At 37.2% G+C, this 72089-nt stretch overlaps 3 protein-coding genes, 1 non-coding gene and 2 pseudogenes across 5 annotated transcripts in view; 1 reads left to right on the forward strand and 5 right to left on the reverse strand.

Moving 5' to 3' along the window:
- Positions 1–14705: 14705 nt before the first annotated feature.
- LOC148790196 (small nucleolar RNA snoR114) lies at positions 14706–14789 on the reverse strand. The gene has a single exon (XR_016079044.1). It is a non-coding gene; the product is annotated as a small nucleolar RNA snoR114 (small nucleolar RNA).
- Positions 14790–15526: 737 nt separating this feature from the next.
- On the forward strand, positions 15527–16501 carry LOC104590497 (protein JINGUBANG-like; annotated as a pseudogene).
- Positions 16502–17872: 1371 nt separating this feature from the next.
- On the reverse strand, positions 17873–26205 carry LOC104590494 (uncharacterized). Of its 2 annotated transcripts, XM_088891167.1 has the most exons (6): positions 25956–26024; positions 25742–25816; positions 25515–25596; positions 22853–23466; positions 18884–19059; positions 17873–18765 (listed from the first exon to the last, which is right to left on the reverse strand). In XM_088891167.1, exons 4-6 carry the CDS (start codon positions 23459–23461, stop codon positions 18279–18281), a joined length of 1272 nt encoding a protein of 423 aa, XP_088747293.1. In that variant the 5' UTR covers positions 23462–23466; positions 25515–25596; positions 25742–25816; positions 25956–26024; the 3' UTR covers positions 17873–18278. The 2 variants fall into 2 exon arrangements, with proteins under 2 accessions (XP_088747293.1, XP_010247485.1); XM_010249183.3 differs by lacking the exon at positions 25515–25596 and having other exon boundaries at positions 25956–26205.
- Positions 26206–43807: 17602 nt separating this feature from the next.
- LOC104590498 (ubiquitin-conjugating enzyme E2 8 pseudogene) lies at positions 43808–44253 on the reverse strand (annotated as a pseudogene).
- Positions 44254–44848: 595 nt separating this feature from the next.
- On the reverse strand, positions 44849–48303 carry LOC104590499 (disease resistance protein RPM1-like). Its single transcript, XM_088892168.1, has 2 exons — positions 45316–48303; positions 44849–45175 (listed from the first exon to the last, which is right to left on the reverse strand). Exon 1 carries the CDS (start codon positions 48206–48208, stop codon positions 45365–45367), a length of 2844 nt encoding a protein of 947 aa, XP_088748294.1. The 5' UTR covers positions 48209–48303; the 3' UTR covers positions 44849–45175; positions 45316–45364.
- Positions 48304–71544: 23241 nt separating this feature from the next.
- The window catches only part of LOC148790197 (disease resistance protein RPM1-like), a 2851-nt gene continuing 2306 nt past the window's right edge, over positions 71545–72089 (reverse strand). The window contains exon 2 of the mRNA XM_088892228.1: positions 71545–72089. This exon is cut by the window's right edge and continues 79 nt beyond it. Coding sequence (XP_088748354.1) covers positions 71776–72089 — 314 coding nt within the window. The 3' untranslated portion in view covers positions 71545–71775.

The following is a 72089-nucleotide window of genomic DNA, read 5'->3' on the forward strand; positions in this document are numbered from 1 at the left end:
GGGCCAAATAAATAAAAAGAATAAAAATGAAAAACTAATAGAAAAAATCAAATGAGATTTTTTTTCTTATTATTCTAAATCTAACATTCCAAATTTGTTATTTTTCTCAAGGCCCATTTGGTTTGTGGGAATAGGGGCCTAAAATTGGAATCAAAATGCCAACTATTTGGGAATTGAAGTCCCCTCATTTAAGGGAATGGTCATTCCCTCCCCCCTCCCTTATAATTGAAATCCCATTCTAACTAATTCTAATTCCCATTTTGATTCCTGCCTAAACCAAACAAACTATGGGAATGGACCATTCCAATTCCAATTCAGACAAATTTTAATTCCAATTTTGACTATGACCAGAACGGACCCTCATTTCTTTTCCTAATGGATTTGTTTTATTTTTATTGATTTTTTTGCATAGATCAAATTAAGTTATTTCTTTCTTCTAAACTACTGATGACCATGAATTTAATATCCAATATATATAGATGATTCTTCATATACTTTCTTTCTTCTAAATTGGTCATTTGAATTATTTGAAAACTTTGTGTTTTGAAATATGAAATGCAAAATGTTTTTAAGTGTTAGTTGATTAGTTATTATTTTATTTAATTCTTAAATGCTGAAATGTATTGCTTAAACTTTGATTTTATGGATATTTATACTTTTTATCATTCTAACTTGATATATTATATGTTATTTTTATCAACTTATAAACTTTAATTAATTTTATTCTTAAGTTTTGATGCTTACACCTCAACTACACCTTGTAATCGACATCAATTGTGTGAGACTTTTACTCTCCAAGTTCCACCACTTTAGGTCTTCACAAATCACATTTCAGCTCTCTTCCCTAACAAAATCCTCCTCCTTTCATTTTTCTCTTTTATTGATTTCTTTCTCTAATCTCTTCCCCCCTTTCACTTGATGGTGGAGGCAGCGACAATAGCATAGTTGAGAGTCTTGAGACAGCAATGGAAACGATTTAGGCACTCAGCTCTTCTCTTCCCTCTAATCTCTGCCTTATGATGGAGGCAATAGTGATAGCAATGGCAATAACTTTATGGCAGTGGAAGGTATGCCTAAAAGCTAATCGTTTTTTATTTTTTTCTCCTTGAAAATTTGCTATACTCATTGTTATTCTATTAGGGTTAGAGGGCAGGGTTGAAATTTTAAACTCCAAATTGCATATTTAAATTTTGGAAAAATCTATGACACCAAAAAGACATGATACAAAAATAGCTTTGAGCTTTGACCAATCAAAACACCCCCTAAATTGTGATTAATACCACCTGGTTGGTCACATACACATGTTTTATGGTACTAGTTAATTGATTAATTTTTTTTAATAGAGGTGTAAATCGGGCCTTGTTGGCCTGTGGGCCTTTTCGGGCCATGCCACCCTCATTGAAAAAAAAAAAAGCTTAGGATATGTTTGATTCATAGGAATAGAGACCCAAAATCGGAATCGGAACCGGCCATTTAGTTGAGTGTAATCGGAATCAGATTCCCCCTCTGGGCAGAATGGCATTCCCCCATTTGAGGGAATGGCCATTCTCGGCCCACCCCCTCGGAATCGGATTCCTATTCCATGCGATTAAAACACGAAAAATGAAAATGATAAAAAAAACCTTCAAACCCCCGATTCCAAGTCCAACCCTCTTTCTTATCTCTCGTCACTCCCTCCTTCAAACCCTTCAACAATTCGGTGGCCGAAGTCTAAATATCCAACCTGAACAATTCGGCGGCCGAAGTCTAAATATCCACCCTATTATAGGTGGGCGTTGCTTCCGTTTTTATGTACGGCAGGAGGGTACGAAGGAGGAGCATGTGGAAAATTTCGGAAGAAACTATTTCGGAGAGTCACATCGACAGCTTACGATAGGCCAGCGATCGTTGTCTGGAACCCCATAGACGCGGGGAGAAGAGGGTGGCTGTCGAAGCTTGTCGGTCCAGCTTCGAGGATTATCATGATAACTGTGCAGTTATTCTTCTCGTCAGTGTTCCGCAAGGGTCTTCCTGCTCCGCTGCCCGTTTCTAGTTCGATTCGTCTCGCATTTCTTTGATCACTTCTTTGTTCTCGTTTGTTTCTGATGTTTTTGTACGATTCAGTGGTTTCATACTCATCGTTCAGGAGTGTTTAGTGGTACGTGCCGTGTTGGGGCTTTAGGTCCGCGGGTTGGGTCGTGTCGCCCGTAGCTTGCGTGCCGGTATGGCCTAGCTCGTGGCTTGGCCTGGGCCAAGGCTTGGCCCACGGACCAGCTCGGCCCGCACGGGCTTAGGCCGTTGGCCATGCTGGGTCGATCCCCCAAGTTATCTCAGGGGAGGGCGGCACAGCCCAAGATGGTCCGCGGGCCACTGCGGCACAACTCGTACTTTGCGCGAGCTACCCCTGGGTAGTGTCGTGCCGGCTCAACCCGACCCATTTTACACTTATAGGAGTGTTTGGATTGGATTAATTGGATCCAATCTGGTCCATTTAAATTTAAATGGATTGGTTTGGGTTTGGTTTGTACTAGGTTTGGATTTGGATTATAAATAGACACAAGTTGGATTGGATTGGACCAAACCCAGTTTAATTGATAGCCCTAGCTATCTCTTTACATGTTAACTAGATTGTATTGGATTTGGAATTTTTGTAGATTTTTTATTTCTTTATATGTTTTTATTAGGGGCAAAATTGGAAATCATGATTAATTATAATTCTAGCCTCTTCATGAACCAAGCAGCATCAATTGGAATCCGATTCCGATTCTTGTCTGAACCAAATAGGCAGGGGGAATAGACCATTCCGATTCCAAGAGATTCTCATTCTCATTCCGATTCCAATCACAAACCAAACAGACCCTTCAAATTTTAATTTTATATGAATTTTGATATATACGATTGCTTATATATATACACACAATAATTTAATAAATTAATATAATAAAATTGAAAACAATTGCTTATTTTATTAATATATTATATAATTATAATTTATATAAATACATCATATATTATATTAAATATATATGAACCGTGTTAGGTCGTGCCAGCACACGGACCTAAAACCCCAGGCCCAACACGATCCACATGATCATGTCGGACCTGGCACAATCCGATTTACACCTCTATTTTTAGATATCATGTCTTTAGAATGGGTAGTGTGGGCTATATGGGTAGGTGGGGAAATAAATGTTTGTCTCTTCCATGTTTAGATCCAAGGTGGTTTTCTAAGAGGTGTTTTTGAGAAAATGGCATTGCATTGGTACGTCATTTTCTCATAAAACACTTGTTTTTTTGTTTGAGACCATTGCTGAAACATTTTTTTCGAGAAACGTGTGTGATCTAAAATAACATATTTCAATCATGGTGCTGATTGTAGCGATGACAATTGGGCGGGTTGGGTTCGGTTTGGTTTAAGATGAGCTTCAACCCAATTCATCTAACCCGCCAATCCATTAATGACTCAGTTATATAAAATTAAATGGGTTGGGATTCAACCCAAACCCGCTTTAACCCAATCCAACCCACCCAAATCCATTAATCTTATATTTATGGACTTAAAAAGCAAACTAACTCTCCCTTAACAAATAAGTTGGTGATAGCTTGGTGGTAATTGTAGTTACTATTTATACAAGTGGTGAATGTTAAAATCACATTACATGCATGTTATTTTTACACAAGCGACGAAGCCATTTTGGATTTCGGGTTTGATCGAACCACTTAGGTTCAAACCGGTCAGACCAATTTAAACTACCTAATTGGATTATGTTCAAGCTAATTACATCAAGGGTGGTTGAACCGTTTAGATCTAGATCAATCCGGTTGGACCATATCAGACCGGTTCAATCAATGGTGGATTGACTTGGACTGGACCATATCAGGTTTGCGCACGGGTTTGGGACCGAATTGATTGACCCGAAGCAGGTCAACATAAGTAAATCAGGTCGACCCGAATCAGACGTGTGAATATTGATTAGACCAAACGACCGAAACTGGGCAGAGCAAGCGTTATCGAACCATCCCACCTAGAGCCTATTTGGGATTCGGGTAGACTTGGATCAGTATATGCTGGATCGGGTCAGACCGCGTTGAATTGATCCGAACTCGGATTAAATTGATTTGGATTTATGTTGGGTGAAGTGTGTTGATTGAAGACAAAACTAAATTTTATCAATAATTAATAAAAAATTAATGTATTAATTATAAATTATTTAATTCAAATGAAAAATTAAAAAAAAAAAAGGTTTTAGATGGGCGGATTGGGTGAATTAGATATTGGGTGGATTTGAAGACTGATTTGAAAACAGGTTTTGGTTAGATCATGTATTGCCCCAAAAACCGATCGGGTCGGTATCCAATCCAGACCATAAATAAAAAGGAGGAAAATAACCGAGCTCATGAGCGCTTAAGTCATCTTTGAATCAGGATGAGGTGGAAACCCGATCCCACCGATGCGCTAAATTAATCATCGCTCGGTATGTTGTCTGGTAATAGACTTGAAGAAGGACTTCCGAAGTCTATACGCTTCCGATGTGGGATAGGCCAATCCATCCTCACGGCACTCAACAGAATAGTACAATAGTGAAGGTCTTCGGTTCAGAGAAATTGGGCGATGATAAGATACTGCTTTCGGTGGAATTGGATTGCCATCTAATCCTGATTATCGGATTACAAGAAGTCCACTTAATCTCATTTATTGCAGTATTTTAATATCTACTCTACAGCTGTTAACTTGGCAGAATCCCACATCGGAAGGCGTATAATGCTATGGATGGTTTGTTTTCTAGGAACTCAGAGAATGTAAGCGAGCAATGATAAGAACTAGCATTTCGGTGGACACGGGTTTCTACCATCATCTGATATTGGATGATAAGATGTGCTCTTGAGCTCTTAGGAAACTTTGAATTTTAGAGCCCAGAAATTAACTTTGTATATGTTTTTTTAACTCAAAAGGTGCTGAACTCTAGAGGGGTGAGAATTACAATAAAAGACAGCTCAAATGCGTTCTCAGTCTTCCTCAAGTTAAATCAGAGAAGGGTGGATACCGATTTCCACAGAAACGCAAATTTATCATTCCTCGTTAACTACTCATTCGGCACTAACAAAAGAAAGATTTTGTGACTAAGAACATTTTCGATGTGGGACAGTCATCGAAACCACAAATATAGTGAGTTCTGAGAACAGATGGAAACCGGGTTCAGTCAGTGTAAAGTCCGTTCGAACAGTCATCATAGTCTTACATTGTGAATATTTCCACATGAAATAATGCATAGAAGTATGGAAATGTTCACGATGCAAGGCTGTAAAGACTGTTCGAACGGGCCTTGCATTGACTGAAGCCGATCTTGAACAGATGATCAGTTGCTGGCTTGCTGCATTGCGAGGTTGTAACCTTTGTATAAATGAGAGATTGGCTTCAGTCAGTGCAAGGCCTGTTCGAACAGTGAACAGCCTTTACAGCCTTGCATCGGGAACATCTCCGTACTTTTATGCTTTATTTCATGAGGAGATATTTCCAATGCAAGGCTATGATGGTTATTTTTATGGGCTTTGCACTGACTGAATCCCATTTTTATAAATGAATTAAAAGATCATGATTGGGATTAGTATATTTCCTTCTTATTATGCAACTTCAATTAATAAATATGAAAACCACATCACCTCACTCACCTCATATGATAGGATTACAAATAGTAACTGTTTTATTTAAAAAAGTGGGAATGGAATATAAATATAAATAAAAAATAAAATGAATTTAATATATCATAAAAAATGATGAAGAATGGGGATCACCGTGTGGACGGGGATGGGGTGGAATGCGGCCGTGGCCCCACTCTATTACCATTACTAGTGACAAAAATGAGATGTAATGCCAATTTTAAGTTGTTAAAAGCCTTTAAAATCTACCTAAAAAAGTAGTTTTTTCATCTAGGTGGTGGTAAGAAATTAAACCAGTTTGTGTCAAATGGGTCAATTCATGTTGCCATAATTAAATAATAAAAGTCAAAAATAGATAAAAATATAAAAAAAATTGAAAGTAAAAAAATTGGAAACACTTTTAACATCATATATTTGACATATTAAACAATAATAAGAATGATAAATAAGAAATATTTTATTAATGATGGAAATGGAATGTAAAATTTAAAACCAATTAGAAATAAAACTATTTTCTTATTCTGTCTCATTAAATCTCAGATTTCAAGTATATTCTCTCATTAAATCTTATATATAATATACATTTTCTCATCATTAAATTCTATTAATTATATCCACAACTTTAATTTTAATAATATAAAAATAAATATTTTGAAAAGTAATTTAAAAACAAAACCATTTTCTTACCTCCCGGTGGTGGGTAAACAATTCAACTATTTGGGGTCAAATGGGTTAGTAAATAATGCCATAATTAAATAATAAAAGTTTAAGATAAATAAAATATATAATACAAAAAAGAATTATGCATATCTCTAATATTGTATATTCATTATACTAAACAAAAATAAGTATGAAATGTATGAAGTATTTTAATTAATGATGAAAATGAAATGACAAATTTAAAATCAACTTAGAAATGAAATGATGTCATAGTAAAATAATAAATTTTTTGAAAATAGAAGATACAAAGGATCACAAAAAACAAAAGAAAAAATAGAGAAAATTTTGGGCACATATATAATGTTATATATTTATAAAAAACAAAATATTGGGTACATCTCTAATATTATACATTCATTATATTGAACAAAAATAAGTATTATACATAAGAAATAATTTTATCAATGATGGAAATGTAATATAAAATTTAATGTTAACATAAAAATCAAACTATTTTTCTTTTGGGTGGTGGGTTAGTGGTTTAGGTCAAATGGATTAATCGATGATTTGATAATTAAATAACAAATCTTTAAAAAATAAATAAAGTACAAGTAATCAAAAAATATATAAAAATTATATATTGATTATCTCAAACAAAAATTAAGTATGACAAGTAAAAAATTATTTATATAATGTAGATGTATATATAATTTAAAACCAATGTCATAATTGAATAATAAATATATAAAAAAATATAGAACACAAAAAATGAAAAAGTACAAAATTTTGTCGAAAAAATTTGGGAACATTTTTAATGTTATATGTTCATCATATTAAATAAAAATAATTGTTAAAATAAAACATTTCTTTATTTATAACAGAAATTGAATAAAAATATAATAATAATAATAATAATAATAATAATAATAATAATAACAAATAGTAATAATAATTATTTTGTTGTTATTATTTTAGTTTAAAATTTTCATGTGCAATGTGAGTGCACGTGTATATAGATAGATAGATAGATAGAGAGAGAGAGAGAGAGAGTAAAATGCCTCAATTGGAACTGAAATTCATCATGATTATTAGTCTACAACTCCGTCCAAGTATTTTGGCCACCAAGAAATGAGAAATCCAACATGTCTTGGAATCTTCAATAAACTAGTACATGTGGCAAATACCAGCATTGTTTGTCCCAATAGACAAAAATGATATAACGATGACCCTTACAAGGTCATAGCTATCATAGCCATTTCTTTAGTTGACAAAATCACCTATTCATTAATTGTTAACTTGAAACTTTGGATAACAAGTGATGAATAGAGATGACAATTTTCCTCATTTCCTCATCCATATAGGGACCTGTTTCAAATGGAGTGGGAGTGGCTATCATTTTCCATGTCGAGACAAGACTCCTTTGAACTTTAGCCCCCTCCGTAAGCGTTCCATCAGTTAATTTCGAAAAAGATTTTCATATACTATTTAAAATTTTTAAATGCCTAAAATATATATATTTTTTTCTAATTTATTTTACCTTTTCCTTTAATTTAAATGCCAAGCATTGTGACACAGTGCGTCATTAGTTGGGGTTGGTGCTTATTACATTGTGTGGTCTTGGACCGGAATTCGCGGGAAGGTAAGGTCTGCGTGGAAGAGGGAAGCAGGCATTGATGGACAACGTGGAGAAGGCTGTCATCTCAGGAATCGACAACTAAGAACTACCTATTTCAAGTTTCAACGTCTCAAGGTATGGGATGCTGGTTATTGATGCATATTGTGATAGGAAATGTGGAGCCACCAGGGGACAAGGTTAGGATTTTCATCACTCCAGCGCAACAAGCTAAGACTTTCACAAACCATGATCAGTGATTACTTTATGCCTGTATATAGGAAAAAGATAGAGCAGTTAATGGCTTCTATTGATGCATATTGTGATAGGAAATCAGAGAGCTGGCCTTATAGGGAAAATGACAAGAGACTAGCTTCTGTACCAGCATACTTTAAGAGCCATGGTGGAATAGGGATGAGGAAAACCTCATTCTCATTGGTGGGGTGGGGACAAGAATGGAGACTGGTTTCCCATCTCCACTCCATTCCGTTGCCATTGATAGTAATAAAAATGTGATGTGATATCATTTTTTAGTTGTTAAAAGTCTTTAACATCATTCATAAGTTCATAATGTTAATTAAATCACACAATATCATTATTAATTGACATAAGATTCAGACATTCTATCATAATTAAATTATACTAGCGGAGGGGCCCTATTCCGTAAGGGCTGGAATGGAATCGTCGACTCGTTTATTCGATTCTTGGCCAAAAACCGTTGAATTGATCAACGATTCATTGACTCGAGCGGTCAAACCATTGACCCGTTGATCTATTCAATGATTTTTGGTCGTTTTTTATTTTTTTAATTGGGAACCATCCAGGCAACCGGTTCCGTTTTATCCTAACCTTGGCCCCCGACAAAAAATCGTTAAATCGGTCAATGAGTCATACGCTCAATTACAGGCAAAACAGTCAAACTATCGACCTAAAAACCAGTGGCCAAAATGGTTTGTTTTCAGGTCATATGAGTCATACGCTCGAATGACAATAACATGTATGGTACTACTTAATGGACCTCACACACTCAATTTTTTGCCTGTAATTTTTGTTGTCAGAACGGGTCGTTCGTTTTTTTAGTTTTTTAATTGGGAACCGTCTAGGCAACCAATTCTGTTTTACCCCAATATCGGTCCCTGGCAAAAAACCGTTGAATCAGCCAACGACCCATTTACCCGAGTGGTCGAATCATCAACTCGTTGACCCACTCAATGGTTTTGGCCATTTTTTATTGTTTTTAATTTTTGTTGTCAGAATGGGCCGTCTGTTTGAATCGAACGGTCGAACCATCAACTCAAAAACCGGTGGCCAAAACAATTCCATTTTCAAGTCGTATGAGTCACACGCTCAAATGACATAACATGTTGATACTGCTCAATGGACCTTACACACTCAAATTGATATAACATGTATGGTACTTACACCCAAATTGATATATTATATAAAATTCATTTAATATATTATATATTAAATAAATTTTATATACATGTCCAAAAGAGTCATTTCGATTAGGTTTTGACTTTTGAATGAAAACCTAATCAACAAAAACCTTTTTTTCATTCCTCCCTTTCATCCTCTAATTGATGATTGATCATTATGCCTTTTGATGTGAGGCTTTAGCCTTTGTCAAAATGAGGTGTAAGCCTCAAGGCTCAAGGCGTGAAACATAGCTTAAGGCATAAAAAGGCATAAGCTTCAAGTATCATTGATTATTTATCTATTTAATGCAAATATATATATATATATATATATATATATATATATATATATATATGTGTGTGTGTGTGTGTGTGTATGTGTGTGTGTGTGCGCGTGTGTACTTTTATAGTTATTTGAAAGAAACACTTCAATAATTATGGAATAAACAAATGAAACTAGTAAAAAATGAAAAACCAAATAAGGGAAATCAAGTTCTTAGTTTCTTTTGGATATACAAAGTGAGGTTTTTTTCTTATTATTATAAATCTAACATTCAAGTTTGTTATTTTTCTCATTTTTTTTCCTAATGAATTTATTTCTTTTTTTTTATGTTTTGCATAAATAAAATTCAGTTGTTTTCTTTCTTCTAAGCTATTGAATGACCATAAATATCTAATATCCAATTATATAAATGATTCTTCATATGTTTCCTTTCTTCTAAATCGGCCATTTGAATTATTTGAGGACTGCGCATTTTGAAACATGAAATGTAAAATGTTTATAATTGTTAGTTGATTAGTTATTATTTTATTTAATGCTTAAACAATAAAATTTAGAGTAAATTTCTTAAACCACCCCTATGGTTTAGCTAATTGATTAAGTGTATTCTTACTGTTTGGAAATTGACTAACACTACCCTTACTGTTTTTGACAATTGACTAACTAAACCCCTATCATTAACGTCCATTAATGCTTTGTTACGATCTCTCTGCACATATAACCCCATGTGACTTATAAGATTTATTCAAAACCCAATATTACCCTCATCCCATGAACCCTCTCTCTCTCTCTCTCTCTTCCATTCTTAGACCACCCCTTCCGCCTCTGCTTCTCTCTTAGACCTCCCCCTTCGCCCGTCTTTGGTCTTGTTGTCCAACTGAAAACCGCTCTTATCATTATCATGCAAATGCTCCTCCAGTTTTCGTTCCTATCTTTGGTTTCAATGTCCGAATGAAAAATCGTTCTTCTCGTATGCTCCCCCGTGTTCAAATGAACTGCAGCGGCAGCGGCGATTGCCATTGTTGTTTCTGGTTTGAGTAGAGACTGACGATACCATGCATGTACGCGCATCGATCTCCAATTTTCTTACACCTCGCCATCCCATAGCTCCTCCACAGACTTGAACGGCCCATCCTTCGAGACAAAAACATCTGTTGTGCATAATCTACACTCTGGGATTTGGCTAATCTTCTTAGATTCCTCCTCGCTCAATGCCCAATTGAATATATCTAGGTTCTCCTTCAGCCTCCCCTCGTTGCAACTTTTCACCAACAAACCCACCCCTTGCTCGTATACCCATCTCAGACAGATCTGCACGCAATGCACGTGCACCACTTTGAATTAATATTCCACCATCAAAGGCCGCTTCTTAATTAATTATTATTGATTTTTCACAACTTATCATTGCCCCATAGTGGGATGGAAATACCACTACTCCATCAGCAGATTCAACACTTTTAGGGCCAAAACAAAACATAAGAAGGGAAAGAGAAACAATTAGTTACTAATCCCCTCATGGGGGATTAGGTGGTTGCCGCCGCCACAATGAAGGGTCCTCCGGTGAACCAGCAATAATGAAGAGAGAGAACGAGTGAACCGAACAGGGGGTTTCACAAGCTCTGTTGAAGAAGCAAAGAAGGGTCCTTTGGTTCGTGGGCTTTCGCTTTTGGGTTTCCTAGGCCCAATGCGCATATAGTTCTGAGAGAGGGGTTTCATAGGGGGTTGCCGCTGTCACAATGAAGGGTCCTCCCGTGAACTAGTGGCAATGAAGAGAAAGAACAAGTGAATCGAACAGGGGGTTTCACAGGCTATATTGAAGAAGAAAATAAGGGTCCTTCGGACTGTGGGCTTTCATTTTCAGGTTTCCTAGGCCCAATGTGCATACAGTTCCGAGAGAGGGGTTTCACAAGGGGTTGTCATTGCCATCACTGCCACCCCTATTTGGTTCACTCTGCTTTTTCAACAGAGCACTCCATTGTTGAAGAAGAAAGAGGATAAAGGGTGTGACAGTTCATTCGTTGATTCTCAAAAATAATAGGGGTAAAATAGCTATTAATGGGAACTAACAGTAAGGGAAGTATTAGTCAATTGTTAGAAACAGTAGGGGTAGTGTTAGTCAATTTTTAAACAGTAAGAATACACTTAGTCAATTAGCTAAAGAGTAGGGGTAGTTTAAGAAATTTACCCTAAAATTTATTCCTTATAAAGTTTTATTTTATAGATCTTTTTTGTTAAATATTTTATGGATATGTATACCTTTTATTATTCTAACTTGGTACATTATTAAATGTTATTTTCATCGATTTATAAACTTTAGTTAATCTTATTCTTAATCTTTGAGGCTTATACCTCAACTACATCTTTAACCTTTTAAAACCCTATAATCGACATGAAATGTTTCAAACTTTCACTCTTCAAGTTCCACTGCACAAATCGCACTTCATTGTGCCCTACGGTGGAGGTAGCAACATTAGCACAATGGAGACAAACGACAGCTTTTCCCTCTAATCTCTGCCCTCTCAACTCTTTTTGAAAGGAGGGCGAAAATCGTAGGCAATCCGACTCACTGCTCCTTGCCTAAAAGCTAATTGTTTTTCATTTTTCTTGAAAAAAATTGTTATATTCATTATTATTTTGTTAAGGTTAGAGGGTAGGGTTGAAATTTAAAAATTCAAATTACATCTTTAAATTTTAGGAAAATCTTTGATATAAAGACAGAGTTTTGATCAATCAAAACACCCCATGAATTGTGATTAATACCACTAATTATCACCTCTTTTGTGATTAATACCAATTGAGGGCTGGCTCGTTGATGTTTTATCTGGTTTGTTCTAGCGTTAACACATAATACCAAAAAAAGTTCGGCCATAAGCTTTTTTAATATCATGTCTTTCTTTCCATATCATAGTTGAATATCATAAAAAAAAAACACCAAGGTTTTAAAAACCAATTCAGAAATGGAACCATTCTAGCTACTAGTTTCCGGGTCAGCGGTTTGACTGTTCGAGTCAAACGATTCAGACGGTTTGCATTAGGGCAAAATATCAAATAGTTATATACTTGTAGTCTTGTATATGAGAAAGGAGAACTGGAGAAGAGAGTTTGTTGTGGGCTCAAAAAGAAGAAAAGAAGGAAAGAAAGGAAGGAAGAATAAAGGAAAAAAAAAGGAAAAGGAGAGAAAGGAAAGGAAGGAAAGAAAGAGGGAAGGAGGGAAGAAGAAGGAAGAGGAGGAGAATGATTCGACACCCACCGGCGATGATGACAACGACAACAGTGCAGATGACAAATCTGAGATTTGAGATATGATCATATGAGTTCTCGGATCTCAGATCTGAGATCGATTTCTCTACAACTTTTTCTTCTTCTTCTTCTTCTTCTTCTTCTTCTTCTTCTTCGATTTCTCTACAACTTCTTCTTCTTCTTCTCTCTCTCTCTCTCTCTGGATATTAGATCTGAGTACGTGTCTCAGACTCCCCTCTCTACAATTTCTTAAACTACGAACCACTGTTCGGGTCAAACGAATCGACAATTCCACCACCAAGGTCAATGGTTTTCTGACAAAGTCAATGGTTTTTGACCCAAGAACAGGTCAGGGGTGAAACGAAACCGGTTGCTTGGAAGGTTTCTGGGTCGAACGGTCCAACCGTTTGGATCAATGAAGGTTCAAAAACATTGTGTGACACCGTTTTTCATAAAAAAAGGATTATAACATATAAGGGCAACTTTAGGGCCCTAATATCAATAAAAGTAATATTTTTAAAAAAATTTCAAAAATAGGTTAACTTTTTAAAAATAATATCAATTAAGGGCAAAAACATTGTTCATCTTCTTTCTTTTGCAATCTATTCACCAGTGCCGCTGTCCGCCGCCGCCTATCTCCGCCCACCTCCACCTCCACCTATCTCCACCCACCTCCACCTCTACCTCTGCCTTCGGCAACATTGTCGGAGGTGGGCGGAGGCAGAGGCGATGGCAGCGGTTATGATGGCCATTCCTCTACCCAATGTTGCCGCCTCCGCCCACTAGCACCATCGCTGCCTCTATCTCCACCCACCTTCGACAATGTTGCCGGAAGCGGAGGCAAAGGTGGGTGGAGGTGGTGGCGTTGGGTAGAGGAATGACCACCAGCGCCACTGCCACCACCTCTGCCTCCACCCACTTCCGGTAACGTTGCCGGAGGCATAGGAGGAGGCATTGCCGAAGCGGCGGCACCGGTGAATGGATTGCAAGAGAAACAAGATGAACAATATTTTTACCCTTAATTGATATTATTTTCAAAAAATTAAAATATTTTTTATTTTTTTTAATTATTTTTTTTATTAATATTAGGGCCAAAAGTTGCCCTTATCTGCTATAATCCCAAAAAATAATCATTTCAAACGCTTGGAAACATGGTTTTGACCGAATCAACAAGGCAAACCCGATTGCCTTAAGAACCGCACGGTCGGTTCAACTCTACGTCTAAAATTGCGTAAATATAAAAAACAATTGAGCTCATGCGCGCTTAAGTAATCCTTGAATCAGGACGAGGTGGTAACCCAAATCCACCGATGCGCTAGATCTTATCATCGCTCGTTAACTCTTTTGATAATGGTCCTGAAGAAGGACTTCCTTATTCTATATACTTCCGATGTGGGATGCGCCAATCCATCCTCACAACACGGTCAGGCAGTCAGCTCTCAACAAACAGAGTACGATAGTAAAGGTCTTCGGTTCAGAGAAATTGGGCGATTGTAAGTTCATTACCGGATAACAAGAAGCGCACTTGAGCTCACCTTCTGCAGTATTTTTATATTAAGCCATTGGGCAGTTGGAGTTTGAGTTTTATCGAAGATTCAAGACCTGTTGGCAGAATCCCACATCGGAAAATGTATAACTCCATAGAGGGTTTGTTCTACAGAAACTCACACACTGTAAGCGAGCAATGATAAGAATCAGCGTTTCGGTGGACATGGGTTTCCACCAGCTCCTGATGTTGGATGACAATAATCGCTCTTGAGCTCTCACCCATCGATAAGAAAATTTTAATAAACCAGAGGTCAGAATGTTTTCAACTGAGAAATGCCAGGTAAGATAAAATAGAAAAAAAATCGAATCTGAGCTCAAACGCGTTTCTTGTCATCTTCAGATCAGACGGAGGTGGGAACCCATTTCCACCCAAACGCAACTTTTATCATCGCTCATCATCCGTTGGTCTGGCATTAGTTAAAGAAGGAGTTTGTGAGGTAGCAATTTTTGGATGTGGGACAGTCTTCGAAACGGCGAACAGTAAGTCATGACGAACAGATGAACAATTGCTGCATTGCCAAGTTGTAGCCCATGTATAACTCTGAGTTAAGAGATTATTATCCAGTTTTAGTATGTTTCCTACTTAGTTCTTATTATGCAGATTCAGTTCATTAATAAATATGAAAACCATACCACCTCACCTCATATATTTCCTTCATTCAACTCGGGCATCTCCAAAATAACCCACTTTTGATAGTTGATACTCCTCGAGCCTTGAAGCTCCATGTTGTCATGGAGACGGCATTGGCTCCCCCAATCCCCATCAGAGCATGATGTTCCCAATGCACGGAGGGGATGGACTGTGGTCACGCTTTGAAGGGAGCCCACTCCAACTTGTTGTCAGGGGGTTGATCGATGGCACCAAAACTCATATGATAGATCCTACCCATGGTGCATTATGCCTACATCAATTCATGGGATTTTCAACAATCTGATTTTTATTTTTTTTTTATAATAATCAACAATCTGAATCTAAGTATTGATAATCTCAAAACACAAAAATGGCCCATCAAGAGTTTCATTCAATTGAAACTGTTTTTTTAGGATAAATCCCTTAAAATAAACGAAATGTCAATTGTACTGGTTTTCCGGAGAGAACGAAGGGGTATCGATGTTGGTCGAGGGCGGGGAAGTCTTTGGGCAAAGACGCCGATATCAATGGAGAAACATGGGAGAGAGGGGTCTGTGATGAAACAGGGGAGATAGGGAGAGAGAACGAAGGGGAAGCCACGGTACTCACCCATGCCAACAGCTGACGCTGATGCCCAAGAGCCGTCTCAGACCAACAACGCGGTTGCTGTCGGCAAGGGCACAGTTATCTCTTGTGATCTTCAGCGACCAGCTATTCAGCGCCCACCAGGACCAAAAGATCAATGTATGGAGAATTTGTAACGAGGAGACCCACCAAGGCAAGTACAGGTACGGGCGGTTGGCCACACTTCCCACCCTCAGTGACCACGTTATGCGATTCCTCCCATCTAAGAACCATGTTCAAGTGCGGTGGCACAAAATATGCACATGGGTTCATCACGTCGACACCATTTCAGCACTCGCTCTATCTAGGGATGGCTCACGGCTCTACTCCGTTTCATGGGATCGGACGTTGAAAATTTGGCAAACCTCCGACTTCGAGTGTTTAGAGTCGGTAGGGAGCGCGCACGACGACGCGATCAAGTCATTGGCCTTGTCCAATGATGGGTTCATCCACACTAGATCAGCCAACAAGAAAATTAAGGTGGGGAGTAAGTTACCAGCCGACAAGAAGCATTCGTTGGTGGCAACACTGGAGAAACATCAGTCTACCGTTAATGTATTAGCACTCAGTACTGACGGGTCTGTGTTGTATTCCGGTGCATGTGATCGATCAATCATAGTGTGGGAGAAAGAGAATGGCGGTGCCGCCGATGGTGGTGGTGGAGGTCAAATGGTGGTTGTGGGTGCGCTCAGGGGATATCTTCAATAACAGAACTCGGATCTCTTCCTCTGCAGCTGGAACACGCCGAAATAGCCCTTGTCTATGGGACAGGAGAAGGACTTTCTCTGGTGGAGTTTGGAGAAGAAGTAAGAAGAGGCTTCCAGTGGCGATCTAACCGGAGCAGTGGAAGTTTCTGGTGAAGATGAGATGAATTTGGCAGGGTGTAAGCACAGTCAAAATAAGGGCTGTCAGTCGAAAGGAAAGGGATGAGGGTAATATTGGGTTTTAAAATAATGGAGTGTCACGTGTGTACGGATTTTAACGATGCTAACAGCAGTGGTAGAACTAGTCAATTGTAAGAAAATTTAGGTATACTTCAAAACAATATGTAAACAGTAAGGGTCCAATAAATCAATTTTGTAAATAATAGGGATAGTTTAAGAGATTTACCCATTTTTTATTAGGATTTTTGTCAATAAATATAATACACTATTTATTAACATTTAAAACAAATGAATATCACAAAACTCCAAGCATTTATTTATTTATTTTATTTCTTTTGAAGAGCTACACAATGGAAGATAACCCATCCCTCGAAAATTAAAATGCAATGAAAATTTTCCAACAAAGTTAAAGTACAATCATACCAACACTAGTGCACCCGATCCCATTAGAACTCTAAAGTTAAGGGGCCATTCATTTGCTTTGAACTCTTAATATCTAAAAATGCAATAATTACATTAAAAAATATATTAGTATTGGTGAACTTTTCTTTTATTTGAAATCTAAATGCAGAGAATGTTGTTCCAAATTCTGATCCTGTATATGAAAATTTTTGTTTGTCTTTTTGGAGACATCATTGGAAAACAAAAAGTTGTATGATCACACTTTAAAAGATAAGAGATAAGAAAAAACAAACCATTTTTCTCTTAAAGTTTAATAGTTCCTCTTAAGAAATAAGAGTTAAAAAGAAACAAACAAGCCCTAAATGTACTTGGACGAGAGTAGTACTAGGTACATGATATTTTAAACCCTGACACTAAATAAGGAGTAGAAATTAGGGCCTTCAGGTTATTAACAGAAAAACACACCAATACATGCATATTTTAAAAGGTTTGACACTTCAACGTGATAGATCCTATCCTCACAATTCTTAAATAGAAGCATGGGCCATATCATAACACCCGATGCCCAAAGTTGGGTATCAACTATGGTTGCTTGTAATTGCTCAATAGCCAATACATCTTTCATTTTCTGTTTCATGTCCATCAGGAGTGAGATCCATCGTGCATGTATCCGGGTGTTGAAGAATGGGTCAGTACTTTAAAATAAGTAGTCCATAGATCACATGCTTTACAATCATCCAGTGATTTTTGAATGTTTGTCTACTTAGATCACAGCCTCCAGAATGTCATACAGTAACAGTTTTACAGAACTATATCTGCTAGGTAGATCATCTCCCTTGAAGATTCTCCAATGGAAACTATATAGAATTCCCATTTTGATCCAACAAGGAACCAACAGTTTGACAACACACGATGGCATAGCAGTGACACACTCGATGATTCCCATGGGAAAAGCACTAAAAAGGAACAAATTGTCCTATCTCACAGATTATTTAACATAATTAAGCATGTCTGAGCATGTAGAGAGACTCCTCCTAGGAAGGAGTATCTCCCATTTCCCCACTTCTTCCTCTTATGTCAATAAGAAGTCAGTTTTACATGTTAGAACTCCCATTCCCTACAAGACTTCTTAGAGGCATTGAGTAGAGAGACAGTTCTGAAACTACTATACTATATGCATTTTTTGTAAAGAAGCAGTAGCAACCCCAAAAAGCAGCTAAGGTTTATTTGCTTTCACAGGTGACTACCAACATCTTTTTTCTCCTTTTCCTAAACTTCCACTCCTACAGAGATGCTGAGTGAAACTTTAGGACAAGTTCAACAATAAGTCATGTTTCTTTGGTCAAGATGAGGCCCATTCGAAATATCGGCACAGGGGGCCCCTGGTGGCAGTCCAGTTCCCACATCCAAAAAAGAAGCTCCCATGCTTTGGCCCAGGCTTCCGGACCATGCGTTTGCTGCTCTTTACTCCACAGAAACAGTAAATTTGTCGCTCCTTCCCAGGGTCCACATGTGAGGGGTGGTACTGAACAAGGGGCACCAGCGGCTGTTTCAGCTTGAGTGGATGATGGTTAGCACCCAAGGGGCGGTCAGGGGACTGCTGCCATGTCAATGGGCGGTCAGGCGGCTGCCACATCAGAGACTTGGTTATGGAGAATCTGAAGCCCCAGCGCATGAGGTGGGCAAGAAGCCGGGCAGTGTTCCTGGCATCGTCAAGGCCACAGTGAGCACGACCCTCCCATGCAAGGCCGGCCAGTTGCACAGCCTCCTTTAGATTACATCGAACCGCACCAAATACCTCACGAAATGGAACCTTTAAGTTGATCCATCTAGTCACAGAAATCCCAAAGTGGTAAATCCATTTGAAATTCTTCTTTGCTGTTTAATAGGAAAACCATTTGAAAGCTCTCAATGACGAAGAGAGCAAGAAGCGTCAGGATCTTTTACCTGTTGAAGTAAGGTGGCTTCCGGATCCTCTTAAAATGGCACTCAGATTCCAACATCACCTGACAATCCCAGTCTGACCATGTCACCACAGCAAAGTTGGTGTGTTTAATCCCCTTATCTTCTAGCCATTTATCATGCATAAGTAAAGCTTCACTTAGAGGAACACCTCTATCCACCTGGAACAAAAAAGTACAGTTGAAATAGGCTTTAAAGGTACCTAGCTATGCCCACAAGAACAGAGCTGATTCCATATTATAGTGGAGGAAGGATAAAACATTGAGAACACAAATGATAAATTTATTGTACACAATAAACACCAGTGTCCAGAACAAAGAAAAATTCACCGCTAAAGGATGTTTTGAGAAGGACATTGATCTAGGGGATATATTAAGATCACATTTGCTAGCATTGTCATTTACTAATAAATAAAATTTTGGAAGAGACAGTCAAGTCTGCAGAGTGAGCTGATTGTTCTGAAATCTATTGAAATAGAAATTCAACCACAGTAACCAAGTCAACAAGGCAGCATGTCAGCAGAGCACCATGTTTCCTAGCTTAGGATCCCATCCAACATCCCTCCCATGATGCAGCAGAAAACATTTATCTGTTCGTCCAAATTCAAAATTGAAGTTCTATCTAATTAAAACAATCTGAATTCAATCCATTAATATTTTATAACAGAATCAATTATGGATATGATCTATCCTGTCTGATTTGATCAAATCTAACAATATCCGAACAGAATAAATGAAATACTCATCTAGTAGTAAAGTTGGCTTAAATGTTATATTTTTACTAAAAAATCATAGGTTCAAGTCTTATACAAGTTATCAAATCATTCTATTCATAATACAATATCAGTCATCTCTAGATTCTTTTATTAATAATATATAATATTCTGATCATTTTTTAGTTTAGTTCATAAACGCTATGCAATTCTTCTTTTGCTTATTGATAAAAAAATACATTTCTTATTTTTGCTTGTCTCCCTCCCACAAGACATTAAGGAGAATGGACGCTACTTCACCCTTATTCACCTTGCCTATGGGTGCAAAAATATTCATGCTACCAGAAAATTGTAGAAGTGTAACCTTAGATACCCTATTTACTTCTTGAAAGCATTTAATCAATGCAAAGTTTATATCTCACAGTTTTTGATGAAAAAAGGTAAAGTTTCTATCTTGAGCATGATTTTACTTAGAACTTCCACCGAGAAAAATCGCAAATGGGGTCAGTAGGTCATCTTGCCTCAAACCCATAGAACAATGGCTCACCTTGCCATTATTCCTCTTTCAAGCCTTATCTTCAAACTACAAGAAGTTAAACTAGGCCATACAAAACTAGGTTCTAAAGGGGACCCAGTTGCCCAATTGATGCCCCCCATAACTAAAACAAGGATTTGTTTTCATGCAAACTATAAAGACCATGTATCTATATCTATCTTCTAGAAACTAGAGGAGTGTGCTACAAGACTTGAGCTGAGCTACTGAAGCAACTAGTTTAATGAGGAAGAAGATAAAAGTACAAGTAGGTCTCACAGATGAAAATACAGTTGACAAGATTTGAATCATAACAGCAGACTTGAGGTTGTGTCTCCATGTTAAATGCGAACGATTTCAACTTTGACTGCTAAAATCATTCACATGTTTTGTCTATGGCTGGCTTGAACAAATTACACCAATTTGTTAGAAAAGAAAGCACTCCGGAATGAGTTGGAGTAAGTGTTGCTAACACCTCTTGGTTTTAACACTCGGGAATCGGGAAATCTTGCAAATGATAAACAGGAAATTAATCCTAATAAAATGAAAAATAAATAAATAAACAAATAAAAACCTGAAAAGGACAGGAAAGAGAACTTTTACATTAATCAATATCAAGTCTGCGAAATTGTCAGCTTCCATAAAGGGCCTGTTTGGAAACCATGTGGAACAAAATCATTTAGGTTCTTAAACATTTGAAAGCATAGATTAGTCACTTCTTGATTCATAGCAAGAGAGTAAAGAAGAAAAGAAGCAGAAAGAAAAAAAGTAGAATTGAAGTCGACTTACAAAAAAAAACTGGAATTCAAATTTTATTAACCATTTTCCTTAAGACTATTAGTTATAGACTATGTTTTCTTTTATCAGTAAAAAAGTTATAGACTATGTTTAGTATTGGTCTTAGTTCCAACAGTCTGGAATGAACTCCCCTTCTCATGATAAAACCTCAATTCATTTTACTGATAAAAAAAATCTATTTGGTATGGAAAAGCTGTGCATTCAAATTAGGCCATGTGTTTTGGTTTCAAATCAATCTGGATTGTTATAGTAATTTGACTAAATGGGGACCTGGATATCATCCAGACCTAATAACATATGCAGGTATGAAATCCATGCCCAACCTAATAATTAACTGGATCAAATGGCATAAAAAAAACTTTCAATAGGGTGGTAAGTTCATCATGCAGAATTTTCATTGTTAAAAGGAACAGAGAAGCCCTATATTTCTTTTATGAAAATGATCTAATTACAAGGTGGATTTTGGATCTAAGGTGAAGTTTCAGCAAGACCCTTATAAGTTGTTTGATAATTGCTGAAATGGCTAAAATAAATGACTAATTGCTTCGTCTTTTAGTCGATAAAATAATTAAACAATAAAATATTTAAAGGTGTCATAATCAATCAACTGCAGCTTCAGTCATTAAGGGACCTACAACCTCACTAATAACTTAATTCACCAAAAGACAAAGCAATATCTCATTCAGTTTAGCAATTCCAGATGTTACCAAACGGCCCTCTAGTGATAGGACTGTACATGGATTGGTTCAGTTCGGTTTTACTTATTTGTGCCAACCGAACTGACATTGTTGGGTTGATTATTGAGCCAACTGAAAATGACCGATAATGGCATAAAACCAATTTTGAATTTTTTTAATTCAAGTCGTTTTCATCAGTTAACTGAGCAAAAGTCAAGTTGGAACTTCACTCTCATTATTCTTAAAATAAAATAGCGGATTGAATAATTGATTGAAACCTGTGGTCAGTTGTCTAAGATATAGGTCTCAGTTTGGATCAGTTTCAATTCGATTTATGGGGATATAACTGGCAACCTCAGTTTGGATCAGTTTCAATTTGATTGGGTTTTAATATTTATCAAACTAAAACTGGCCAACTTCGTTTTAGAACCGACCACCTCAGATCAGATCAGTCCGGTTTGGTTGGTTTATTCCATTTTATGAACAGCTTTACTTAGTGATGCTTTGGTGCAAGAATCTTATGTGGTAAAAAATCATGAAAATTCATGTAGTTCCCCACTTTTGCTCAAAGCTAAACATTCGAGAGAGAGTTGTGCTGGTTTTTTTGATGGGACTTTATCATTCCTTTACTGCAAGACCAAAGACATTACTTAATAAGTAGGCTACATGATTACATACATCTTGTTTCTGCCTCTAGCTCTTGCAGGGAATATCAAAGAACTTAGAATTGGCATAGTTATCAACTCCAAGGAGTCCACTTCAATGGAGTTCAACCTTCATCCTTTGTTTATTATGCTTCTTTTTTTACCAGCATTGGTTTATTATGCTTCTTTATTTTAAATAGTAAAAACCACATATTTCTGTTTTTTGCTATCCCACTATAGCAGCTTGACGTACAAGATCTTAAACTACTACTTTACATGCTTTTGAATATCTTCTACATGCTCTTATACATATGAATATATTACAAATAATACTACGCCTTTTTGAAAAGGAAAAAGTAAATAGAAAAACAACAGCTCTGGATCTTGTAATCAATGATGCTATAGAATGAAGTCCACTGCCTTATACTGAAAAATACTACCAGAAATGCAATAATAGAAAATGGGAATCAAGGGTATACTGTTGCAAGGGTTTAACATTTTTTTTCTTTTGATAGATAACAGAATATTTCACGGGTTTAATATTCATGTGTAAATTGAATGAAATATGGGATCACAAATTGCAAAACATACCTGAATTTGCTGGATACCAGTAAGCTCCTTGCAGAAATTGCTCAAGTGTTGATGAAGTGTAGGTCGCACGTATGTTTGAAAGGAAGCTTCTAATTGTCCAGTCACACTATTCACTAGAACAGATGGGAACTCAATGATCTCTTGAGGATGGGGATTCTTTTCCTTGTCACAAGTGGCTTCAAAGTCTATGACCACAAAGTACTGAAATTCTTGGAATTGGAACTCATACGGATAACCATGAGAGTACATCTTGAAGGGTGCATATTGATATCTATTATCGACAGGAAATGGGTACTCATGATTCATGGAGTAGAAATGGTTCTCGAAGGCATTCCATTGGTTCTGCTGTGCCTTTTGGAAGTCAGGATGGAAGTTTGACCACATATAAAAGTCCTGTTGGTACATAGGTCTATGATAAACTTCACTTGGAGGTGCAAAGAACTCACTGCTTAATGAATTGTCTGGTTCCACCGAACCACCTCTAGGATGAACACTGGTCTCATCCTTGGGCTCAGGAAATCCTTCCACTGAGTTCCCATTCTCTTGTAAGTTGCAAGAGAATGCTTTATTCTGGAGGCATCTTATGGATGCCTCACGGTTTTTTTGCATTGCTTCTGCAAGGAAGATGGACCTCGTTAAGATAAACAGAATAGAAATATTATTGTTTGTTACATTTTCCATGTAAGATGAACAAAAAACAAATTATATGTTACTAAAACATTGTTAAAAAGTATATATTCTGATTTCCATGTGGCAAGTGCACACAAATGATATGCTTCACAAAATTAAGTGATGTACATTTTTGGAACAGTTTGGAGGTGGTTCAAAGCAAGGTTCAAAATATTGATACAGTACGATATGCCGGTAGGGGTGTATCAGACTGTATCGTGTGTCGCTCTAAGTTTTAATAATTTTCAGCTGGCTATGATTTGGAACCAGGTAATCAGCATATAGATCTCAACACACCACCTCCAGAAGAGTGCTTAAAAGTGAATTTTGATGGAAGCAGTCAAGGAAATCCAAGTTGGTCTGGCGTAGGTGGGGTGGTGAGGAACAAGGATGGGAATGTCTCTGAAATTTTCTCGGGACCAGTGGGGGAAGGAGATTCTGCTAGGGCAGAACTGCTTGCTGCATTACAAAGAATCCAGATTGCTCACCAGCTTAGCCTAGTAAATTTGATAATAGAAATAGACTCCAAGGTGTTGGTGGGATGGCTATAAAACCCGGATTCTGTTCCTTGGTACTACAGAGATGCAATTAAAACATTGAAATGGTATAGGAGGGACACGAATGTAAGAGTACACTGGGTCAGAAGATAAGCGAATTCTTTGGCTGATTGTCTTGTTAAACAAGGGACAAACAGGCATATTTTATATTGGGCTCAGCTGTAATTTGCTTTTAATCTGTTTCTTTTGCTCTAAATTTGGGGGAGATTGCAAGTCGCACCTCTCAAAGGGATGCTTGTACTGATTTAAGCTCTTGATTTCAATAAAGTATTAACCATTTATCAGAAAATAATGATATAGAGAAACCCATCTCAGTTGTGTCACTTGCAATTTATTCCTAAAGAAGTCATGAAAGCTCTGGATTCTTGGATGGGATTTTTACAGGCCTACCTAAATCAGATAGATAGACATGTCCGGTCTTTAATGGGAAAAACTGAAGCAGCAAATTCCTTGGGACAGAGGTCAAGTTGATGTTTGCAGATTCAAAAATCTTAGAAAATAAATTGGAGGTTCCGAATATAATGTCAGGCATCAGCAATCCTTTTATATAAACTGGGAAGAGAAAGACCAACCTCAGCAAGTTATCTTGTTGTTCAGGGCATTAACAACAAAGAGGAAGCACGAGTTTTTTTATGGTAAAAAACAAAAAGCACAAAATTATGAGGATATTCAGCTAGGTAGGTTCATAAGAGTCAAAACTGAAGAAGGATTCACTAGCTACTTGGATGTCAAGGGGATGATAGAGCCAAGGAATATTTTTATCTATACAGAATTGAGATGCTGAAAGGTTAAATTTGACATATGGCAAACCTACTGGCAGAAGAGGATTCCAAAACTCTAATTAGGTGGTTGCTGAATGATTGCTTATGACATTAATCATATAAACAAGCTGTAAGGGAACTACATTGCTGGCACAAGCGATGGGTGCAACCGTGCAAACTTTGCATTGGCACCAAGGTCAGCCAGTAGCATGGCTGATGAGCAAAGCAAGGAAGGAATCAACTGTCTTGGGGGACAACTCCCCAAGGGTGCTTGTAACAGAAAAGAAAAGGACATAAATAGGGGTGGATAGGCAGTTGTATGTTTTGAACAGCATTTTTTTCCTTCAACTAATAAAACTCTTTATGTTACTGATCAAAAAAATAATAAAAATAACATTTTCAACATGTAAGTAGGGAAAGCAAAATGATTTCCCTCTACCTTTAAGCAAAATCAAAACCCCACGGAAGTTAAACTAGAGCATCATCCTTAGATAAGCACAACCCACATGGGAAGCTTCGAATTTTTCCACTTCCCCTTACGATTTCCACTTTCCCCTTTTTTTAAGATAACCCCAACTGCTGACGCGGAACAAATTCACAACATCGGACAAGAAAAAGCAGTGATGACAACAGAAACACGAAATTAAACAGGAAAGAAGCATTGGAGTCCCAAACCTTTCAAAACCCATCTCGAATAAACAGTATAATCCCACAAAAAAGCAAGAACATTTGCAATTGTTCGACGGCATCTAGATCCCTAGATCAATGTGACAACCAATATGACAGTTCCGTACGATCATTAAAAAGTCCAAGAAGGCCAGAAACAGAAGAACACAGCAAAATACAAGGGGAAAAATCAACACAACCAAAGATCAACAGATTCCATGCTTCAAAAATCTTACCTTTATGTTCTGGAGAAACCATGGCAGTTATGATCCACCAGCAAGCACATCAGATCTTTCTCGAGGCTTTTCCACCTGAACCCATCAGCCCAGAAAGATAAAACATTAAAAAAAAACGAACAAAGAGAAACAGGTAACAGAGAGAAAGAGGGAAGAACAGAAGAAGGGAGGGAGAAAGAGAGAGGATTGGGGAAGGGAGGGAGAGTATTCCTACATTGCCGTGCTGAGGGGGAGAGAGAGAAGGAAAGATGGGTTTGGGTTGGTCATATCAACAGTCCCTTTATATTTTTTGCAGAACAACCCATTTCAAAGCGAAAATTGAGAGAGAGATATCGAAGAGTAGGCCCCACGCAACTGGCTATTATCTGTGAGCGGGTGGCCGTATCAGGTTGAAGACCGAAAGCGGTGAGGATGTGCCTCTGCCAACCGCTTCCCACGCCCAACTACGAGTCACCTGCTTGGTTACTCTCCCAAAGCACTAACCGTTTCCCACTTAACTCAGATAACCGTGCTATATTATCCAGCACGTATCCTCAATAAATTTGAGTTTTTTTAAAAAGGAAAATTGTCTAAACGTAACTCATCATGTCACTAATTTAACGTTAAACACATCAACAGGCATTACTATATTACCATTTTAACCTTTATAAAAAATATAAAATATATATAAAATAAATTAACAGATGTTAATATTTAGACATGAAAAAAGAAAAAAGTTCAAAAATATTTTTAAATATAAAATACATAAAAATACAGAAATTACAAAAAACATAAAAAATTATAAAAATTGCAAACAAAATAAAAAATTGTTTTCAAATTATAGAAATTAAAAAACAAAATCAGAAAATAAAAATTGTAGAAAAAACACCAAAAATTATAGAAAAACAGAAATTGTAAATAAATAACAAAAATACAGGAAAATTTATAGATTGTAGAAAATAAAAAAAATGTAAGAAAACAGAAATTATAAAAAATTGGAAATTATAACAAAACATTATAAATGCAAAAAAAAAAACAAGAAAATTGAAAACTGAAAAAGACCATTTTTCCTCTAACCCACCATTCAAGGGTAATTTAGTCATGAAAATTGTTATTTATGCTGACATGGACACCTCTGTTAAGAAGTATTAGCGGTATACTAATAGGTGAGTTTTGGAAAATGAAAACTTATTGACATGGTGAGTTTTAGACATTTTAAAAAGTTGTGAGTTTAAAAGAAATGTTGAAAACTCATGGTGAGTTTTAGACAATTTCTCTTTTAAAAATAATATTTTGATAACTGAACCGATGGTTAGACCAATAGAATGGTTTCTCAAATGGGGCAAGGTTGAACCAAGCCCTGCTGTTATGGTTGGATTGGTTGGACCATTTTTCTTTGAAAAACTAGATCCATAGAAAATGATAAAAAAAAAAAAAGGTTTCTTAATTGGATCAAGGGAGGAAGCTTCCCTACTTGAGCTATCTAGGCCTGAAGATTCCATAAAATTGATATTGTAAAGAAAGTGAGCTGGTTCTGAATGAGCTGGGCCTCATTGAAAAAATAAAAATAATAATAATAAGGTTGCTTCTCTTGATATGGTGATATGTATACAATGTAGCTAAGAAAAATCCTTCAACAAACTTCACGTTTGGTTTTTTGTGTACACTGGTTTGATTCAAGCATGAATAATTAGTGACTATTTTGGTGGTAAAAATAAAAATAAGAGGAATGCATTAATTTCTTGGTTATATGCATTAGTTTTAAGCTTTGTTGTTAATTGGGAAGCCCTCATGATTGGTTTGGTGGTGGGAAGGTTTCCTACAAGGTTAACTAAAGTTCTGGTATAATACCAATAAATAAATAAGGTTCTAGTATGGCCGGTTAACCAAAAAACTAAGGTTTTGGTATAAAAATATAACACCTTTTGTTATGAAAACAAAAAGAAACTAATTAATTCTGGTTTAATCAGGAGCAACAATAACTTTCTACCCTAGTTCTTGGTTGATTGTTGTTTTTTTTTCACTTTTTTTTTTATTAATTTGTTAGCTATGCTTTAGGAAATAATGGGTTTAAATCCTCTACATTAAAAATAAGCTTATGCATGCCTTATCGTGAAATCCCCTAAAACACAAATTAAAATGTGCAATGACAACAAAATCCTTCTAACTGAATGACAAAAGAGATCTTGTCCATTCAATGTCATCACGTTAAGAGGGTATTTGGAACGATGGTGTTGTATTTCAGTTTAGCATTCACATAAACACAATGTAGCCACTTTGACTTTCCCATAGGAAAATAATGTTTGGTTGGGCAGATTTGAATAAACACATTTTTGTATCTATAAAAAATTATCAAAATCTTTCGCTCTTTGCGATTTGCTTTCGGGCATAATCCAATATTTATTCAAATTCATCAAAAACCTTTCGCCCATCCAAAATCATCAATATCTTTCACTTCGACTTCGAACATAATTAAATATCCATTCAAATTCATCAAAATCTCTCTAGCATAATCTCTTACCTATTGAAAACCTTCGAAACCTATCACCTTGCGTAGCTTGCGCTCGTGCAAAATTTTGGAGTCAATCAAAAGCATTCACTTGGTATAATCAGAAAAGAAAATCCCATGTGAGATACCTTTGGACAAATAATTCAAAGATAAGGAAAAACTTTTAGTTCAATCATTCATAAAATCAATTGTAGAATTCAAAAATCTTTTGCCCTCGATGCATGACAGTATGTCCAAAAGCAAATAAAGCTTGATGAGTTGTGACCATACCACCTTATCCTCAAACCACCCTTATGAAATCTAGACCGTTATTGGGGGCATTAGACTGACTTCAACATCATACACTTTGCACCACATAGTTTTCATCACTCGAATTATTGAAATTTTAATGTGCAAGTAGCTCCTATCTAAAGGGATCTTATTACCTATCAGAATGATAACGTGTGCTAAAACAATCACAGGACCTTTGTCAAGTTTTCAGAATGGTTTCCTAAAATGATTTCAACATCAAACATCAAAAATCAAAATCCTTTCAAAAAATCAAAATCAAGTATTTTCAAAAATCAAAACCCGTAAAACCCCAAAACAAAAATCAAAATCCATCAAATATTTTTAAAATCAAAACCCATAGAAACCCAAAACAAAAATCAAAATCCATAAAGTATTTTCAAAAACCAAAACTCGTAAAGCCCAAAAACAAAAATCAAAATCCATAAAAAAAAAACAAAATTTAAAATCCATCAAAACACAAAACAAAAATCAAAATCCATCAAATATTTTCAAAAATTAAAAACTCAAGACAAAAATCAAAATCCATTTCCAAACTCAAATCATAAGACAAAACCCATCAAATATCCAATAACCAATTTCAAAAATCAAAACCCATAAAAATTTAAATCAAAAGTAAAAAATCATCAAATATGTAAATCAAATAACCAATTTCTAAAATCAGACCCTTAAAAATTTAAATCAAAAGCCAAAGTCCGTCAAATGTTTAATAAAATAACAAAAACTAGCACTAATTCAAATATTTAATCAAATTTCAAAATATATGAAAATTCAAATCAAAATTGGAAATCCATCAATATTTAAATCAAAATCAAGACCTGTAAAAAACTCAAATAAAAAAATCAAAATCCATATCAACTTAGTAAAATTTCATCAAATATTTGAATCAAATAACAAATTCAATCTTCAACATCAATTATCAAAAACATCAAAATTTATAAGCTTTCATCAAATATCACAACATAAAAAAGGTCAAACCCATACGAACTTAACCTGAAATCTCCTATCAAATAACAAATTCAAACTTCATAACTTCAATTATCAAAAACCTAAATCCATAAAAACTCAACAATCTTTCAAATAAAAAAACCTAAGTCCATAAAAACAATCTTTATAAGCATTTGAACTTCATAGCAACAGTCAACAATCTTTCAATCTTTATAATCGGAAAGCTTCTATCAAATAACAAATTTGAACTTCATAACAACAACTATCAAAAAACCTAAATCCATAAAAAAATCAACAATCTTTCAAATCAAAATTATCCATAAAAAAATCAACAATCTTTTGAATCAAAATTTATAAGAATTCATCAAATCATAAAATCGAACTTCAAAAAATCAAGCCCAACCTATAAGCATCCAATAAATAACAAGTCCATAAAAATAAAATAACTTAACAAGCTTCATCCCATACTAAAACATTTCAAATCCTCCAAATCATCAATCACCAGTACATAAATCAAAAATCAAACATCAACTAGTGCTATCTATTTTTTGGATGACACCACTATGTTTTTCTCGTGTTTGCTTGATAGTTGCAATTTCCTTCCAAAGCTTGGGATGGTACAGCACCTTCCAAGTAAAAGGTTTTGCACTACATCAACTTCAACCTTGACTAAAATTCCAACAGTGAAATCTCCACCTCCAAACTCTTAGCCCTCACAAAATCTTCGTGTGCTTTTTCTTTGTTGTTTGGTAGCTTGCTACCTCCAACAAAGAGGGGCAGCTATTAGCACCCAATTTTTGCTCAGTCCCTTGACTGAAATTTTTGCTCAAATCCAACATATCCATCACCCCCAAGATCACTAGGAAACAATCAACTAGCGAATCCCACTACGAATCTACGACAACCAACCACAAAAACATCAAGATCCCATTCCGATGGCCCTGAACGATTATATATCTTTCTCATATCAGAACCATCCACTTGACTCCTCCCCTCAACCCATGCCTACCCACCAAATTGTAGTTCAAAATTCACTTGTTTGATTTTCCATCAAGCTAAGATCCTATTTCAACAAATCTCATTAATTAGAGCTTACCATCCATCATCCCAACTTTATATGATCACTCAGACCTTACCACTATCTTCGAAGATCCAAAAAACCCCTCCACGTCAAACTTCACAACCAAACACCTCTGTTTAACCGTTGAAAAAGTAAGATTCCATTTTAAACCCTCTTGTTAATTGAAAAACCATAAGCTAAGACCATGATCTGAACTAAATAAATCAATCTACACCTTTGATCAAAGATCCATCACTTCCATTAGATTCAAGATGTTAAAAAGTGCCAACCCACCAGATTTTATCCCAAAATTCCTCAATTTGACCCTTCATCAAACAAAGATTCTATTTCAACAAATCTCATTGACCCAAACTTGTCATCCATAGATCTCAGTCATCCCGACCCCATTTGTCCGATCAGACCTCATCACTATGTTCAGGGACCCACAAAACCCTAGCACACCAAATTTCACATCCTAATTCATTCATTTGACCGTTAAACTAGAAAGATACCATTTCGATGCACCAGATTAAATTGCCACATCATTTGTCCCAACCTGAAACCTCAAAAGGGTGATGTCTAATGTTAGACCCTTTCTTGACTCATTAGAACACTTGGACCAATGAAGCAAAGCCTAATAGGCTTAAAAAGCTCAAAATACCAAATAAACCCTACTTAAAACCAAGAAAAGACAAAATAACATTTAAAAGTTCATCAAATTTATGTTTTTTGCCACTATCAACCCCAAATACGAGACTGCAATGTCTGGCACGCCCCAAGCTCCCATTGGATGCACAAAACCCATGAAAACCACCCCCAAATTGAAGAAAATGTTTCACTGAATAGGAAAGCTTGACTGAGCATCTATTTTTTTAAAGAATTTTTACCTATTTTTGTGAAAACCTCTATTTAATCCTAGGCATTGTAGCTGAGTGAATTTCAGACCCATCTCCCTTCATTTTCTCTATAAATAGAAGCCCAACTTGAATCTGAGTGGGGAGGAGAGAAGACCTGAGGGAAAGGGAAAAGAGAAAGAGAGAAAGGAAACCCAAGAGAGGCTCATAGAGAGAGAGAGAGGAAGAGAACCAAAAAGAGAGACTAAGGGGGGGACTAAAGAAAAGAAACCTGAGAGAGGTCCCTAGAGAAAGAAAGAGAGAAAAGGAAGGGAGAGTTTCCCAACTAGTGTGTATACCCATTCTGCTTGTGATTCCGAAATCCCTGAAGCCAAGCTCAAGCCTCATCCCTTGTCTTTCAAACTTAACATCAGAAATGTTCAGCCTAACTCCTACCTTACTCAAGTTTCGCTTGAAGTCCTTTTAGTTGCTGGAAATCTTTTGACAAAATACATACGAAAGGTAAGTCCTTTTTTTAGTTTTTCTGTGTTACTTAAGGTTTTGAAATGTTGGAGAACCATTGATTGCAATTTCTTCTTGACTATGAATAGAGGCAGAGAGGCGAGGGTTTTAGGGAAATTAGTACCTAAGACCTGATAACATCACATCAAAATCAGTATTAGGAGAAATTGAAAGCATGTCCCTCTGCATTTGAGAAGTTCTTGCAACAATTTTTGTTTTTTCTCCAAAAGAAACTAAGTCTGAATAACCCCCGTATTGGGCTACTAAAGCAACTTGGAGAGAGGGGTGCCTAATACCTTCCTTTTAACAATCCTTAGAATCCAAAATCTCTTGGTTGTGTGCCTTTTCCACAGAAAATGAAGTCATTATCAAAGACCTAAATCAAGTTTTCCAAATCTGAAAATGAGGGCCCATTTCCTCTAAAAAATGGGTGGCGACTCCAACTCTTTGAGCCGGTCATGAGCTTCCTAGAGCTTAGACTCACCTAAGAAGGTTGGGCGTAGTGGACCTTCCTAGTGCAATCACCTAAAGCCATTCCCATTCCAAAATCACACTTAAAAGCCATTCCCATACCTTTGTTGAAACCGCAACCAAGGTCTCACCTGAAACACTTCTTCATAATCACACATTATTTCACCTTTGTCACAACCTTAAAGTCTAAAATCACAATTCCTTTCACATTCATCACAACCCAAAAGTTCAAAACCGCACCTCCTTAGAGCCATCACAACCCAAAAGTCCAAAACCACACTTCCTTAGAGCCTCATCGCAATCTAGAAGTCCAAAATCGCACTTTCTTTCAACTTTATCGCAACCCAGAAGCCCAAAATCGCACTTCCTTTCAACCTTATCGCAACCCAAAAGTCTTAAATCGCACTGCCTTTCAACCTCATCGCAACCCAAACATCCAAAATCGCACTTCCATTCAACCTCATCATGACCCAAAAGTCAAAAATCGTAACTCAGTTCAACCTCGTCATAATTCAGATCAACTTCATTGCAACTCAGTTCAACCTCAGTGCAACTTAGATCAACCTCATCGCAACTCAATTCAACCTAATTGCAACTCAGATCAACCTCATCGCAATTGAAATCAACCTCATCGCAACTTAGATCAACCTTATCGCAACTCAAATCAACCTCATCACAACTCAGTTCAACCTCATCTCATCGCACCTTGGAGCCTACCCATCGCACTGTATTTCAGTCTTATCACACCTAATCGCATGCATCTACCTTTCCTGCGCCCTGTTATCGCATTACACCCTCTATTGTAGTGCACTAAGTATCTACCACGACTAGCCTTCTATAGGTATATGCCGCTCACTCAGACCCTCAAAGAACACTTAAACACCATGATTAATACCATAGAAGCATATGCAAACAGCTTGCAATCGACTCCCATGCTACGATGAACTTGCGACAAATTGTCACCTTTGCGATGAACTCGCAATAAACATGTGGTCCACCGACCCTAGTTAACGCCCGAACCTAAAGAAACCCCACAGGGACCCATCCAAAGGACCCAAGCCCACCTGAGTGTGCGATAAAGCTACACCCGCTACAACGTGCGATGAACTCAAAACTGATAACCCTGCATTTTGATGCTTTAAGGACACCAATTCAAGGGTATTTTTGGCCTTAAAGTAGTCAAAGTGTACATTTTTCCCAGTTAAAATTAATTATGTGACATCTGAGGGTCTCTGTGAAATTATGTAGAAAACTGGGAAGTTTTCATGGCTGAAGTGCAGCTTTTGGGAAACTGGTGTGAAGACCAATTAAGAGAGGGGGTGTTTTTGTAAGGAATTGAGAATAGGAGGGCACCTCCTATCTGCTAAACCTAGTTGGCGCCCATCCTACTCTATTATCATGCTCCCCTCTCCTTAGCAAATCCTAGGGAGCCTTTTTAACCCATTCTTTTCCTCCTTAGCTAACCCTAGCCGCCCCAACTATGTAATCTCCACTATCCACTCCATCTAATCTCCACCATCCATTTTAGGGCTTTCCTTTGTAGCTTTTAAACCATAGGGCACCACCAATTCTGCTAATCCTCACCATTCAGCTCCCCATCATTAAATTTCAGCCACTCCCTCCATCTTATATCTCAACCATTCAATCTAGGGCACCACCTATTCTTTTAATCTTAACCCTTCAACCCTAGATGTTCTAATCTACACCCTCCATTTCTAGGTGTCCAAATCTCAACCTTATATGATATTAGGCACCCTCTCCTTCCATTCTCAGCCATAGGATCACCCCAAAACCATCTTAGCCATCCATTAGAAACCCTAGGGTGTCCCTAACTTTGCTAAATCCTAGCTGTCGCCCCCAATCTTTCTCCCTATTTCCAGTTGTGTCCACCATTCTCTATAAAAATGGTCCCAGAGGCCCTGTAGAAGGGGTTGGTCAATTCACCCAGGTAAGAAGGAAGGCTGATCTTGAGAAGTTTAAGGGTAGAGGAAGAGGTGGACGCCTAGGCAAGAGGAGGGGTTTCTACTTGCAGTTCGCCAACACCACTACTGCAGCCTCTAGATTTGAATCCCAACCATTTTTTCTTTAGTTTTAGAATTACTTTCTGTTCTTTAATTTCCAGTTTATTTTTCCTTCCTGCAAATTTTACTTTTATTAGATTTAATTTGTACTTTATTTCTTTTCTGCAAATCTGAAATTCGGCTAGGTAAGACGGAAGGCTTAGCTCGAGAAGTTCGAGGGTCAACAACGAGATCCGAAGACTTCAACCTCTGATCGAATTGTAGATTTCTTCTTTTTAATTTATGTTGTTTATTTATTTTATTTTCAATTGTGTTCGAACAACATTTTTATTTAATTCCAATTTAATTAATGAAAATTTTGTGATTCTACAATTTCCCTTTGCATTCTTTTACCCGGATTAAGGTTTGTAATAATTTTTCCCTCGCTTCCTTGTGGATATGACCCGTTCTCACCATTTACTATGTTTATAGTTGCTATGAGAAACGGAAAAATTATAAATGTTTAAATTGGTGTTCCGGAGTGTTTAACAATGCGCTTCCGGACACACCAACAGCCCGCGAGCCCACTCTTGATGATGGGTTAGAAGGGACAGTAGGCCTCGCCATGGGCTCGGCCTGCGTGTGCCCAGATCTACATGGACCCACAATAGCAAAGAAGTTGGCCATCAGAGCATTGGCAGAGGTATTCCGGTACCCTCTACAACCCTATAGTCGTGACCGCAGCAGCGTAGAGTTCATAGAGAACGACTTGTTGGTCGCTAATCCTCACCATAACAGACCCCTATACATCATGGCGAAAATAAGGGGCTTCGACATGAGAAGATCGATGGTCGACCTGGGAAGTTCTATTAATCTTATCTTCGCCCACACGCTAGAGTTGATGAACGTCCGAAAGGAGGACATCAAGGGACTATGTGACATGCAAAATCCCGGAAATCATAATAGGCACTCTGAAAAGTGGAATCATTCATGGGGTGGGTTCTGATAACTTGCAATATGCTTCATGTTACAGCAGAATCTGTCCCAATTAAACTCCTACTTTTTCATTAAATCCTATACTTAAGATATTCAATACCTTTTAACAATATAAAACCTATATTTTTTTTCTAACTTGACCTAAAAAATAAAACTGTTCTTGATAGTGAGTAAATAATACAGCCATTTGGGTCAAATGAGTTAATGATATTATAATTAAATAATAAAAATAAAAAAGATAAAACATAAAAATTACAAAAAAAATATAAAAGTTGAAGGAAACATTTTGGAACATCTCTGATATTATATATTTACCATCATTATCATCCATATTTATGAGGGTTTAGTAGTGGTTTTAGTGCTGATTGCCAATCTGATGCAACTCCTTTATTCGGGCTTGGAACCGGCAGTATATGACAATCTATGGAGTGATATATATCATATTAAATAAAAATAAGTGTGATAAATTAGAATTATTTTTGTAGGTATAAAGATACGAAAAGAGTATATATAGAACAGTTTGGACACATATTATTACCCTTATCATCGAAAGAATGTCAGAAGTTCCTCAGGCATTCTTTCCAGAATCATCTCATCGAGTTGCTTTAGATAAATAATACCAAATGGTACACATTTTAAGTTCTTAGACTACTCAAATCAACTTTTAAAGGACTAGCGGGACACCATTTTGCACTTAAATCTCATTCAAATTATCCAATTGAAGGAATTCTAATACCATGAGCTTTTGACACTTTCCTGTCTGGAAACATATATAATTTTTGCCCGATATAAACGCCCATCAATTGAAGTTCCAGTGGATTAGGCAAATTCTCAAGGTCCTCCATGGGCTATCACTTAATTAATTTTGACCACTTCAGACGTAATCTAAGCAAGCTTTCAAGCGTGGAAATCCAATTCGGTAACTTCTGTAGGCGGCCTTTTAGATGTAGATGCTCAAGAAGAAAGAGGGGACGAGTGACAGTAGTGGGTAAATCCTGCAAATCCAGAATCTCCTCATGTGTTGATTTCACATCCAAAGGAGTGAAGCTTTGGCATTTCTCTGATAGTGGCATACAAAATCTTACCATTTTCTTTATCAAGATCAACTATTCCTAACTTTCACTTTCGTTGTTGAGTCAAGCTTCCCAGTTCTGTAATTATCTGTATGTTCTTGCTTGCTTTGACAAATGACAATTTCTGCAAGACTGCAAGGCTGTCAAATCCCTGATTCCTGCAGGAACTTTCAACCCTTTTTGGCCTTTTTAACTTTTTAACTATAAACAAGAAGATGGCGTAGGCGTTGAATCCAGGCAAACTAGAGACCTTTGTACGTCTAAAATTCAAGGTTTCTAGATTTAGAACCTCACCTAGGTGTGAGAAAAAAAAAATAAAAAAATCGAATCGATAAAAAAACTGATCGAAAATGAACAAAAAAAATTGATTAACAGAACTGATCGGTTAAGTTTCAATTCAGTGTTTTAAAAAAATCAAAGGTACTGGTTTGGTTTTGATTAATCAATACAGAAAACTGGCGATTAACCAAACCGACTGGTATACATATATTTCTATATATTTTATATATATTTATGTATGTTATATATATATATTATAAATTAAATATGCATTCTATATAGTTATAATATATGATATATTACTTATTATTTAAAATTTAATATTATATATAATAAGTAATATATATATATTACTTATTTAAAAGTTTGACTATTTTAACCTAAAATATAATGTAATATATTTATAGAATTTATATGCATTTTCCAGCATATCCAATCGTTTCCTTGTTTTTTTCCATATCCATGTGCTTCTAACTTATATGAATGTATATGAAGAAGCACATGGATATGGAAAAAACATGGAAACGATTGGATATGCTGGAAAATGCATATAAATTCCATAAATATATTAATAACATTATATTTCAGGTTAAAATAGTCAAAATTAATGTAACTACATAGGAAATGTATATTCTAAAGGTATTTGTGAATAAAAATATTACAATTAATATAGCAGGATAAATAGGAATGGTATAATTTTATTAATATTGTATCGATCTAGAGTCCTAGAAAATATTTATAAATTTTACAAATTAATACATGTACAATGCTATTATTTATTTTCTATAGAAGTTCATGTCACAAAACACATGCAATTAATATATGTAATTATTATATCAATTATTTTTATTTTTCTATTTTTAGTTTTTATCAACTATTATCAGAGTGCAAAGTTATGGCCACCGAAAATTTGCATACATTAAGTGTGCAACCTGTGATCCGATGATTAGGTCGAATGGGTCAGCAGTCGAACCGGCTAGGTCAAATTATTTTTGACCAAGTCAATGGTTTTTGGCCGTCTGACGGGTCTTGACTAAACTAGACCCAAAATCCTAGCCAGGTGATGGTGCAAACGGTTCGACTGACTGGGTCAATTGTGGGTTGAAAGCAATGACATCAAGTACATCAATGGTGACTCCGAGGTTCAGCCGGTTTGTGACAAATACTGAAATACATAGGCATACTACAAGAATTGTGGCCTTGTCGTATTTGTGACAACAATACATCGCGATCTGTGAAGGTGTTCAGGGATTCCGACCTTAAAACCATCAGACTTGGGATCTGAGAGATGAGTCGGATGGGTGTGTTCATAAAACTGGCTTTGTTTGTCAGCTTTAACACTGAAGGGGATGAAGCTGCCTAACAGTTCTAGGGCATTTGTAGATGAAAGCATGATTTTTGAAGAGTGCACAACCCACAGCCGAAGTAACTGTTTCTCCAACTTATGCAAATACTAATGTAAACAAAGGAAGCGATGTTTTGGGTAGTTGATCTGATCCGATCTTCGGAAGTAAGATGATTTCTTCAGCAAATTCTCTTCTCCAGTGACCTCCATTACTGTTTGGATTCTGGTTGCAGCGGTGGTAGGGGTGTCAATTGGACTGGATTTGGTCCAATTCCATCCAGTCCAATGTGAGTCTATTATAAGTGGACTCTGTCCAATCCAGTCCAATGAATATTTTGGACCATTTTGGATCGGTCCAATTTAATGTCTGGACGATCCAATCTGTTCAAGTATATTTTGATTTAGATTTGTTTCAATCCAATCCTGGTCCATTGATACCTATATTTTTATCTTAAATCAATGGACTAAATATTGACTTAATCCAACCCAATCCAATATAAATTTATTACAGACGGACCAGGTCCAATCCAATATAATAAATATTTTGGATTGGATTGGTCCAATCCAATATGTCTTGTTGGTTTGTCCAATTCTTCTAAATTGATTTTGGATTGGACAAGGTCCAAACCAAAACCGGTCCATTGACACCCTTAGGCGGTGGTGATTGAAAGAGAGAAGGGCAGGGGGGGGGGCGGCGGAGGAGGAGGGGTAGTGTGCCGATGGAAGAGAGAAAGAAAAATAAGGGTAAAGAGGGGATGGGTTGGGCGAGTTAATAAAATTTGGGTAAAATACAAAAACCTCCCCTGAAGTTTCTGACAATCATAAAAACTTTCCCTATACTTTCACTTTAACAAAAGCCTCCCCTCTATTTTCGAAAAAATCAACAAATGCCTCCCTTCCGTCAATAACCAAGATGAAAAATGTTGAACCAATAAACTTTTTTTTCAAAAATACCTATTTTACCCTTTTACGTGTTAATGCACACCTGTTTTTACTAAAATGCCCTTATCTATATATTATACTCTTTGCCCTCTCTTCTTATCCCAGTTTCAATTTTTTACTATCTGAATGAAGAAGAGCAACTGAAGAGGAATGAACCTGGAAGAATGACAAACCCACGAAGAACGAAGTACGACGGAGTGCCATTAGCCGCAGCAATAGCACAACTTACAACTCCCACAAACTCTTGGAGTTCAGACGCAGAGGAGCACTTTGATGCTTAGTTCATTGACAATAGAAACCCAAGACACAAGCTTACCAACAACCAAATTAATTAACTCATCCACCTCTTTACTTCATTTACAGAACTATCTCCTATTTTTCTCAGCCCATATAGTCCCTAACAGAGCAGCAGGGGTAGACTTTTTTTTGATCGATAGCAGGGATAAACTTCCAAACAAATTTCCCCTTCCCACTCAGGTTCCAACACCAGAAGAGCTCCTTAACTGAATTTGTCATGACCTAAAAACATGTCCCTACAGATTTGATGAAATGCCACCAGATTTGAGAAGAAACCGAACAGTGAATGCACAGATGGTCAAGAAATTCCATCACCTGCTTATACAAGCTATAGTTCAGATCTTGAATTTGCACATCCCTCATAAGAAAATTCTCCTTGGTCAAACACTTACCCAGTGCCATGGCCTAGACTAGGAAATTGACCTTCAACGAATTGACAGGGTTCCAGATTTGCTTGGTGGGAAGGCAATCCTGCTGACTACCACCACTCAGCCTGGATGCTAGAGACTTCACAGAGAAAAGACCACCCCCACTCCACTTCCACCTCACAGAGAATAGTTCGAATACTATCACTGCTGCAAAATAAGCGAAAAGAAAGTCAAGAAAGTCACAGTCGCTATCCGGTGAAAAAATCGAATTTCAGGGTGAAAAACGATCATTGTCTGGGAAGAAATCGAACTCTAGGGGTGAAGAACAGTCGTTGTTGGTGAAGAACAGTAGTCGCCAGAAAATGAATGGAATATTTTGCGAAGTGGGATATTTCAAGTGCTATGAAAAAGTATGGAATTGTAATGAATTGCCCAAGTAAGGGCAAAAATGGTATTTTATAAATAGCTCACATGATGCCCAAGGGTAAAAATGTATTTCTACATGTTTTCCGTCTTAATCATTGATGGAAGGGAGGTATTTATTGATTTTGTCGAAAATAGAAGGGAGGCTTTTGTTAAAATGAAAGTATAGGGGAGATTTTAATGATTGTCAGAAACTTCAGGGGAGGTTTTTGTATTTTACCCATAAAATTATAATGAATTTAGGATTCGAGCCATTAAGTATCAACTTCCCTTAAATTTAAGTTTCAAATGTAAAAGATGACGTGGCAATTTTCTATTGGATGGGACAAAAAATTTTCTATCCCTAGAGGACAAACCATGTGAGCTTTCTAAACTTTCATACATAAAAAAGTGACCATGTATAAGGATAAGGAAAAATTTCAGATTAGTATCATGTACTTTGGCTCAAGGGACAATTTAGTCCCCAAACTTTAAAATGCAACAATCCAATAACCGAACTTTCGAAATGCGACAATCTAATACCTATTGTTAATCATGTTTTAATAGCATGTGGAAATACACAAATTCCCTTCGGGTGTTATCTAATTTTCTTCACCAACCATCCTTTCAAAATAGAACCAACTGTCAAATTTTTTATCCATTTTAATTTTTCCATCTAAAATCAAATCCTGGTCTTCACCATCAGATTTTGTATCTCTTCTCAGCAGTTTCTTCACCTTTGTCTTCATCTTTAATACTACTTGCGTTAGCCTGAAGAGACGAAATGAAGAGTCCTCTTCATCGACTAATTTCTTTGGATGATCATCACTCCCTTCTTAATATGTCAACAAACGGATTTTTTTGGATCCTACAACATAGAATGATTACCAAATTCTAACAATACAAAGTTGATTCACATATGCTCTGACCAAGACTCCAGGTTTCGTTTACATATTTAATAGTGAGAGAGACCACCATAATTTGAAGCTCCTATCCCATTGTGACGGTTCAGCCACCATCAGCGCCATCAGCACGCCATCAGCATGCCATCTAAGTGTCTTGGGTTGGGTCCTTGTACTCTTTTTGTAAGGGGGGTATGCCAATGGCAATTATATAAATAGTAGTATGCATGTACAGTATTTTGATGTATCCTTTTGTCACTCCCCCAAAAGCTTAACGTACTCTTTGAGGGGAGGTAGGTAGTCGAGTGAGCTCATAAGCGTGTAAAGGTAAAGCACGAGATCCCCTCGACACTGTACTGTGTGCTTGTGCTTACCACTAATTAATGCAATGCAAGTTGCCTTTTGTCTAATTTGTGTGCACTCTGGTTTCCTTTTGTGTGTTGTTGCTTGCATTTGTAGGCTTTCTCGACCCCAATCGAGCGCCGCACGGGGCCCCGTCGATTAGCTCCGTGACAGTTGGTATCAAAGCCTTGTTGACACTAGCGGTTGTCAAGCGCAACGAGTCCCTTTCGTGCCCCGCAACAACACCAACCCAATGAAGAATCATGACATGCAAGAGGAGATCTAGGAAGGGATCTCACGGGTTTATGATGAGGACGAGCCTAGAGGTAGCTCTCCCAAAGACAAAGGCGTCAGCTCAAAGCATAGCAAGTGTGACAAGTCAGTTGACAAGCTTGCGACCATGGACAAGCGCATCATGCGCTGTGAAGCAGTGGTTGGCAAAACTCATGACCGTGTGGACGAGCTTCAACTCAACCTTGAGACCGTAGCATCAGTCGTGGAAAGATTGGAGGACCAGTCCAGTGACAGCTCCAACAGGCCAGACAACCCACTAGAAGACCTGGTGAAGTGCCTACAGATCCAGCTCGAAGACTTGAAGGGCGAAGTGACCCTTCTGAAGAGGCTGATGGCCAGTACAGCCAGCACACCTGCTGCTCCAGCCCCTCCAAAGATCAAAGTCCGCGAGCCTACCTCATATGCAGGGACCCGCAATGCCCGGGAGCTTGACAACTTTCTATGGCAAATGGAACAATATTTCACCACCGTCGAACTCGTCGAGGAGGTGGCCAAGGTGCGTACTGTTGTTATGTATCTTACTGATGTTGCTATGTTATGGTGGCACAGGAGATGTGCCGATGCGGAGCGAGGATTATGCTCCATTAATACCTGGTCCGTGTTCAAGAGCGAGATAAAGTGCCAGTTCTATCCAGAGAACGTGGAGTACCAAGCCCGTCGGAAGCTCAAGAACCTAAAATACACGGGCTCATTGCATGAGTACGTGAAGGAGTTCTCCGCACTATCGCTCGAGATCATGGACATGTCAGACAAGGACTTGCTCTTCAACTTTATGGACGGCCTACAACAATGGGCCGAGCTTGAACTCCAGAGACGAGGTGTGAAGGACCTCGCCACAGCCATGGCCGTTGCTGAACAACTGGTAGACAACAGACGACCAAGCAAAGATGACCCCAAACCCAACTCATATCAGGGCGTAGGCAAGATAAGAGGTGATAGGAAACCTTACTACGCGCCCAAGGGAGACTCTGGGCCAAGTAAACCCAACACTTTTAAGTTCTACAGGAGACCCGAAGGAGACTTTGGATACAGGGGTGGCCAGTTTGTGAAGAGTACCTCCGCCATTTTGTATCAGCCACACAGAAGAATTGGGTTCGATTGCTGGACATTGCATAGTTCTCCGTCAACACACAGAAGAGCTCCTCCACCAATCAAAGTCCTTTTGAAGTCATCATCGGCCAACTACCAAGATGTCCGCACAGCATCGTCAACGACCATCAAGGAAGAAGCCCTCGAGCCTTCACTTTCACTAGGGAATGGAAAGAATGCCTTGACATCACTCGAGCCTCCCTAGAGAAAGCCTCTAGAAGAATGAAGAAATGGGCCGATTTGGGTAGACGACCCGAGAACTTCCAAGTAGGTGACCTGGCCTTAGTAAAACTCCATATCCATTGCCTTAGGTTCTTTCGAAGAGTTCACCCCGGGCTTGTGAGAAAATATGAGGGACCCTGTGAAATCCTAGCCAAAGTAGGAGCTTCAGCCTACAAACTCAAACTACCTCCATGTCTAAAAGTACACCCTGTCTTTCATGTAAGCCAACTTAAACCCTACCATGCCGACAACCAAGACACCTCCCGAAACCAAAGTCAACACCCACACCCATCCTACCAACCACCCAAGAACCGATCCCTTGACTCCATCCTCAACCATAGGTTGTCCCAATCCTCCCAAACATCAGAATGGGAATACTTGGTGAAGTGGAAGGGACCTGTAGAAGAAGACACCTGGGAGCTTGCAGAAGACTTCCTTCCGTTCGCAGTGAAGCTGGACGAGTACCTGAGGAAGAATCTTCGAGGACGAAGATTGAATTGAGTGGGGGAGACTGTGATGGTTCAGCCACCATCAACGCCATCAGCACGCCATCTAAGTGTCTTGGGTTGGGTCCTTGTACTCTTTTTGTAAGGGGGGTATGCCAATGGCAATTATGTAAATAGTAGTATGCATGTACAGTATTTTGATGTATCCTTTTGTCACTCCCCCAAAAGCTTAACGTACTCTTTGAGGGGAGGTAGGTAGTCGAGTGAGCTCATAAGCGTGTAAAGGTTAAGCACGAGATCCCCTCGACACTGTACTGTGTGCTTGTGCTTACCACTGATTAATGCAATACAAGTTGCCTTTTGTCTAATTTGTGTGCACTCTGGTTTCCTTTTGTGTGTTGTTGCTTGCATTTGTAGGCTTTCTCGACCCCAATCGAGCGCCGCACGGGGCCCCGTCGATTAGCCCCGTGACACCATGGCATATTTCTGTGTCCAAGAATGGGTAGTTGCTTCATTCTTTTCTCTATCAGTCTTGTACATGTGGGCAATCTCAGTAAACAGTGGATCGTCTGGGTTTGGAGCAGTTAGCAGAGAGCAAATTGACAACAACACTGTGGATATTGTAGGGCAAGATTCCTTTGCTCTTTCAGAATGTCAATACAGATTCTCCCATTATTGTTGTTGATGTTGGAAGGGAATACATTGGTACAAAAAGAAACCATTGGCGGCTTGAATGGGTAATCTGGTGGAAAATGAATAGTTACTAGAAACACACCACGACAAAGGGACTGTTCGATGATTGTTGCTTGCCAGTGGAACATGTCTTCTGCCGGACCAGCACTACAAGAGGTGGGAGGATCTTTCTTCAGATCCTTCAGCCTCTTTTGAATCCATTTTGAAGCCATTGATGATTATAAAATGTCAAAAGAAAGAAACAAGGTTAACACTAAGTGGAGAGAATTTTAGCATATGCTAGGGTTCTTCCCCTTTTTCTGTTTATTAGTGTTTTGTTCTTCTCATGATGGTTTATAGGGAGAAAACATGAAGTGCATTGCACTGCTAGGGATTTTATGGAGAGATCAAGTGGAGTATCTGATAGTTTTTCAGAACTTAGATTAAGAGCTGCTGTAGGAAATGCACAAAACCTGCTTCTGTTTTATTTTCTCGAGAAAGAAGATGATGAACAGTGTTTTATTTTTAAGAGATAATTTTAACATTTTCAAAAGTGTTAATAGCAGATGATGTCACATGATACACAACATAATTGACAGTGGTTGGTTAACGATAGATACTAGATTCTCGCGTTTCCAAATTGTCACTCAAGGCAAAGAGCGAGGCAAACTGGCAAAGTAGAGATCGAATGGTTGAATGGAATTGTTTTGGACGTCTTAGAAAAAAGAATAAAAAGACAACAAACTTTTGACTCTGATCCGTTCGAGACTTCTTGTTTTATTTGAATTGCCAAATTCTTTTACAAGGATGAATTATTAAGAAGGCTTAAGCAAGGAAATAGTAGAAAATCAAACGTGAACTATATATTAATTTAAAAAAAAGATCGGAGAGATTTTTAATTCTCTCGATCGGTAGAACCTCCACGTCTTAAAGTTTGATTATTTATACAAACAAACCTTGTTTGAATACAAATGATAAGCAAATTGATACACCCACAACAAAATAGAAAAAAAAAATATTACAGACAACTAATCCCAAATATGTATTTTTTCTTCCAGCTTCTCCGTGTGTTCTCAGGGTCACCACAACCATCCCTTCAGTCCTTGGGTTATCAATCTGTGGAGAAACTACATTCAAGTAAGCGCATGAGATAACCTGAGAGGAGAAGATCCATATGTTAAAGAAGATACATAACGTGGCCATGTATAAGAATCATGAGAGAGAGAGAGAGAGACCAATTTAGAAGGAAATTAAAGATATTAAACAATAAGAGAAATGGAAACGTTTATGCTTACCAAAGTGGTGTCCTGACCTCTAAAACTTAAAGGTTGCAATCTACACGAATCAAATATATTCACGAATCATGGTTCCATCACTTTCCAGACGATAGTTAACAATCTTCCCCCCATTAATGGAGGAAATATGCTGGACCAACGGACGATCTTCCCCTCCATGTCGAAGCTTTGCCACAAGTTCCTCGGGCATTATTTCCAGAATCAATTCTTTGAGTTGAAATAGATAAATGGTACCAACTGGCACGCATTTTAAGTTCCTGCAACTCCTCATGATCATTTTCTCAAGGCTGGGCATGGAACCATCTTGCACTTCAATTTCATTCAAATTATCCAATTGAAGGAATTCCAGTACCTTAAGCTTTCGAAACTTTCCTTTCTGGAAACATAATTTTTGCCCAATATAAGCGTCCATCAATTGGAGTTCCAGTAGCTCAGGCAAAGACTCAAGGGGCCCCAATGGGCTACCACTTAATTTTGACCACTTGAGACGCAATTTAACCAAGCTTTCAAGCGAAGAAATCCAATTCGGCAACTTCTGTAGACGCCCTTTTAGATATAAACGTTGAAGAAGCAGGGGATGATCAGTAGTGGCCGGAAAATACTGCAAATCCAGAATCTCCTCCATACATGTTGATTTCACATCCAAGGACCGAAGCTTTCGCATTTGTCGAATGGAATGGCATAAAACCTTACCATCCTCTCTTTTCAGATCAATTATTCCTAGCTTTCTTAGTTGTGTCAAGCTTCCCAGTTCCGTAATTATCTGTTTGTTCTTGCTTGCTTTGACAAATGACAACTTCTGCAACGCACTCAAATCCTTGATTCCTGGAAGAACTTCCAACCCTTCAACACAATCAAAGTCTAATAAATTCTGCATCTTGTAACTATAAACAAGAAGGTGGCGCAGGCGTTGAAGCATGAAGATCTCCACAGGCAACCTAGAAACCTTTGTGTGTTTAAGATCCAAGGTTTCTAGGTAAAGAAGATTACCAACAGCTTTCGGTACCTCACTAACTGTTGTATTTCTCAAGCTTAGATACCTTAGTCGATATAGAACTTTAATTTCTTCCGGAAATTTCTCTATTGGGGCTTTTTCCAAATCTAAAACCCTTAATGATTGAAATCTGGAAAGAACCGTATGCCCCGATGAGTCTAGCAAAACGCCAGCTACAGGGAACTTTAAAAGAGAGCGTGTGTAGTTAAAGCTCGTGTTTTTTGTAACACTCCAGCGGTTCCTGTGGATACTTAGGCGACGAATCTTCTTCAGATCATGCCCATCTGTATTGTTCTGTTGGTGAAGAACCAAACTGAAGTTCTCCTCCTTGCATTTTTGAAGAAGGATCAGACGCATAATTGGATGAACACAACATTCTCTGGGTCGACCATCAAGATCTGTTTTCACTGCTTGAACCAGGTTTCTATAGATGAGCTCCATGAGACAATCATCAGCAACCTCCTCGGATGATCGATCATCCTTGGGCTGCACAAATCCTTCGGCAATCCACAGTCGGATCAGCCTTGTACGTCTGATGGGTAGGTCCTGTGGGAAGACGCTTAAATACAGGAAACAATATTTAAGTTGGACAGGCAGATGGCTGTAGCTCAATTCTAAAGTCATTGCCATATTTCTAAGGACGATGCTGCTTTGTAGGCATGAAGTAAGCCCATTTAGCTGTTCCTGCCATTCACCAATAGGTTTGTCTTTCACTATGCCTGATAGGAATTCACCCATGGCCACGACTGCTAGTGGCAACCCTTGACAGATTTTCTCACACTTATTTGCCAAATTAATGAAGGAATCTCTTAGATCCAAAGGGCAACATTTCCTGTGTGTTGACCAGAAAACCTTTTTTTCCAACAGTTGTAAAGTTTTTTCTTTGTTGAGAGGCTGAAGATGAAAATAAAGTGTGGGGGATTGCAGGCATGAGACAATTTTCTTGTAACGTGTTGTGATCAATATCCTACTACGGAGGTTATTATCTGGCAACGCGAATCTTATCCTTTTAATATCCTCCCATGTATCTAGACTCCATGCATCGTTGAAAACAATAACGTACCTCCTTTGCTGCAAGATTTTCTCCAACCCTTGGACCAGTGCGTCCTCTTCCATGTCGTCAATCTCTTCATAAGCTTTTCCCATGTATTCTTCGGAGATCTGCTTTAGCATTTCCTGTAGGATCTGCTTGGAGTTGTATGACTGTTGAACATTGATCCAAGCATGGCTTTGGAAGTGATGATTCTTCACGCTCTTGCTATCATATATTCTCTTAACGAGAGTGGTTTTGCCTGAACCAGCAGGCCCCGTCACTAAAATCACAGTACGCCTTGGGTCGTCTGCACCTGTTAACAGCTCATTTAGTTCCTGCATGGGCCTCTCAATTCCGACAATCTCATCATCCTGAGCCATGATCAGTTTGCTGGACATTTGGCACCGGGAACTGAAACTTGATTCTGGTTGGGGGCCAGATGAAGAAGGATGCCCATGGAGGCTTAACTTTTGCATCTGCATATTGGCATTCAACTTGTCGATGTCTTGCATCTTGGTGTTGATTTTCTTCATTCGATGGGCTATCTCACGGAGGGGTATGTGGTGTATGAGATTGTGGAGAAACCGAGACCGTGAAGAAGACCCAAGAGACTGCGGATGCACATGAAGCATGAGATCCTCAAGAACATCCTCCATGTCGTAAGCTAGATCTCGCAACTCCAGAACCCATTGTTTCCCAACTCCATGAACTTGCTTTTTTTCTGCCACCTCTAGAATTGCTTTCAGGGTGTTTAGCCCTTGTTTGAATTTTTCAAGATCATCTGGAAGTTCTACATGAACTTCCATTTCTTGGCCGAGCAAGGCGACAACCCTTTCGAGCAGAAAGGATACTGCTCCATCTGCCATAGCTCTCTCTCTCTCTCAGACGGACACAACTCACAATGGTCAAATTAAGAAGTTGCTGAAGAGTGAAGGACCTTAATTTAAACAGGGTGAGACCTCCTCTCTCTGGTTCACAACTCACAATGATCGAAGAGCTTGTTGAAGACCTTTAAATAGGGTAAGATTATGATTTTCCTCCTTTTAAAATGGGTTTCTGCTACGCGGTTTAATTTAATTTATTTAGTTATTATATTTTTCTTTGACTGAGTAAGAAAGAAAACAAGGGCTGATACACCGGAATATCAGCCAATTCCCCAAGGAACAAAAGTACTGTTGATTTTACTTTGATTAGTGAGGACTGAGGACTGAGGAATTGGGGTAGGGTTGGTGGAACTATGAACCATGGTTAAATGACGGTTTTTTCACGGTTAAACGGTCTAAACGTCCAATTTACCTGTACCCATAGAGATTAGAGCATTGAAGTATGGTTGTCACTTTTCAGTCAGGTCCAAAACTCCACTTGCTACCAACATGACCCCATATTGTGTGTCGGCCATCAATGGAGATGCGCGGATGTAGTGTCTTATGGGTATAGAGCAGATCCGGTCTCAAATTGAATGGATATTAGACTATAACCTGTGGGTGCTACTGGTACATATTAAATATGAGTAAGCCAAATATAAATTATTTTCATTTGATCGATACATTGATTTAAAACATTTAATTTATATTTTTTTATATTATATACGACACACTACAGGATGTGGGGTGGGCCAGAACAGATTACATGTGACGCTTGTTGATCATACCATGGAGAACCTATGGTTCCACACTCCATGGGTTTGATCCTGCACTTCTATTTGGAGAACAAGGATTGGTTAAATTTAATGGCTGTTTGGCGAGCTGTGGGACCAATAACAATATGCCACGACAGTCATAAATGTGACAAGTGACCCTCTCGACTACTGTGTGAAATTTTCTTTTGCTTTATATCTAAATATATATATATATATATATATATATATATATATATATATATAAAATATATTAAATATTTGCTTATTTAAAATTATTTATATAACTCAAATTTTCCAAAAGTTAGATAGCATACATATTTTGGAAATTTCATAATATTCACTTATTATATGATTTTCTTCTCCAACTGACTGGTTATAGGTTTTTCTAGTCTTTTTGACATGATGGTCGATTAAACAAGGAACAAAAGTAAATTAAAATTTACAAATCCATTTGCACCACAGACAAGTACATCCTGAGATTGGCTTCCATCAGGGTAAACCTGTGCCCACACCGTTCTGATAGCCTTTCCCAACCTTGCATTGGGAATATATCTCCTTGAAACTAAAGTACATAAGAATGGAGATATTCTGAATGCAAAGCAGTAAAGGCTGCACGAACGGGTTTTGCCCTGATTGAAGCCCAACTTGCACATCCTATGATGCAATTATGATGACCAATAAAAATGAGTTTGTAAATTCATGGTAAAGTTCTTCACATCTTCTCTTAATTGACAAACTTTTTTTATCATATAGGAGTGCAAATCATAGTTACATACAAATGGATGCAAAATTGAATTGCCTATTTTATATATTTTAAAAAATAAGCAATTTGGATTTTTTTAATACAAGTAAAAATAGAATACATGCATATATTGTATGGAGAGATTTGCCTCATCTTTTCTTCTCTTATTTTATTGGAAGATTTTGCCTTATTTAATCACTAATAAACAGCTAGAGCAGTTTAATTAAATGGTATCCAATATCCACATCGAATAAGGGGATTACTCTGACCAAGTCAACATTGACCTTGCAGAACCATCCTGGGACATTTGTAAGTGAAAGGTGTCCACCAATTAATAAGTAGACCTCACTATGACCCAGTCAAAATTGACTTTGGCACTAGCTGTTTCTCATCCTCAACTTCAATGGTATTCATTGCATAACAAACAATTTTTTTTTTTTTAATTCTTGATAAATGTTCTCATTTCTCTCCTCAATATGTTGAATTGGTGATGGAACACACATGACTTCTAAGTGAAAGAGTAGCACCTTGATCAACAATATACTACAGCTCCCCTCCACTTGTTGGGATTATAGCTACAAGTACAACTCTTCACCTTGTTCAAATTACAAGCAAATGTGTGCTGCATGTGACAATTTCTAATAATATGAATTCATGCGAAAGAGACATAGTTATCAATGCAGCTAGCATTGAGCTTAACAATTGAATTGCTTGATCTGTCTGTCACTTGAACAGATTCTTGAGACAGTTTCAATCCAAACCACTTTGATGCAAAAGAAAAAGAAAAAGGAAAAATTGTTGGCGAATTGGTCAACAAGTTGACAATCAAATTGGTTAAATCACTGACTTGTTTGACCTGATCAACGAGTCATGGGTTAGAGATATTAGTTTTTTTTTTCTATTTTTATTCATTTCTATCTTTAATAACAATAACTCTCATTTATTGCATATATTTTTGTTTAATAACATGAACATATGATCTTAGAGACATGCATGCCTAATTTTCTAACACCACATACCAGAGTTGAGTTGTTTAACCCAAAAGGGAAATACATTCTCAATCAGTTTTTAAAACAACTGTGTTGGATCAGTTTTTTAATCCTATGATTAATATGTTAGTATCAACCAATTGAACTGGTTGATTGCTTGACCAAACTTTACTTGGCCGCAGAAAACTGTTGACTCAGACAACAACTATTGGCTATCGGTGATCTAGCTCCTGTGGTGGTCAATCGATTCTGTTGATTAATATGGGAATGGAAATTGCCAGCCCAGGCCAGGTCTTTTTTTGGGTTACGTTCGTTCTCTTTGTATGTAAGTTCATAGGCTATGAGACGAGGGATTCTGTTGACTATGCATCTGGAGATAAAGCGACCCCTTTGGTGTATATAATGGCTGAAGTGCCTGAAATGTATGACTTACCTGTTACCATTGCAATGTCTTTTAGGCTGTGTTTGTGTTTGGTTTGAAGGAATACAAAGGGAAAGCGCAGGAAGAAAAAACTGTACAAACCTTATATAGGTTTCTTTACCTTATATCCTAACTATTAATTTAAAGAAAATCCAATATGAACTATTAATTTAAAGAAAAGAAGAAAGAAGATGTTTTCTCTCCTATGACATTCAGTCTTTTCACGTCTTAAAGTGTGACACTTTGGATCCTTTTCTCCTGGCATCTCTACGTGTTGGAAATCATTACAATAAGTAGCGCATGAGATATACGAGAGGAGAAGATCCATGAATTTTACTCAGGCTATGTTTGGTTTGAAGGAAAAGGTAGGAAAAGAAACGAAAAAGTAAAAAAACATTTACAAACCTTGTAAAAGCTATATTAGCTCAGGCCATATTTTACAGGATTATGACTTGTAATGGCTATATTAGCTCACCCACTCATCGATTCAGATGGAAGTGGGCAACTTTACCGGTTGGTGGCTTTATCCCCACCTAACATGAAAACAGGTCCCATCAACGTGAATCCAGGAACTACTCCACCAAACCCACGAAGACTCCAGTATATAAAGACCCCAGGGAAGAAGAGATAAGTTAGTAATCTCTACCCTCTAGCTCTCCCATTCTCTAATATCAGCTCACAACTAAGTGCTGACTTAGCTATCATAGTGACCTCGCCGGGTAAACACCCCCGGGTTCTCTGATTTAGTTCTTGCAGGTTTCTCAGTTCCCGCCGTCTATAAAGATGAATAAATCATCTCCTACAGGGAACAGGCAGGTTGCGCTACGCTAGAGAGCTCCACTTTAGCCTCTGAGTCATTGGCCACTTGGGAGCAGACGAGATGACAAGGTTATCATGACAAGAAACCATTACATCATGAACTACTAATAATTTAAATAAAAGAGGATATAGGAGAGACTTTTCTCTCTGTGAAATAACCTTCTCGTCTGGAAGTTTGATTAAAATACGAACAAACCTGAATTCAAATTGATAAGAAAATTGACACACCATCAACAAGAAAGAAAAAAAAGTCACAAACATGTAATCCCAAATATGCCATTTTCTTCCAGCTTCTCCGTGTGTTCTCAGGGTCACCACAACCATCCCTTCAGCCCTTATTGGGTTTTCAACCTGTGGAGAAATTACATTCAAGTAAGCACATACATGAGATAACCTGAGAGGAGAAGATCCATCAATATTATTAAAGAAAATACATAACATGGCCATGCATAAGAATCGTGAGATGAGAGAGAGAGAGAAGTACCTACTCTGTAATTTCACAAATTAGAGCTTGAGTACAAATATGAAACATCCTGCAGCCAAAAAATAATGAACTCTGAATTTAAAATGTTGTTGCTAGCTAACTCAATAAGATAAATGTTTACATAAAATGCAACTAAATAACAAATTTTGATCATTAGGCTGTGTTCGGTTGCAAATTGCAATGCAGATAAATTAGTTTGCACTGATGCAAAACTATGGCAGTGCAAATGATTTGAGTATAAATTCTGACCTATTTTTGTTTCAAATTTTAGCTTATTTTGTTTGATTGCAATACAAATGAAATAAATTAAGACATGAAAGAAAATAAAGTAAAACTCAAAACAAAATTAAATAATAATTTGCATTTTTTTATTTTGCACTCCCATGCATTTGTACTAGTGCAAATAAAATTGCACTGAAACCAAACACAGCCTTAGGGACTTACAGTAACGTTGAATAGACAATGTTTAGATTGTCCAAAGAATCTGCAGAACCATTTCAGAAGGTAAGATGATAAGCAATAAAAAAATGAAAACGTTATACTTACCAAGTGGTGTCATCAGCAACCTCCTCTGATGTTCGGTTGTTCTTGGGCTGCACAAATCCTTGGGCAATCCATAGTCGGATCAGCCGTGTACGTCTAACAGGGAGGTGATCAGGTGGGAAGACGCTAAAATACAGGAAGCAATATTTAAGCTGGAAAGGCAGATGGGTGTAGGTCAGTTCTAGAGTCAATGCCATACTTCTAAGCATGAGATCGCTTTGTAAGTATGGAGAAATCCCATCTAGCAGTTTCTGCCAATTTTCAATGGGTTTTTCTTTCACAATGTTTATGGACAAGAACTCAGCAATGGCTGTTATTGCTAGAGGCAATCCTCCACATAATTTCTTATTACAATTCTCAGTGAATTACTAGAATTCTGTTCTTAGATTCAAAGGGCAACATCTCCCTGGATGTGACTGCTGGAAGACCTTTTTGCTCAACAGTTCTAAAGCTTTGCCATCGTCTAGAGGCTGAAGATGGCAATGAAGTGTGGGAGATTGCAGGCTTGAACCCATGTTGTTATTACGTGTTGTGATCAATATCCTACTATGGAGGTTATTATCTGGCAATGCTTCTCTTTCATTCTAAGATGTTTCCATTTATCTAGATTCCATGCATCGTTGAAAACAATAACATACCTCCTATGCAGTAAGATTTCTTTCAACCCTTCAACCAGTTCGCCCTCTTCCATGTCCTCAATCCCTTGATAAGCTTCTCCCATCAATTGTTTGGAGAGTTGCTTTAGCATTTTCTGTCGGATTTGGCTGGAGCTGTAAGACTGTCCAACATCGGTCCAGGCACGGCTTTGGAAGATGCCATTCACCTTCTTGCTATCATAGACACTCTTAACGAGAGTGGTTTTGCCTGAGCCAGCAGGTCCCGTCACTAAAATCACAGTACGACTTGGGTCTCGATGACTTGTCAACCACTCGGTTAGTTCCTTGATAGGCTTCTCAAACCCCACAATTTCCCGGCAGTCTCTGGTGGCACATGATGCATGAGGTCATCAAGAACATCCTCCATGTCGTAGAATAGATCTCACATTTTCAGAACCCAGTGTTTTCCAACTTCATCATCTCGTTTTTTTTCTGCTTCCTCTAGAATCACTTTCAGGGTCTTTAAATCTTCTATGATTCTTTAATGAGCTTTTGGAAGTTCTACGTGAACTCCTATTTCATTGCCGAGCAAGACCGCAACCCTTTCGAGCAGAAAATATACCGCCCCCTCTGCCATAGCTAGTAGCTCTCTCTCTTGGTCACGGTCACTCACAACTTAACTCACAATTAATGATGAAAGAGATTGCGGTAAGACCTTTAAATAGGATGAGATGATACTTACTCCTTTCAAATTTGGGTTTCTGCAACGTGGTTTATTTATTTATATTTTTTCCTTTGACTAAGAAAGAGAAGAAGGGCTGATACACACAGTTTGAACCTCATCTAGTTCTTCCAAGCAACAAGACTTGGTTTTTCTTTGATCTTTTTTATCGATGGTAAGTACACAGAGCTATTGAATTTGAACTTTCTGAAAAGACGAGATATTTGAACTAATTTTGTTCTTCTTGATCTTAAGTTGCAGAAAATTCTTGCAACGACCAATGAAACAGGGATACAATCCCACCTAGTTCTATTGCTAGAATATCTTTTCTATTAGAGGGATGAAAAAATGTAGCAGGCGATACAACAAAATTTTTGAAACTTCAAATTAATGACTCTTCAAATGATTCTGTGAGTGATCTCCAGGGTTTTCCTACGACCGTGGTCCGTGGCTTCTGGCTGCAGGATAATGGAGATATTGTAAATACTGTATAATATTTAGAAAGATATTATTTAGGAAGTTACTAATATTGTATTTAGAAAGTTGCTAATATTGTATTTAGGAAGTTACTAATATTTTATTTAGAAAGTTGTTAATATAGTGGATAGAGTTTTTAGGAAGGTATGGTTTTAGGAACTGCTAATTTGATCATGATGTAATTGTATATATATGGGGCGATTGCCTCCATTGAGAAACAAGACAAGACAACCATTCCTTTGAATTTCGACCCATGCAATTGTTCTTTATGGTATCAGAGCCATACTTACACTATGGCTGATTCGAAATCTCCTTATTACCTTGGTTCGCACGACAAATCCGGCTTGGTTGTGATCCCTATTGTTACTATGATGAATGGGCCAATGCTGTTCAGACACCAGGAAACTGCAGCACCAGCACCATTGTTGCGGCTGTACGGACTAGCGATAAAGCTGGTTTTCTCGGACTTAATGATGAACAATGGGCAATATTAATGGGGATGATCAATTCACACAAGGAATCCACTTCAGAAAAATTGATGGATAAGAAAATGTGGTTGATTGATTCAGGGTGTTCTCATAATATGGCCGGGAATTTGGAGCTATCGAAGAATGTGCATGAAATCGCTCATTGCGCCGTTGGACTCCCTGATGGAACGAATATGATGGCGTTGCAAGAAGGAGAAGTGCAGCTTGGGAAAGGATTGAACTTAAAACATGTTTTATATGTTCCCAACTTGAATTGCAATTTGATATATGTGTCTCAATTTATTGATGAATTAAAATGTACAGTCACGTTTTCTAACAATTTATGTGTAATGCAGGACCCCACTTCGAGGACAATGATTGGTGTGGGTGAGAAGCGTGATGGGGTCTATCTTTGGCGCTGTGTGGCAAGGACAAGTGCATGCAGGTTGGCAAAGGTGGACTCATATGAGCTGTGGCACAGGCGAATGGGACATCCCTCAAAACAAGTTGTTAGTTTACTTCCTACTATTAAAAATAAACTTGCTAGTCAAGAAACATCCAGTGAGTTGTGTGATATTTGTTTAAGAGCTAAACAAATTCGGTATGTTTTTCGTCTAAGTTCTAATAAAGCTTATACACCTTTTGCCTTAATTCACTGTGATGTTTGGGGACCATATCGTACTCTTGCTTCATGTGGTGCTTTATATTTCTTGACCATCGTTGATGATTACTCATGAGCAGTGTGGATTTATTTAATGGCAGAAAAGAGTGAAGTTGGTGCTAACATTGTGAAATTTTGTGCCATGGTAATGACCCAATTCGACAGTAAGGTTAGGGTGATGAGAAGTGTTAATGGGTCGGAATTTGGAGCCTTGAGTAATTATTGTAATATTCATGGCATCATTCAACAAACATTTTGTGTAGGGACACCTCATCAAAACGGCAGGGTGAAACGCAAGCATCGACACATTCTGAACGTTGCACGTGCTTTGCGTTTTCAGGAAAATTTACTGGTGAGTTTTTGGGGTGAATGTGTGTTGACTGTTGGGTACCTAATTAATCATACTCCAAGTTCTTTACTTGATGGAAAGAGTCCATATGAATTGCTGTTAGGGAAGGAACCAACTTACAAACATATTCGTGTTTTTGGGTGTTTATGTCATGCTCATTATCAGGGGCACGACATAGACAAGTTTGGTTCTCGAAGTCGAAGGTGCATATTTGTTGGGTACCCTTTTGGTAAGAAAGGATGAAGACTCTATGACTTAGATACAAATGAGTTCTTGTATCTAGAGATGTTGTATTTTCTGAATATATATTTCCTTATAAAACTGTTGTTTTTGAATCCCTTAACCCCGGTGTGGCCAAGCAACCGTCTGTCTGTAATAATGATGCACGATTCTTTGATGACCATGAGGCGAACATTGTACATAATTCGAATGATGAATCAACTCCTGAAGAAGTTGTGACTCCGGAAGCAAGGGGAGTGGTGAAGATCTTAATGGGCAACATGAACTTGGAAAGCAACTGTGAAGGAGAAAACCTTGGAAGAGGATGTAGGGAAAGGCGTCCTCCTGAGAAGCTGAAGGACTATATATGCCACACAGCGCAGCACATTAATGACCCCCTCGTGGATCATGCCACATCATACCACTCCTCAGGTGCGTCCTATCCTATTAAACGTTACATGACTTGTACTAAATTTTCTTTGAGACATAGACAGTTTTTTTGCAGCTATAACTGTAGGGAAAGATCCCACATATTTTTCAGAAGCAATCCGTGAGTCACATTGGAGACAAGCCATGAAGAATGAAATTGAAGCTCTCGAGCGCAATGGGACCTGGACCCTTGAACCGTTGCCCCCCGGAAAGCGATCCATCAGGTGCAAATGGGTATACAAGACCAAGTATAATTCAGATGGAATGATCGAAAGACACAAGGCAAGATTGGTGATTTTAGGGAACAACCAGAAGGCCGGGATAGACTATAATGAGACTTTCGCACTAGTGGCAAAGATGGTGACTGTTCGGTTGTTCTTGGCTGCAGCAGCGGCACAAAAGTTGGAACTTCATCAGATGGATGTGCATAATGCCTTTTTGCATGGAGACCTGGCGGAAGAGGTGTATATGTGTTTGCCGCCCGGTTTTTCATTTACACATTCAGGGAAAGTATGTCGTCTGCGCAAGTCTCTGTATGGATTGCGACAGGCACCCAGAATCTGGTTTGCTAAATTAGGTGCGACGTTAAAGACGCATGGTTTTACTCACTCACATTCAGACTATTCTTTATTCACTTACCATAAAAACAGAGCTACACAATGCGTTTTGGTGTATGTGGACGATCTTGTCGTGGGAGGAAACAATGGGGAGATGACACATCAATTCAAACAATATCTGAGTCTGTGTTTTCACATGAAGGATCTTGGAACACTAAAGTATTTTCTTGGCATCGAAGTCATCAGAGGAGATGAGGGCATCTATCTCTACCAATGAAAATATGCATTAGATATTATTTTTGAAACAGGACTGCTGGGGGCTAAACCGGCCCATTTGCCCATGGAACAAAATCATCGACTAGCACTGGCCGATGGGAAGTTTCTGAATGACCCAGAAAAATATAGATGTCTGGTAGGGAGATTAATTTATCTTACTATAACACGGCCTGAGATTTGTTATTCTGTGCATATATTGGCTCAATTTATGCAACAACCACGACAAGAACATTGGGATGCAGCTCTACGGGTGGTCTGACATTTAAAAGGAAATCTAGGATAGGGAATCATGTTGAGCATCAATAGTGATCTTAGATTATATGCTTATTGTGACTTCGACTAGGCCAGTTTTCCTTTGACATGATGCTCTTTGACTGCGTATTTTGTAATGCTTGGACAATCTCCTGTTTCCTAAAAAACCAAGAAGCAACATACCGTCTCACGGTCATCTACAGAAGCAGAGTACAGGTCTTTGGTTGCTGCGACATGTGAATTGAAATGGTTGAAGAGTGTCCATGATCTTGGGGTGGAACATCCCAAACCTTTGAAATTGCATTGTGATAGTCGTGCCGCTATGTATATTGCAGCTAATCTGGTGTTTCATGAGCACACCAAACATATAGAGGTTGATTGTCACTTTGTTCGTGATGCCTTGCATGCCCGGACTATTGAGACTACTCATGTATGGACTTATAATCAGTTGGTAGATATTTTGACCAAAGCACTTGGGCGACGACAGTTCAATTTTCTTCTTCGCAAGTTGGGCATACGTGACCTACATGCTCCAACTTGAGGGGGAGTAATGGAGATATTGTAGATACTGTATAATATTTAGAAAGATATTATTTAGGAAGTTACTAATATTGTATTTAGAAAGTTGCTAATATTGTATTTAGGAAGTTACTAATATTGTATTTAGAAAGTTGCTAATATTGTATTTAGAAAGTTGCTAATATTGTGGATAGAGTTTTTAGGAAGGTATGGTTTTAGGAAGCTGCTAATTTCTAGAGTTGCTAATTTGATCATGATGTAATTTTATATATATGGGGCGATTGCCTCCATTGAGAAACAAGACAAGACAACCATTCCTTTGAATTTCGACCCATGCAATTGTTCTTTACAGGAAATGCGAATTCAATTTTATTGCATTGAATGGGCATCTACGGTCCATTGGAAAAGAAATTTCAGACCTATTGCCTATTGGAAAACAGATTAAAATATTAGATTTTAAGCTCAGTTTTCAAGGAGCACAAATGCAAATATGTAGAGTACAAATATAGGAACAAAACCATATTGATGCTTCCGGATCATTATCCCACGAGACCCCACCCAGAGTTAAAAGGAAAAGAAAAGAAGAATACCCATAACCACAAGACGTTACACAGATCTCGTTTCACACAATTCCTCATGCCCTCAACAATGATAGGAGTAGGATCTGCTACCCACAAGAGAGTTCGGATTTGATTCCCACAGAGTGATATTTACACCAACCCCATAGTATATTGAAGCCACACAAATCTTATTCCAATGTTTAAGTTTTGACTTAAACTGAAAAGGGATTTAACTTAAAACATTAATATTTTCATACATGATGAGAAATTCAATGCATATATTTGCAAGGTGGATAAAGGTAGAGATTAAAATAAATAAAGAGATAGGGGAATGAAGAGATCAAATTACATAGATGTTATAGGAGAAAGTTTTACATGGGAGATAGTTTAGGAGAAAAGATGATTTAGGTGATTGAGAGAGAGAGAGAGAGAGAGAGAGAGAGAGAGAGAAATTTTAGGAAAACTAGGGTGTTGAATCCGCAAGCTGATAATGTAAAGAATAATATTTTGAAAAGAGGAAGGGAATTAAGGCTCTATTTGGTTTGTGAGATGGGGATGAGAGAAAGGGAATATTCCAAAAATATTCTTTTTTTTTTCTTTCATTTGTTTTGACTTTTGAGGGAAAGAGAGGGATGGGATGAGAAAAATGTGGGGTGCCAGATCCCAAAATGGTGGATTTAGGGTTGCACCAAAACTGTGCGACCTCGGTGGAAAAATGTGAGAAACGACTATTCCCTCTCTCCTTCGGTGAAACCAACAACGATGGCACTCCCTCCCTATTCGAACCCAGAAACAGAGTAGCGGCAGCAGCACCCCCTCTTAGTCACTCCCTTCCTCCCTCTCTCCTCTTTCCTTCCCTTTCTTCTTCTGGGTTCGCAGACACAAATCTGAGTTTGCAAACACAGATCTAAGTTCTGCCATTCGCAAACATAGATCGAAGACAATCCCTTCCTCCCTCTCTCCTCTCTTCTTCTCTTTCTTCTTCTAGGTTCATAGGCACAGCCGTAGACACAGATCTAGGTTCGCAATCACATATCTAAGTTCTACCATGGTAGAACTTAGATTTGGGTTCATAGACAGATCAGAGCTCCCTCCATCTTCCTATTCTCTCTTCTCCCTCACCTTCTATCTTCTCCCTGGAAACAATGTTTTCCTATTATTTTTCCACGTATAAAACCAAACAATGGAAGAGTAAGTTTTTACATTTTCCCATCCCATCCCATACCACCCAAATCTTCGCACAAACCAAACAAAGCCTAATGAAAAACTTCGGTTGGATAAGGGGAGAAAGAAGAGGTCATATGATATGGCTATCTTTGTTAATTTTAATATATGGTAATAGTGAAATTGATTTCCATGAAAAGAAAGAATTGACTTGCTAACATGTTGTATATCGAAATCCCCTACCATTAACCAGGTGGAACTGATTTGACTCATTATATTTGGGTAAAATACAAAAACCTCCCTTGAATTTTTGAAAAACTCAACAAAACTTTTGAAAAACTCAACAAAATCTCCCTTTCGTCACCTTCCTAGATGGAAAACGTTAGACTAACGCATATGTTTTTTCTAAATGCCCATTCTACCCTTTTATAAATTATTTTACATACAAAATTACTTAAATAACCTATTTTAATTTGATAAAAACCTCCTTTAACAGTCATCTTCTAACATTTTTTTCCGAGTTAAAGCATGGTTATTTTAGAAATTTTGTATGTAAAATAATTTATAAAAGGTCAGAATGGGTATTTGGAAAAAACCGGTGCATTAGTCTAACATTTTCTATTTGAAAAGGTGACGAAATAGAGGTTTTTGTCGAATTTTTCAAAAGTTCAGGGGAGGTATTTGTTATCAAACTATAGGGGAGGTTTTTATCATTGTCAAAAACTTAAGGGGATATTTTTGTATTTTACCCATTATATTTTGAGACAAATTGCAAGTTGCTAAGGTTAGGGGTCATGTTATTTGTGGTGCTCGTATCTAGGTACCAATTTGGATCAAAGGAGGGGCTAGGTATGAGATTTTTGCCTTGTGGAGGGGGTTGTTATATGTTCACCGTGGTAGGAAGCATCAAAACAACGTCAAGGTGAAAACAATATGTCTAGACCTTCTCTAGTTTGTAGATTTCATCAAGATTAGAGCAATGTCCTAAGCGATAAAGCCACTGTTGGGATTTCTCTCATCTTGATGAAATCTATATTGTTACAATATAAATTATAATTATATGAATTATTCAATTTAATTATAATTACACAATTATATATTATTACAATATAAATTACAATTATATGAACTATTCAATTTAAATATTATTCAAATAATAAGAATTTAAAATTAAAGAATATTATTTAAAATTTTTAATAACAAAATATTATAAACAATAGAATATTAAAAATATCTAAATATTATATAACAAAATATTTCATATTATGTAATAACTTAATAATAAATAAAATTTAAATATTGAAAAATTTTAAATATTTGACATTTTATTTAAATATTTGAATAACAAAATATTTAACATAACTAAATTTTGAATAGTTAAAATAACAAAATTATGTAATAAAATTAAAAATTTTATTAAAATTACAAAATCGTTATAATATATTTAATAATATTTGAATTAATAATAATTTTATATTTTACAAAATTAATAACTAAATCATATTTAAAAAATAAAATGGATTTAATAAAGAAATTATGTAATAACCTTAAAAATTTTATCAAAAACAAAAAAATATAATATATCTAATAATTTTAAATGTTTTAAAATCAAAAAATTTAAAACTAAATCATATTTTAAAAATTATTTTAAAACAGAAAAATAGTTTAAATAATGAAATTATGTGATAACTTTTAAACATTTATCAAGGACACAAAATAAATTATAATAGATTTAATAATAAGAATATTAAATATAAATAATTGAAAATATTTTAAATATTATTGAAATCTTGAAAGTAGATTAAATAATTTAGAGGTTTTGAAGATTTATTAATTATTTATTGCATTTTCACCATAATTTTCAATAATTAATGAAAATTAAACTATTGTTATTTAGTTGAAATTAGGAGTGTTCACTTGGTGGTTTAATTTGGTTATACATTGTTTAGCCAATCAAACTAATATGGTCCGGTGACTCAAGTTGGGGAGTTGGTCACTCAAAACTAACCAGTCATTAGTGAAAACCAGTTCAACCATCTTGGTTGAACAAATTAAACCGTTCAATGTCATCCCTCTATATATTTAAATAAATATATATTTATATACATATATAAATGTGCATATATGTATATATGTGTGCAAATACATATTTTATCAATAAATAGTGTGTAATTATGTTTAGCATATAATATATGTATTATTTTATATTTTATTTATGCTTTTAATTCAATTTTTTGTTTATAAAAATTGTTAAAAGTTACAATTTGAGGACAGAAAAGGGTTTAAGGCACCCACGACACCTTAGGACGCATAGATCTTGAAAGCTTACCCAAAATCAAAAAAGGAAAAAAAAAATAGATCACCTCAATTGGAAAGTTTGCACATGCATTAAGTATACAACCTATAACCCAGTGACTGGGGTGAATGAGTCAATAGTTAAATCCTCCATGTCAGGTGGCTTTTTACCAAGTCAACGGTTTTGACTAAAGGGTGGGTTTCATTAGAACTAGACCAAGAATCAAGGTCAAGTGAATGTTTAAATGGTTTACTGGTCGGGTCAATGGCAGGTTGAAAACAATGGTATCGATTTGGGATGGTTTTTAGTTTGGTTGGTTGGTTCAAAAGATTTAAACTTAAGAAATTAAATAATTTTAAAAAAATACAATGATATTATTACAAGAATAAATTTTAAAATGTTAAGTTTACAATATAAAATATTTTAGATTAAGAAATATGAGAATTATCTCACTTTCATGTATTAAAAAATTATATTTGAAATATAAAATACTAATATATTTATAACTGGGCTGGTTTAATTTTGGCCAGTTTACAAATGATCAAACCGAAACTAACCTGACTTGGTCGGGTTGAGAAGTTGCCAAACTAAAGCCAACTAGAAATATTAAAAAATGTCCAACTCAAACTAGTTCCAAATTGATCTCAAACTAGCCCTGAACCAACACTACCCAATCTACTACTCAAATTTCTTAATCAAAGAGGTCATTCAACATTTTATCGATCTCTTCATCTTCATGTGTTTAGTCTGCAAAACAACTAAGACTTTGTAAATGACACAAAGGATAGAAGAAAATAAGTAAGGTAAGTAGGCATCTAAAATGGTGCAAAGACTTAAAAGTTCACTTGCAGACCTCTTTTGTCTACATGCTTTTGGCCTTTTTCCTTAGGAGGCTAACAGTTTTACCCAAAAATATTTAACCATAGAGTCCTAATGGGATTACCCATACATATACAATGACAACATACATTTTGCAAGTGAGAATAATATACTTACAGTAAAAAATTATTCGGTGATACAATGAGAAGTGATTTGTTGAGTTTAAGGGTATAGAAGAGCTAGGGTCAGACAGAAAAAGGACATACATGGTTGAAGAAGCACGTGGATATGGAAAAAACATGGAAACGATTTGATACACTGAAAAATGTATATAAATTTCATAAATATATTAATAACATTTTATTTCAGGTTAAAATAGTCAAAATTAATGAAATTACATAGGAAATGTATATGCTAATGGTATTTGTGAATAAATATATTACAATTAATATAGCAGGATAAATAGGAATCATACAATTTTATCGATAATGTATCGATCTAGAGTCCTAGAAAATATTATATAAAATTTACAAATTAATACATGTACAATGCTATTATTTATTTTCTATTGAAGTTCATGTCACAAACACATGCAATTATTATATCAATTATTTTTATTTTTCTATTTTTAGTTTTTATCAACTATTATCAGAGTGCAAAGTTATGGCCACCGAAAATTTGCATACATTGAGTGTGCAACCCATGATCCGATGACTAGGTCGAATGGGTCAGCGGTCGAACCGGTTGGGTCAAATGATTTTTGACCAAGTCAATAGTTTTTGGCCGTATGATGGGACTTGACTAAACCAGACCCAGAATCCTAGCCAGGTGATGATTCGAACGGTTTGCCAGGCTGGGTCAATTGTGGGTTGAAAGCATTGACATCAAGTACATCAATGGTGATTCCCGGTTCAGCTGGTTTGTGACAAATACTGAAATACATAGGCATACTACAAGAATTGTGGCCTTGTCGTATTTGTGACAACAATACATCGCGATCTGTGAAAGTGTTCAGGGATTCCAACCTTAAAACCATCAGACTTGGGATTGAGAGATGAGTCGGATGGGTGTGTTCATAAAACTGGCTTTGTTTGTCAGCTTTAACACTGAAGGGGATGAAGCTGCCTAATAGTTCTAGGGCATTTGTAGATGAAAGCATGATTTTTGAAGAGTGCACAACCCAGAGCCGTAGTAACTGTTCTTCTCCAACTTATGCGAATACTAATGTAAACGAAGGAAGCGATGTTTCGGGTAGTTGATCTGATCAGATCTTCGGAAGTAAGGTTATTTCTTCAGCAAACTCTCTTCTCCAGTGACCTCCATTACTATTTGGATTCTGGTTGCAGCGGTGGTAGGGGTGTCAATTGGACTTGATTTGGTCCAATTCCATCCAGCCCAATGTGAGTCCATTATAAGTGAATTCTATCCAATCCCGTTTAATGAATATTTTGGACCATTTTGGATTGATCCAATTCAATGTCTGGACCATCCAATCTGTTCAAATACATTTTGATTTAGATTTGTTTCAACCCAATCCTGATCCATTGATATCTATATTCTTATCTTAAATCAATGGACTAAATATTGACTTAATCCAATATAAATTTATTACAGACAGACTAGGTCCAATCCAATATAATAAATATTTTGGACTAGATTGGTCCAACCCCTTGTTGGTTTGTCCAATTCTTCTAAATTGATTTTGGATTGAACGACGTTCAAACCAAAACAGGTCCATTGACACCCTTAGGCGGTGGTGATTGAAAGAGAGAGGGCAGGGGGGGGGGGGGGGGGGCGGAGGAGGAGGGGCAGTGTGCCGATGGAAGAGAGAAAGAAAAAGAAGGGTAAAGAGGGGATGGGTTGGGCGGGTTAATAAAATTTGGGTAAATATAAAAATCTCCCCTGAAGTTTCTGACAGTCATAAAAATGTTAAGCCGATATATTCGAAAAAATCAACAAATGCCCCCTGACGTCAATAACCAAGACGAAAAAATGTTAAACCGATAATCTTTTTTTCAAAAATACCTATTTTACCCTTTTACGTGTTAATGTACACCTGTTTTTACTAAAATGCCCCAATCTATATATTATACTCTTTCCCCTCTTTTCTTATCCCAGTTTCAATTTTTTACTATCTGAATGAAGAAGAGCAACTGAAGAGGAATGAACCTGGAAGAATGACAAACCCACGAAGAACAAAGTACGAAGGAGTGTCATTAGCCGCAGGAATAGCAAGACTGAAAGATCATCAGCACGTAATCGAAAGAATCTGTTAAAATGCCCGTCAAAATGAATAGCACAGAACAACTTACAACTCCCACAAACTCTTGGAGTTCAGACGCAGAGGAGCACTTTGAAGCTTGAATTCATTGACAATAGAAACCCAAGACACAAGCTTACCAACAATCAATTTAATTAACTCATCCACCTCTTTGCTTCTTTTACAGAACTGTCTCCTATTTTTCTCAACCCATATAGTCCCTAACAGAGCAGCAGGGATAGACTTTTTTTTTTATCAATAGCAGGGATAGACTTCCAAACAAATTTCCCCTTCTCACTCGGGTTCCAGCACCACAAGAGCTCGTTAACTGAATTTGTCATGACCTAAAAACATATCCATACAGATTTAATGAAATGCCACCAGATTTGAAAAGAAACCGAACAGTGAATGCACAGATGGTCAAGAAATTCCGTCACCTGCTTACACAAGCTATAGTTCAAATCTTGAATTTGCACATCCCTCATAAGAAAATTCTCCTTGGTCGAACACTTATCCAGTGCCATGGCCTAGACTAGGAAATTGACCTTCAACGAACTGACAGGGTTCCAGATTTGCTTGGTAGGATGGCAATCCTGCTGACTGCCACCACCCAGCCTGGATGCTAGAGACTTCACAGAGAAAAGACCACCCCCACTCCTCACTGCTGCAAAATAAGCGAAAAGAAAGTCAAGAAAGTCACAGTCGCTGTCCGGTGAAAAAATCGTATTTCGGGGTGAATGTATAGATTAGATTTTTGTAAAAGGTGACATGGCAATTAATTATTCGATGGGATAGAAAATTTTCACAAACCATTCGAGCTTTCTAAACTTTCTTACATAAAAAAATGACCATTACAAGGATAAGGAAAAATTTCAGATTAGTACCATGTACTTTGCCTCAATTGACAATTTAGTCCTCAAACTTTAAAATGCAACAATCCAATAACCAAACTTTTGAAATTCACAATGGAGTAATTACTGTTAACCATGTGTTAATAGCATGTGAAAATACACAAATTCCCTTCGGGTGTTATATAATTTTCTTCACCAACCATCTGTTCAAATTAGAACCTACTGTCAAATTTTTTATCCATTTTAATTTTTCCATCTAAAATCAAATCCTGGTTTTCGCCATCAGATTTGGTATCTCTTCTCAGCAGTTTCTTCACCTTGTCTTCATCTTTAATACTACTTGCGTTAGCCTGAAGAGATGAAACTGAAGAGTCCTCTTCATCGACTAATTTCTTTGGATGATCATCACTCCCTTCTAATAAATCAACAAACTGATTTTTTTGGATCCTACAACATAGAATGATTACCAAATTCCAACAATACAAAGTTGATTCACATATGATCTAACCAAGACTCCAGGTTTCGTTTACATATTTAATAGTGAGGGAGACCACCATAATCTGAAGCTCCCATCCCATGGCATATTTCTGTGTCCAAGAACGGGTAGTTGCTTCATTCTATGGAAAATTGTTGAAGAAGGATTTAGTATTCCTGAAGACACTTTTACTCTCTTAGCAAATCAAAAGAAGGTCCAAGAAGGGAATCAACAAAAAGATTCTCAAGCATTATTTTGTTTGCAGCAAGCAATGACAGATGATATATTTCCTCGAATTATGGGTGCGTCAACTGCGAAAGAAGCATTGGACACATTGCAGGAAGAGTTCCATGGAACTATCAAGGTATGCATTGTTAAACTGCAGAATCTTAGGAGAGATTTTGAAAATCTTAAGATGAAGGATAATGAGACTGCACAAGATTACTATTCTAGATTAAAAGAAATAGTAAATCAAATGAGAGCCTATGGGGAAATTATTTCAGACAAGAAAATAGTCGAAAAAATACTAATTTCTTGTACAGAAAAATATGATGCAATAATTTCTGTGATAAAAGAATCAAAGGATTTAGAAACTTTATCACGAATTGAATTAATGGGCTCTCTCGAAACACATGAAAATAGGCGAGATAGGCAGATTGAAAATTCGACTGAAAATGCCATTCAATCTAAAATTAATTCGCGGTCTCATAAATCAAAAGTTGATGGGAGAAAGTCACAAGGAAAATAAAAAGAAAATAATGACAAGTATCCTTTATGTGGTATTTGTAGAAGAAAAAACCACTTGGAGAAAGATTGTTGGTTTAAAGGAAAACCCCAGTGCCAAAATTGTAAAAAGTTTGGGCACGTTGAAAAAACTTATCGTTTGAAGAAATTCCATCAAGCTAACTTTTCAAAAGAGAAAAATGATGAGAATAATATCTTCTACGTCTGCCAAGCTGTAATAGAAGAAAAGAAAGATACTTGGTATCTAGATAGTGGGTGCAGTAACCATATGACAAAAAATGAAAGCATCTTTTATAGTCTTTATAAAGTCAAGACAAAAATCAAAATTGGTAATGGCAACTTCATGGAAGCAATGGGCAAAGGCACCATTGTCATTGACACCAGACAAGGCAAGAAATACATCAATGATGTACTCTTGGTCCCCAACATTGATCAAAACCTACTCAGTGTAGGTCAAATGATGGAGAAATGATACTCTTTACATTTTGAGGGAGATTTTTGCACAATCTACGACAAGCAAGACAAATCCTTTAAAATTGCAAAAATAAAAATGAAAGAAAATAGATGTTTTCTCATACAATGGAGATATGCAAGCAATGTAGCAATGCAAGTGCAAGTGGACGAGTCGTGGCTATGGCATGGAAGGTTTGGACATTTCAATTTCCATGGGTTGAAGATCCTTCAGCAGAAGAACATGATGCGAGACCTACCAGCAATCAAGGAGCTCAACAATGTGCGAAGGGTGTATGCTCGGGAAACAACATCGACAACCTTTCCCATCCGGAAAAGCTTGGAGAGCCAAAGAGCCACTAGAGTTAATCCATACAGATGTTTGCGGTCCAATGTGTACTCCATCAAATGATCAAAATAGATACTTCATTCTCTTCATTGATGACTATACTAGAATGACATGGGTTTTTTTTGCGAGATAAATTGCAAGTCTTCGATATTTTTAAGAAATTTAAAACCCGTGTCGAGAAGCAAAGTGGTCACAATATCAAGATGATAAGAAGTGATAGAGGCAAAGAATACACTTCTAATGAATTCAACAAGTTCTGTGAAGATGAAAGCATGGAGCATCAACTCACAGTCAGATACGCACTAGAACAAAATGGAGTATTCGAAAGAAAAAATAGAACAGTTATAGAGATAGCAAGAGTCATGCTCATGGAGAAGGGTCTTCCAAAAACTTTTTGGGCAGAGGCAGTAAGCACTGCAGTCTACTTGCTCAACAGATGTCCAACCAAAGCTGTGCAAGATAAGACACCTATCGAAGCTTGGAGTGGGCAAAAGCTATCAGCAAAGCATCTCAGAGTTTTTGGCTGCATATGCTACACTCACATTCCACAAGAGAAAAGAGGCAAGTTGGACGAGAAGACTGAGAAAGGAATCTTCTTAGGCTATAGCACTCAATCAAAAGGCTATCGAGTCTATAGCTTAAGAACAAAGAAGCTCATAATCATTCGAGAAATAAGATTCGACGAAGATGCTGCATACAATTGGGAGACAGAAGAAGTTGAAAGAAAGAGTATTAACATGCCCCTATTACCAAGACAAGAAATTGAAGAAGGCTACGATCAAACTGGATCGCCAACTCAACCAACAACACAATTAGATCCAGTACAAGCCTCAAAATCTCCTCCAGATTCGCCACCAAGACGAATTAAATCCTTAATAGAGATATATGAGATATGCAACTTGATGCTTATGGAGGCAGAAAGCTTTGAAGAAGCTTTTAAGGAAGAAGTATGGAAAATAACTATAGACGAAGAGACAAAGATGATCGAGAAAAATGAGACATGGGAGCTTTTAGATCGTCCACAAAACAAAGACATTATAGGAATTAAGTGGGTTTACAAGACAAAGCTTAATTCAGATGGCTCAATCCAGAAGCATAAAGCAAGGTTAGTTGCCAAAGGATACTCATAACAATATGTTGTCGATTACAATGAGACATTTGCTCCAGTTGCATGCCTTGACACAATCAGGGCATTGATTGCACTAGCTGCACAGAAGAAATGGAAGACTTTCCAACTATAGGTGAAGTTAGCATTCCTCAATGGTTACCTTAAGGAAGAAATCTATGTGGAACAACCTCAAGGGTTCGTGGTGCAAGGACAAGAAAATAAAGTTCTCAGATTAAAGAAGGCATTATATGGTTTAAATCAAGCTCCGCGAGCCTGGTACAGTAGAATCGACAGCTACTTCTCTGAGCAAGGATTCAGGAGGAGAAAAAGTGAACCAACACTCTACATCAAGACTCAAGGTACAAATGACACACTTATTGTCTCTTTATATATCGATGATCTCATTTACATAGGAAATAATGAGAAGATGATCAAGAAATTTAAAGAAGACATAATGAAGACTTTCGAGATGACCGATTTGGGTTTAATGCACTACTTTCTCGGGATCGAAATAACTCAAGAAGAAGATGGGATCATCTCACAAAAGAAGTATACAGAGTCTCTCTTGAAGAAATTCAAAATGGAGGGCTGCAAGACAGTATCAACTCCATTAGACAACAATAAAGCATTCAAGAAAGAAGATGGCTCACCAAAAGAAGATGAATCACAATTTTGAAGTATAATTGAAATCTTACTCTATTTAGCAGCTACAAGACCAGACATCATGTATGTAGTTAGTCTGTTATCAAGATTCATGCAGAGTCCAAGCCAAATTCACTATAGAGCAACTAAGAGAGTAATTAGATACTTGCAAGGAACAAAGAACTACGGAATATGGTACGGAGTCACGCATGACTCAAAACTAATTGGCTACACAGATAGTGACTGGACATGATCAGTAGATGACATGAAAAGCACGTCAGGATATGCTTTCACAATTGGATCAGGGATATTTTCTTGGGCATCAAAGAAATAAGCAACAGTTGTGCAATCATCAGCTAAAGCAGAGTATATTGCAGCAACAACGACAACAAGCCAAGCTATATGGCTAAAAAGAATACTTGAAGATATGGGAGAACCACAAGAGGAAACTACAAAAATCTATTGCGATAGCAGATCAGCTATAGCAATGGCAAAGAATCCCGTATTTCACAGCAGAACCAAACATATAGGCATCAAGTATCACTTCATCAGAGAAGCTGAAGCAAACAAAGAAATAGAAGTCAAACACTACAAGACTGAAGAACAATTAGCAAACATATTCATAAAGGCACTACCAAAAGGCAAGTTCGAACTATTACAAGACATTATTGGAGTTACTGAAATATGCACCAAGGAGGAGTATTAGAAGTTGCTACACATTTCTAGAATACTTTACTCTATAACTTCCTAGTTATACTTGAGAAGAAAGTAAATTTCTGTGGTCAGAATTCCTTTAGTAAAAGAGGGATTTAGAGCAAAGAATATTAACCACAAATGTAAAGTCTGTTTACCTTCCAACCACCCACTCTAGCTACTATAAATACAACCTCTTGTATTGCAAATGAGCATGAGAGAAACAGAAGAAATACAGAATCTACTAGCATTCTCTCTCCTACTTCCTATCATATACTCTATTCTTCTATACACAACCTCTTGAATGGAATTGTTTTGGACGTCTTAGAAAAAAAGAATAAAAAGACATAACAAACTTTTGACTCTGATCCGTTCGAGACTTCTATAATGATAGTGATAGATTGTTTTCTTTGAATTCACAAATTCATTTACCAGGCGGAATTATCAAGAAGGCTTAAGCAAGGAAATAGTAGAAAAACAAACGTGAACTATATATTAATTTAAATAAAAGAAGATCGGAGAGATTTTTAATTCTCTCGATCGGTAGAACTTTCACGTCTTAAAGTTTGATTATTTATACAAACAAACCTTGTTTGAATCCAAATGATAAGCAAATTCGTACACCCACAACAAAATAGAAAAAAAAAATATTACAGACAACTAATCCCAAATATGTATTTTTTCTTCCAGCTTCTCCGTGTGTTCTCAGGGTCACCACAACCATCCCTTCAGTCCTTGGGTTATCAATCTGTGGAGAAACTACATTCAAGTAAGCGCATGAGATAACCTGAGAGGAGCAACGTTTATGCTTACCAAAGTGGTGTCCTGACCTCTGCAACTTAAAGGTTGCAATCTACACGAATCAAATATATTCACGAATCATGGTTCCATCACTTTCCAGACGACAGTTAACAATCTTCCCCCCATTAATGGAGGAAATATGCTGGACCAACGGACGATCTTCCCCTCCATGTCGAAGCTTTGCCACAAGTTCCTCGGGCATTATTTCCAGAATCAATTCTTTGAGTTGAAATAGATAAATGGTACCAACTGGCACGCATTTTAAGTTCCTGCAACTCCTCATGATCATTTTCTCAAGGCTTGGCATGGAACCATCTTGCACTTCAATTTCATTCAAATTATCCAATTGAAGGAATTCCAGTACCTTAAGCTTTC

Source organism: Nelumbo nucifera, chromosome 7, assembly GCF_055504915.1.
Source record: "Nelumbo nucifera cultivar China Antique chromosome 7, China Antique-T2T, whole genome shotgun sequence".
Classification (NCBI taxonomy): Eukaryota; Viridiplantae; Streptophyta; class Magnoliopsida; order Proteales; family Nelumbonaceae; genus Nelumbo; species Nelumbo nucifera.

Coding starts and splice junctions, on each gene's coding strand:
- LOC104590494 (XM_010249183.3), bottom strand. CDS start 25,763: ATGGTTTCTCCAGAACATAAAG. Junction 19,060..22,852: donor CTGGTATCCAGCAAATTCAG/GTATGTTTTGCA, acceptor TTTTTGTTCCAG/GTGGATAGAGGTGTTCCTCT. Junction 18,766..18,883: donor AAGCCACCTTACTTCAACAG/GTAAAAGATCCT, acceptor TTCTGTGACTAG/ATGGATCAACTTAAAGGTTC.
- LOC104590499 (XM_088892168.1), bottom strand. CDS start 48,208: ATGGCAGATGGAGCAGTATCCTTTCTGCTCGAAAGGGTTGTCGCCTTG.